The 72,089-nt window shown below is 33.9% G+C and overlaps 6 protein-coding genes and 1 long non-coding RNA gene across 11 annotated transcripts; 4 read left to right on the top strand and 3 right to left on the bottom strand.

Annotated features, from left to right (window-relative positions):
* Window positions 1-5,596: 5,596 nt before the first annotated feature.
* LOC120143091 lies at window positions 5,597-7,149 on the bottom strand. Of its 2 annotated transcripts, none has more exons than XR_005517907.1 (4): window positions 7,092-7,149; window positions 6,443-6,515; window positions 5,751-6,345; window positions 5,597-5,719 (listed from the first exon to the last, which is right to left on the bottom strand). It is a non-coding gene; the product is annotated as an uncharacterized LOC120143091 (long non-coding RNA). The 2 variants fall into 2 exon arrangements; XR_005517908.1 differs by having other exon boundaries at window positions 5,632-5,650; window positions 6,245-6,345.
* Window positions 7,150-12,438: 5,289 nt separating this feature from the next.
* On the top strand, window positions 12,439-17,527 carry LOC120143088 (soluble inorganic pyrophosphatase 4). Of its 3 annotated transcripts, none has more exons than XM_039157502.1 (9): window positions 12,439-12,523; window positions 15,472-15,612; window positions 15,711-15,739; window positions 16,041-16,106; window positions 16,195-16,302; window positions 16,804-16,869; window positions 16,961-17,081; window positions 17,165-17,246; window positions 17,351-17,527. In XM_039157502.1, exons 2-9 carry the CDS (start codon window positions 15,477-15,479, stop codon window positions 17,424-17,426), a joined length of 684 nt encoding a protein of 227 aa, XP_039013433.1. In that variant the 5' UTR covers window positions 12,439-12,523; window positions 15,472-15,476; the 3' UTR covers window positions 17,427-17,527. The 3 variants fall into 3 exon arrangements, with proteins under 3 accessions (XP_039013433.1, XP_039013434.1, XP_039013435.1); XM_039157503.1 differs by having other exon boundaries at window positions 12,453-12,523; window positions 15,475-15,612; XM_039157504.1 differs by lacking the exon at window positions 12,439-12,523 and having other exon boundaries at window positions 15,446-15,612; window positions 17,352-17,418.
* A 3,575-nt stretch (window positions 17,528-21,102) lies between these two features.
* Window positions 21,103-22,733, top strand: LOC120143089. Its single transcript, XM_039157505.1, has 3 exons — window positions 21,103-21,322; window positions 21,615-21,906; window positions 22,115-22,733. The coding sequence occupies exons 2-3, from the start codon at window positions 21,658-21,660 to the stop codon at window positions 22,535-22,537; spliced, it is 672 nt and encodes a 223-aa protein (XP_039013436.1). The 5' UTR covers window positions 21,103-21,322; window positions 21,615-21,657; the 3' UTR covers window positions 22,538-22,733.
* Window positions 22,734-37,781: 15,048 nt separating this feature from the next.
* LOC120143102 (probable ADP-ribosylation factor GTPase-activating protein AGD6) lies at window positions 37,782-40,625 on the top strand. Its single transcript, XM_039157515.1, has 3 exons — window positions 37,782-38,600; window positions 38,712-38,801; window positions 40,131-40,625. Exons 1-3 carry the CDS (start codon window positions 37,782-37,784, stop codon window positions 40,623-40,625), a joined length of 1,404 nt encoding a protein of 467 aa, XP_039013446.1.
* Window positions 40,626-41,920: 1,295 nt separating this feature from the next.
* Window positions 41,921-42,420, bottom strand: LOC120143101 (histone H4). The gene has a single exon (XM_039157514.1). The coding sequence runs from the start codon at window positions 42,355-42,357 to the stop codon at window positions 42,046-42,048; it is 312 nt and encodes a 103-aa protein (XP_039013445.1). The 5' UTR covers window positions 42,358-42,420; the 3' UTR covers window positions 41,921-42,045.
* A 945-nt stretch (window positions 42,421-43,365) lies between these two features.
* On the bottom strand, window positions 43,366-65,110 carry LOC120143100. Of its 2 annotated transcripts, none has more exons than XM_039157511.1 (2): window positions 65,090-65,110; window positions 43,366-45,231 (listed from the first exon to the last, which is right to left on the bottom strand). In XM_039157511.1, exon 2 carries the CDS (start codon window positions 44,951-44,953, stop codon window positions 43,478-43,480), a length of 1,476 nt encoding a protein of 491 aa, XP_039013442.1. In that variant the 5' UTR covers window positions 44,954-45,231; window positions 65,090-65,110; the 3' UTR covers window positions 43,366-43,477. The 2 variants fall into 2 exon arrangements, with proteins under 2 accessions (XP_039013442.1, XP_039013444.1); XM_039157513.1 differs by lacking the exon at window positions 65,090-65,110 and adding an exon at window positions 45,530-45,804 and having other exon boundaries at window positions 43,366-45,148.
* A 1,398-nt stretch (window positions 65,111-66,508) lies between these two features.
* Window positions 66,509-67,335, top strand: LOC120142988 (RING-H2 finger protein ATL33-like). Its single transcript, XM_039157420.1, has one exon. It carries the CDS (start codon window positions 66,567-66,569, stop codon window positions 67,254-67,256), a length of 690 nt encoding a protein of 229 aa, XP_039013351.1. The 5' UTR covers window positions 66,509-66,566; the 3' UTR covers window positions 67,257-67,335.
* The last annotated feature ends 4,754 nt before the right edge of the window (window positions 67,336-72,089 follow it).

Genomic DNA, 72,089 nt, shown 5'->3' with positions numbered 1-72,089 from the left:
GATCATACAAAGTAAGTATCAAGATTGGATCAGCAAGTGAATACTCTAGTTCGTTTTTCAGTAATTTTCCGGTGGAGGATTCCGGTGAGATATTTTTTGAAGAGAGGATGTCTGAGAAGGATGAAGACAGATTGTTGTCAGTTCATGGGGAAGGTGAGACTTGCGCAGCAGGGGAAAATCGTTTGTCAGTGGACAATTGGGTTGACCAGGGAGTGTTTCATGTTCTGGAGGAGCTAGTGAGGACAGACAGCTAGCAAGACTTTCCTTAGATAGGAAAGATATTAATGTGGTCTGTCAGAAAGTCAGACTGTTGGAAAGTTTAAAGTTGGTGAGTATGCAGGTTTGGGGATTAGAAGTCAAAATTTTTCGGCTGATGGATCTCAGGCCCATTCTGAAGAATCTGGGCAGACTGGGTCAAAATACTTTTCGGGTTTTATTTCTGGGCCAGCATATACAATTAATAAGTTTGGGGAATTTATTGAAAACATCCATTTATCAGGAAAATGCAGGGGAGTGTCCAAGGGAATGGAATCGAGTCCAATTGTAGAGAAGCCATTCAGTGTGGAGATAGACCCCGAAGAAGAAAACTTAAGACCATCGGAACAGGTTTTAAATAACAACTCTAGGGGGAGGCAGTTAATTCGGTCTAGAAGGGAGTTTACAACAGAGAGTAATGTGCTGGAAACTAGAAGTCTGAGCAATTGTAAAAGGGTTTACAACAGGTCGAGGGAAAGAAGATACTGGTATGGGGATTTGTTGAACATCTCGTCTGAAACAGGGGATGCCGTAGTTAAGCAGAGGGAGTTAGATGTTGATTCCAGTACGAATATTCAGCTCTGTTTATCAGCAGAGAACATTGCTGAGGGGAGTCTTGATCCTTATCTTGACAAAGGATATGGGGGTGGGAGTGTAGGAAGGGAGATTGAAGGTTACTTTTCAGAAGGTGGTGGCCTAAAGTCCAAATCTGGTTTGCTGATTAGAAGGAAGAGAAGAACTAAAAGGATCCTGTATCGTGAAGCCCTTGACAAGGTGAGCATTGATACAGCATCCTCCTCAGCTTTTTCGATTCTGTTGAAAGAAGCGGTGGAAACTTGGGAGGTTAGCAAGCTTTTGGGTGTGTCTTTTAAGGAAGGGAAAGAAGCCTTTTTGGATAAAATCATAGCTTTAGAGAAAGGCGTAAATGGGGTTAATAAAGGATTGGTTGTTTGAGGAGTGTGTCTGCACCTATTTCCTTTTTGATGATGACAAAGCTAGTAATATGTTCATGGAATGTTAGGGGTTTGGGGAAAAACGAGAAAAGGAGGGCTGTTCAGAATTTAGTCTCCAACTTTAACCCTACTTTTCTTTGGCTGCAAGAAACTAAGACTGAGAAATTTAGGAAGTCTTTTTTTAGGAGAAGTGGAATTTATAAACTTAAAGGAATTTTGGAATCTCCTTCAGTTGGATCAGCGGGGGGCCTGTTGTGTTGTTGGGATGATAATGTTTTTGAGCTGGAGAATCAGTTTGTTAGCAGGAGATTCATTGCTACTTTCGGTAAATTTCGGAGTATTGATTCCGGGTGTGGTTTCATCAATGTCTACGGTCCATCAGTGGAGGAGGAGAAATCTGGTTTTTTTTGAAGAATTAAGCAGTTTTCTTAGTGGGCAGACTTATCCCATTTGTGTCGGAGGGGATTTCAATGTATATTTACAAGAAGATGAGAAATTGGGAAGGGGTCAAAGTAGGAGTTCAATGGAGATCTTTAATGAGTTCATTCTCCATACGGGTTTGATTGATCTTCCTTTGAACGGGGGTAGGTTCACTTGGTGTAACAACCAAGATAATCCCACTTTTGTTAGATTGGACCGTTTTTTGGTTGATTGTCGCTTCCTAGAGCTGTTTCCGGGCGTTGTGCAGTCGCTTCTACCAAGATCCTTGTCAGATCATAATGCTATAGTTCTGGAGAATAAAGGGGTGGACTGGGGCAGAAAACCCTTTAGATTATTCAATTATTTGATGGATGAGGAGGGTTTTGAGGATCTGGTTGTTTCTTCTTTTCAGAGTGGTAAGGGTAGTCAGAACGAGGCAGGCGTTTTTAGTCTGATGAGGAACACCAACATGCAATTAAGAAGTGGTCTGGGAACAGAGTGAAATATCCAGGTGCTTTGATTTCTGAGTTAGAGAAGAAAATTTCGTTGATAGAGGATGATATTCAACAGAAGCAAGGAACGGTTGACAGTGAGGTATTAGTTGAATTGAAGAATCTAAGAGCAGAATTGTGGAAGCTTTACAGGATTCAGGAGCAGATCTGGTTTCAGTACTCGAGAACTAAATGGATTGTTGATGGGGATCGCAATACTAAATACTTCCACACTTGTGCTACGATTAGGAATAAAAGGAATGCTCTACTTGCTTTAAACTTCAAAGGGGAAACAGTGGAAGACCCAAAGGCAATTAAGGCCATAGTTAAAGAGTATTTTTTTAAGATCTATAATGAACGAACTACTCTAGAGCTTGATGATTTGAATCTGGATTTTCCCAGAATTTTTTTGGAGCAGAAGCAGTTCTTAGAACAGGAGTTTTCTGAGGAGGAAGTGTGGGAAGTGGTGAAATCTTGTGGCAGCAACAAAGCTCCGGGTCCTGATGGCTTTAATTTGGGATTTTTAAGAGGTTTTGGCAGGTCCTGAAGGTAGATATTATGAAATTCTTTCATGATTTTTACTTGGGGAAGGAATGGGAACATGGTGTAAATCACACTTTCATCACTCTTATTCCTAAGATTTCTAACATTGGTGGACTGGACGATTTAGACCTATAAGCCTTGTTGGTGGATTGTATAAGATACTATCGAAATGTCTGTCAAGAAGACTTAGGAGCTGCATTTCAGATTTGATCAGTCCAAGTCAATTCGCTTTTATCCCCGGTCGGCAAATCCTGGACTGTTCTCTTATAGCAAATGAAGGGATTGACTTTTGGAGGAAGAATGGTTTGAAAGGGGTGTTTTTAAGGCTGATTTCAAGAAGGCATATGATACTCTTGACTGGCCTATTTTGTTCAGAATAATGAAGGAAATGGGCTTTGGTTCTAGATGGATAGGTTGGATTTCGAAATGTGTCACTTCAGCGACTGTTTCAGTTTTGGTGAACGGAGTCCCAACTGAGGAAATTCCTATGGCGAGGGGTCTTCGGCAGGGCTGTTCCTTGTCTCCATTGTTGTTCAATATAGTTGGGGAACTATTGAATCTTTTAATAGCGAAGGCTGTTTCACGAGGGCTCTTTTCGGGTCTGGTCATTAGAAAGGAGGAGAGGAATTTTAATTTAACCCATTTGCAATTTGCTGACGACCTTATTATGTTCTGTGGGGCGTCGAAAAAACAGATCTTGAATGTAAAGAGGGTTCTTCGGGTGTTTGAGATTATTTCTGGTCTACAGCTGAATTTAAAGAAGTGTAAATTATTTGGAGTGAACTTAAAGGAAGAGGAAATTAAGGGTTGGGCATCTATGATTGGATGTTCAGTGGGCTCTTTTCCCTCAGAATATTTGGGACTCCCTCTAGGTCCACATAGGAACTCCAACATCCTATGGGATCCAGTGGTTCAAAGCTTTAATAAGAGGCTGGCGGGATGGAAAGGCTCCTCTCTGTCACTGGCAGGCAGGCTAGTTCTAATTAAATCAGTGCTATGCTCACTCCCTATTTACTTTTTGTCAATGTTCAAGGTTCCAGCATCAGTTTACAAGACTCTAAATTCTATCATGTCAAATTTTTGTGGGGAGGTGGTGATGGGAGAAAGAGGATACATTGGGTAAGCTGGTCCGATGTTTGTAAACCTAAAATTGAAGGAGGATTGGGGGTTCCTAATTTAAAGGTGGTGAATAGGGCACTCATGGAAAAATGGGCTTGGAGGTTTGCTATTGAGAGGGAGGCGGTTTGGAGGGAATTGCTCTGCATCAAATATAAATTGGATCCTTCCTTGATGCAGTTTGACAGTAAAGTCTCTCCTAAACTATCCTGGATGTGGAGAGATATGGTGAGAAACCATTATAATGCTGATTCGTTGGGCTGTAGTATCAGAGGTAAATATAGCTTTAAAATTGGCAATGGGAGGAGCATTCGGTTTTGGCAAGACAATTGGACTATGGATCATCCGTTGATGGTATTGTTCCCTAGAATATTTTCTATTGCAGTAAATAAAGAAGGAAGATTAACTCAGTTTGGGGAGTTCAGTTCAAGGGGTTGGATTTGGAACGTTCAGTTGAGGAGAGAGTTGAATGACTGGGAATTTGAGCAATGGGCAAATTTGATGGTTGTGATCTCTGATTTCTCTATTTCTGCTGATGCCACTGATGGATTGTTTTGGAAGGGGAATGGGGAAGGGGTTTATACAGTGAAATCATGTGTCAACCTATCTTATTCGGGTTCTCCCGATTCAGAGGAAGCTAAATTTTGGAAGTCTAATGTTTGGAGGGGTCTGTTGCCTCCAAGAGTTGAGACTTTTCTTTGGCAAGTTATATTAAAGAAGTTGGCGGTCAAGACAGCTCTGGTTAAGAGAGGTGTTCAGGGCATAAATGATACTTTGTGTTCTTTCTGTAATCTTGAAGAGGAGTCTTCATCGCATTTATTTTTTTCATGTTCGTTTGTTTGGCCAATTTGGATGAAATTCTTGGGATATTGGAATTTTCAATCGGTTTTTCATACAGAGGCTAAAAGATTCCTATTGGCTTGGAATGACTTGAAGTCCAACTCTCTTATCTGGCCATTCATTCCTGGAGCTGTTCTATGGACAATTTGGAAGACCAGGAATTTTATTGTGTTTGAAGGAGGGAAGCTTGATCGAGCAGAGATTTTCTTTCTTGCAAGGTGCAGGCTTGCTTCATGGTTTCTAGCTAAGGAAACTCATGTTAGTATTTCCAAGGATGATATTATTGCTGACCCGTCCATAGTGGATTCCTACTCATCCCATTCTTATCGGGTTTCAACCGTGTTTCCTTGGTCCCCACCTCCAAAAGGTTTTGTTAAACTTAATGTGGATGCGGCTACCTCGAGTGATTGGAAGAGGAGTGGCTTAGGTGGTATTTTGAAAGACATGTCTAGTTCGATTCTTGGTTCCTTCAAAGAGCCGGCTGGTCCGGGGCCCCCAACTTTAATGGAATTGAAGGCTATCCTAAAGGGTTTAGATTTTTTTGAATCTATTCGTCATAGGGTTAAAGATAGACTGATTATTGAGAGTGATAGTCAGGTGGCAGTTGACTGGATTAAGGATGTGGTCTCTTGTCCTGTTGTTTATGTTCAAATAGTTAAAGACATTATTCAAAAGCTTAGTGTTTTTGAAGGTTTTATTAGGTGGGTTAGTAGGACAGCCAATATAGAGGCGGATGTCCTAGCTAAGGCGGGTATTGGGTGAATTATGCTCTGTTAAGGACTGTTTCTTTTTGGTTTTATCTCTCTTGAGGGAGATGGGTTGTATACTTTGTTTTATTTGAATTTATTGAATCCTAGGGCACTCCTTTCCTCCTTGTGTGGGTCAAGGAACTATTTTTAAGTTCCGTTAACCACCAAGGGGGTTTTTTTGGAGGCCTTTTATTCCTATCAAAAAAAAATACCCATGGCACCACGGTAGTAAGCCGCGCAAAATGAAAATGTTACATAGTTCATCTGTACATCATACAAGACTCTGGAAGAAAATAAAATCTGAATGTATTAGAGAGATTAGACATCTGGAGCTACTAAAATAAAGTGAACGCTGCACGTGCCCCATAAAGGTAAAACATGACAAGTAACTTAGACGAAAAGAACAAGTAACCATGTTTTGGAGTGTGAAAGAAAAGACTATGCAGACATAAAATTTTCATCACCACTCACCAGTAGAGCTAACACTAATTGCAAACACCTTTAATCTATACATAGAGTATCCAGAAATATGAAAGGCTGCACATCTACAATTTCAATCCCAACCACCTGTTCTTTGTAAGTCCTGTCATACAATAGAGAGTATAACAATGGTGGGCTGAAAAGCATGAAACCATGGAAGCATAAAAACTCTCGACTTCCTAACAGACCAAAAACACCAGAGAGGTCATTGAATATGATAATAATAGTGAGAACAAGTGGTAACTCGTACTACAGAATGACAAACACACACAACAAACAAGCTAGAGTCAGAACAATGCCAAAGTCATGCCATGAAACTATTTTATCAATCATATATGTTATAATTCTGATTAGACATGTATCTAGTCAGTGACAACTCCAAATTCCAAAAACTAACCAGTTGTAATTGTTTGAAACCGCTCTTGCCCAGCAGTATCCCAAATTTGCAATTTGATCCTTTTTCCATCAAGCTCTATAGTCCTTATCTTAAAGTCAATTCTGCCAAAGTAAACGCAACCTTTAAACCACATGTCCCTTATAAAAGTAAAAATGATATGAAGACCACAGTACTGCAATAAGGAAAAAATAAAACTACCCAATTGTAGTGATAAAACTTGTAGTAAATGAACCATCTGAAAAACGCAAAAGGAGGCAACTCTTACCCACACCTGCCAACCACTCAATAGTATAAGCAAATAGAATTATTGAGAACTCAAATTTAAAAGAAAGTGCAGAATATCAAGAAAAACTCTTCTCGAAATCACTCCAAGATAACCTATAATCCCTAGTTACAGACAATTATAACTATTTATATCAGTTGATCACATGAATTGAAAAAAAAGTTTCCTAATGCAAATGAACAAATACGACTCAAATATTCAGCATCAGTAACACTAATGAGGCAGAAGTTCCATGACGATAAGCCATACTAAGATGAAATACATTACCAAATACAAAGTACAAGACCAAAATATCATTAATAAGGAACTAAAACAAACTCCTGTACGAAAGAAAAAAAAGAAAGAAAGAAGGAGAAAAACAAAAAGATCATCTGTAGACTTAAATCAAGTTGAATCTAAGGCAATGATCATGAAATGAACATTACAATCTCACATCAAGGTCTTGCATATTGAGAAATAAGAATAATAAATAAATAAATAAATAATGTTAAATATCCCAAACATTTATCACGAAAATTGTAGGTCTGATGAGTAGTTCCGAAACAAAAAGAAATAGAAAGTTACCGCTATCGCCGATCAAAAGGAACTTTATGAGGTAGTCGTAATCGGCTCGAGCTCTAGCCTCTAGCAGGTGGAGCAGCCATGGAAATATAAGGAATTTATCGAAAACAAACCCTACAATTATGAAGGGGAAAAATCGGCGTTAAAATCAATGCAAAAAGGGAAAGGAGAAAAAAGGTTCAAGTAATAGAATTAAATGTTTTTAAATTTTATTCCGAAAATTGAACGAATCATACCGGATCTGGTCGTCAGCCCCGATCGGCCGTTGAACAAAACCTATTTCCTTTTTTTTCTTCTTTTTTCATAAAAAGAGAAATAGAGGAAAGGAAAAGAAAAGAAAATAGAAATGATAGTATATTGAAGAAATAAGTTTCAGGTTGGAGCCCCAACCGTTGGATTTGTGTGGATCTAGCGGAGGTATTCATCAACGGACAGAAAATGGGTGATTGAAGAAAACGACGGGGCTTACTTCAAGCTGTTAGTTAAACGGCTCCGATTAGCCGGAGATAGATGCGCTGCGAATTTGGCATCCGACACCCTCGATCCAGCGGCTCAAAATAATTTACTTTCAAAATAAATAAATATTATTCAATTTTCGTTAAAATTGTAATCTAATTATTTTATTATTACTAATTAATTATGTATCGAATTATCGATAAACAACGGCCCTGGCCAAGGCAGGAGGGGGCGGGGCTCACAAATTAAAAAAATTAATATTAATATTTTTTTATTTCTTGATAATAAATTTAAAAACGGTAAAATAAAATAATAGAGTTATGAGTTTATTAAAGTGTTAATTGTCATCATTGGATTTTTATATTAATGTTAATAAACTATTCAATTTTTCATAAAACTCTATTTCAATATTAATATTAATAAACTATTTAACTTTCTATAAAATTTTAATTCAATATTTTTTTTCAAAATTAAAAAAAAAATCTAATTGAATCTCTTTAATTTTGGTCTTTTTAAATTCTCATCGTCAATTCATCAAATATCTTTTCTGATTTTCTATATCAATGTAAAATTTTATTAATGTTATTATTTTCTCTTCAAAACTTGACGAGATAAAAGAAATTTAATCAACAAAATTTCCTTTGCATTTTCTAAAATGTAATTTATAATTTGATTTTTTGTTAATCATTTTATAAACTTCTCTATTCAAAACATGAATATTCAAAATATTACTATTTTATATATTTAATGTTGATATATTATTTTAATAAAAATATTAATTATTAAAATATATTTATTGATAATTTTAGTAATATAATATAATATTTTTTAATGTTATAATTATATTATTGTGATATATAATATCATACTTTAATTTTAATAATAAATAATATAGTATTAATAAAAGTAACATTATTTATTATTTTCATAAGAATAATATTATTGAATATTTAAAATATATTTATTAATAAATTTAGAATATATTATAATAATTTTATTTTAATATTATAAATTTAATATTTTAATAATGTTTTTATTTTAATAAGTAATTAATATAATTAATAATTTATTGTTCTTATTTTAATACATAATTTATAACAATTTTAATATTTTTATTGATTTCTTTATTAATCTGAGATAAGTACAAGACAATATTGGTTCATAGATAACTCTCCACCATTTGACATTGAACGCTCACACCACTAGCATTTATGGTGCTCGAATCCGAGACCTCAAGGAATAACAAGAATTCTTTTACCACCGAGGTCGCTTGGTTCGTACTTAATATTTTTATTTATAAAATTGTAGATATAATATTTTAATAATATTATTAAACAAAATGTTCTAATAAATAATATTGGCATAAAATATTGTTACTTTTTAATAATTTTGATATAAAATATTATTATTTTTTTAATAAAATTGATATAAAATTTTATTTTTTCCCAATAATATTGATATAAAATATTATTATTTTCTAATAAATAATATTATTTTTTTAAAATATTTTTAAGTAATGTAACTCATTTTAGATAAATCATTTTTTGAAATCTATTTTATAAAAATTTATATTTATAATTAACTTTTTTTTCATGTTATCAATTGTCCCAAACAGTAAAAATTAATCATTTTATTCTTTTTTCATGTTCCTAATTCATTCATAATTAACTTCTATTTGCTTCAATATTTACATAGGAAAAAAATAAAGATTCAATTTTAAAAAATGCATTAAATATTTTTTTATTGACTAGGTTCATGAATGACATGATAACAAGTATATATATGATATATTCTTTTGATATTTAGAGAGGATGTCTTCTTCCAATGATGTATTAGGATTAAGTTCATGGATAGATTAAGGGGTTGTTTGTTTGCCTCTTAATAGAATCATTCAGCACGTTTGTTTCGCACCTCTGAATGATTCAGTGTTGACTGGTTCAACAAAACAGTATTAAATGATTCAACACAGAAGTACATTCTGAATGATTCAGAGTCATTATCAAACAACATGTCACATTCAGAGCTAATTCATACAGAGCCTCTGAATCATTCAGCATTTAAATCATTCAACATTTGAATCATTCAACACTTAATCATTATGAAGTAACCAAATAGCCCTTAAGACAATAACATGTAGTGATAGTCGTTTTCTCTAAAAAAAATTAATTTTTTATATATTTAATTTATTAAAAAATCTTATATATTTTAAATATTTTATTTATATATTTAATTAAAAAATTGTTTTCACTCTCCCTAAAAGTTTATAAGTTAAATGTATTTTAAAATTTTATAAATTATCTCTCAACATTAAAAATTTATATATATCCCGATTAGACCATATGGAAAAATTAAAAGCTATTTTTGGTTGTTAATTTACGGGTAAACTATACTATTGACCACTCAACTATTTATCCCTTTTACTTTTGCCATCGATCTTTCAATTTTGTCAATCAGACCACTTTACTACTTAATTGTTTTAATCAAGCCACTTATCATTAACAATTGATAGCAGAGGTAAGCGTTAAATCTAGTCGAGTTGAGTCAAAAAATTTTGAATTATTCGAGTTGACAAGTACTATTTTACAACTCATACTTGATTTAAAAAAATTTCGAGTCGATTCAATTTTCAAGTTTCTGTTTAAATTTAATTGTAAATATTTATAATATTATTTGATTCCAATTTAAGTGATTTTCTATAACCATATATATATAATACAAAATATATTTCTTCATATTTTTTATACGTGATATACATATATCATACAAAGTTTAAGGACTCGACTTAAACTTGAAAATAAGTTCACTAATTATTCAAAAATTTGAGTTATTCGAGTTGCATCTTACATCTCGATTTGAACTTGAAACTTTTTTGAGTCTAGTCGAGTTTATTAAATTGAAACTCGAAGTCAATCGAGTAGAGTTTTTTCGAGTTGAATCGAGACAAAAAAAATCGATTTTTTTAAGTCGAGTCGAGTTTTGCTCACCCCTAATTAACGAAAGTGTTGACGTGTCAGTTAAAGAAATTGGTATAATTATACATTTAATCCTTAATACTTATACATTATATCTATTTGATCCTAATTTTAATTTAGTTTAATAAATGTAATCTTCTAATCATATTGTAACACGTGTCACACCACGAATGGAATATATATATTTTAATTTAATTATTTTATTTTTTATCCTATCATATGGTGACACGTGTCACACCACGAATAAAAGATATTTTTAAACATATTGTGACACGTGTCACACAGTGAATGGAATATATTTTATTTTAATTTAATCATAGACACGTGTCACACCACAAATTGAAGATATTTTTTAAATTTAACTATTAACATATTGTAATAAATGAAAGAAAGAAAATAATTGTTACTTAAGTTAAAAAAAATAATTTAATGATTATATATAAATATATAAATTGTTGTTAAATTTATCAAATAATTTAAGTTTTTAAATAATTTTGAGTTAATATATATATATATATTATTCCTTATTCTTTTAACTTCTTGTTCTTTCTTTCATAACAATATCTTATATGTTATATGTTGCATTTAGAATCCAAGAAGTGCTCCTAGCTTGGTTTGGGTGTTGGTTTCTCAACCATCCTTATCCATGTTTGAGTCTCCCAAGACCCCTATTTGTAATTTCTTCTTCTACTACCAATTTTCCATCCAATTTGATGGTGACGTGTTACCATGTGTTTGGGTGGAAAATAAAATAATTAAATTAAAAAAATATATTCTATACGTGTAACACGTGTCACAATATGACTAGAGAATTAATTTACTAAATTAATTTAAAATTACTATCAAATTGAGATAATGTATAAATATTGAGGACTAAATGTATAATTATGTCAATTTCTTTAATTGCCTCGTTAACACTTCTGTTAATTGCTAACGACAAGTGGCTTGATTGAAATAATTAAATAGTTAAATGGTCTGATTGAAAAAATTAAAAGATCGATGATAAAAATAAAAAAGACTAAATAGTTGAGTGGTCAATGGTATAATTTACCCTTATTTAATATCAAGTATATCCTAAGAAATAATATAATTTGGCAAACATAACAAAAAAAATATAAAAATAATGCATAATACTGAAATTTAAAAATAATGACAAAATATTAATAAAAAATAGTGTAAAAGTATTATATATAATTTGGCAAACATAACGACAAAAAAACAAGCGTCCTAAACATTTGCTATTATTTATGTAGTAAACCCTAATGTAAAAGAATATAGGATATATTCGTATTTAGTATATAAACTATTAATTTTAATCTATTTTAGTATTTAAACTTTTATTTTTTTAAAATCTCAATTGATATTTAGTTTTTGTTTCATTTTAGTACCTCATTAAAAACTTAACGCTAAGTTTTGAAAAAATTAAAAGTTTAGGTATTAAAGTAGACCAATTACTAAAAACATTAAATTTTTAACGGATAGGTATTAAAATAAACAAAAAATTAAACGTTAAGTATTATTTTGAAAAAACTGAAAGTTTATATACTAAAATAGACTAAAACTAATAAATTAGATACTATACGCGTAATTTACTCAAAATCTAAGATGTTCACCGTCCATTCAAAGTTGGGGTCAATCCCCAACATCCGTCCCCGTCATCAGTGAATCCCAACTCCCCGTCTCCTTACTTACCAATAATGAGGCGACACGTTGTCTTAGGTATAAAAACCGAGACCCACATTAGTTATTCTATTCCGCAGAATATCCGCAATCCCATCTTTTCTGTCACACCAAAACGTTAACTTCTTTTCTTCTCTTTCCCCCCTCTGTTCCATTTCGGTGTATGTGGGGGTTGCCTTTAAATAGAAACGAAGAAAGATAGCGGGAACGGGCAGCTTTCTTTTTGCACATTATCCTTTTGATTTTGCTCTCTCTGCTCTTGAGATCTGCTTGTTTCTTCAAGATCCTTGAAAGCTTCATTTTGTTGGGAACTGGAAATCGCTGCAGGTACGATTCAAACCTATTTTACGACGGTTACATCGTTCATTTTTCTTTTCTTTTCTTTTCCCCGCTTTTATGTTCCGTTTCTTCTTGTTTCTGCTATGCTTTTTTCTCTGATTGTTTCTGGTTTCTGGTTTCTGTAAGTTGGAACTTGGCTTTAGCATTGAATCAGGGATACATATCTTGAGTTTCTTTTCTTTTCTTTCTGGTGAGAAATTTTACCTGGTGTTGATCTTGAGCTGAAACCACTTTGTACTTGAAGATACTATTTTTTTATCCATTTTATTATCATTATTATTAATATTATTATTATCATTATTAATATTATTTTTATTATTATTATTTTTTTTTAAATATATTAAATACAAACCAATTACAATTAAACCGGCTCAGTTACAAACCAACTGAAACCGGTCCAAATCCAACCGGAAACCCTAAATATTTGGGTTTCCTAACCCTAATCATCCTCAGCCGCCTCATCACAGCCGTTGGATCTGGCATGATCCAACGGTCCACATGGCTCCAGATAGGAACCCTAGGGTTTGATACCCTAGGGCCACGCGGCGCCGCTCCAGCTTCCACGCGGCTGCCGACAGCCCTCGCCGCCTCCGCCGCTGCCACGTCCCAGCCGAAGACTCCAGAAGCTAGAACACCGGCCGTCCACGCCAAGGCTACGGGGTGAGTCACCACTGGTAGTCCGGTGACTCACCGAAGCCCCCTCTTCGGACCGGTCCGAGACGAACACCGGTGGTGGCTATAAAAGCCACCACCCACCTGAAAAAAAGAAGGAGAAAAGACAGAGAAAAAAGACAGAACCGGAGAGAAAGAAAAAAAAACAACAAAGAAAAGAAAAATAAACAAACTATACCAACGATCTCAGCAGCAAAGAACCAGAAGAAAAAAAAAAAGAAAAAGGAAGAAGAGGCTTACCAAGGAAACCTTGACCGTCGCCGGAAACACTGAACATCGCCGGAGAACCAAAAATACCGAAGGTACTTTTGTAGATTTGCTCCGATTGGGAGCCTTTTAGGAAGAAATAACACCGGAACCGTCCTTAGGACGGTCCGATCTATATATTAGTGTAAAGAAAATTTTTCCGGCCACCGGATGCGGTGGCCGGCAGTGATAAACACGGCGGCACACGGTGGCCGACCGGTGACCGGCTTCCCTCCGGTGAGGGAAGCTAGAGAGAGGCGAGAGAGTTTTAAACTCTCTCGGTTTAGAGAGAGAGAAGGAAATGAGGAATGAAATGGTTGGCCCTTCGGGCCAACCGGTTTGGGACTTTTATAGTCTTTCCCGAACGACGTCGTTTCGGGAAGGACTATGCGCGTAATTACAAAATAGTTAAAACCCTTCCGCAGTCCTTCATATTTGTAAACTTTACATTTTGGTCATTAAACTGAATTTATAAGAATTTTAATTCGGTCTTTGAATTTTAATTTTATTCATTTTAGTCTTTTTAATTAAATAATATATTTAGGATAAATGACAGATTTAATCCCTTAATTTTAATAAATAATTTTTTAGTCCCTAGTTCATACTTTTAATCTATTTTATTATAAAATTTGAATTTTAGATAAGTTTATTTTGGTCATTAAATTATTAAATAAAAAATATATTTAAACCCTATAATTTCAATTAATTAATAATTAGTAATTAGTTTTATTTTTATAATTTAGTTATTAATTTTATATATCTTTATTTATTTTATTGTTTTTAAATATATTGTTTAATAGAATTATTATTTTATTATATTGTTAAATATTTTGATATATATTCATAAATATATAATAAATATTAACTCTTAAATATTATTTTTAATATCGAAGAAAAGGACAGTCTTAATACAACTGGATGTCCTATTCTGATGTTTTAAAATTAAACAATATTATTTAAATTAATATTTATCAATATCAAAGAAAAAAGCTGTCTTAAGGCACCTAGAAGTTCTTTTCGGATATTTTTAAATAAATATTTTTTTTACAATTTGAAATTATAAGATTATAAATTAATATATTTTGAATTTTTAAAGAGACAATTTATAATTAAAAAGTACCAATTTTGGGCGTTGTAGGGGTGCTAATCCTTCCCTAAACGTAACCGACCACGAATCCCTTTTTATTATTAAAAAGAATGAATTTTTGGTTATAAAACGCAGATCAGTTCAATTTTTTATTGATGTTTTCTTAAAACTCTTTTAAAAAATAATTTTTAGGTATTCGACCTACCTGATCCAAAAAGGCCGATGGCGACTCACAAATTATTTTCAAAATTATTTATTAATATTAATTTCCCCGCCAAAATTTAATATTTCGTGCCCGGACGAAAACCGGTTACGACAGTACTAATTTTTATTGCGTTTTGATTTTGTATTTTCTTGTTTTTTTTCCTGTGGATCTAAGTGGTAGTAGTTTGTAGATCTGTGTTTTATAAGCTATAAATTTTATTGACTCGAAGAAATTTTCTTTAAAAAAAAGATCGAGTGTCGAATTGCTGTGCGAGGGGCTTTGCTAAGAAATCGTCTTGATCGTTTTTCTAAACAGAGTAAAAGAGCTCATTTGCAGAATTATTCTTTTTTTTAATGTCAGTTTTCTTTCAGATTATTGAGAGTTTTGCGTTGAACTGTTTCTTATTGTTATATTTGACGATACTCTGCTGCTAAGAGAACCTTCGGCTTTCAAAGCTGAGAATCTCCGTGTCTTGAAGTGAAACGGCTTTTAGCCGAAGTGCGGCAACAATTTTGTTTTCGTTGCATAGTTCTACAAACATTTGTTTAGTTAGGCTATATGATCTTTAAGAAGAGAGGAAAATTAAGAAAAGAAATGCACCAAATCAATGGTATTTCTATGATCATTGCTTATTATTCATGTTTATTTCTAGCTTGAGAATTATTTTAGCGCAGTAAATTTGATTCAATATCTTATTTAGTTGTTGCCAACATGGTGTGTAACACACAGTGATGGCTTCACCAGTTGAGACTCCAGCCAAGTCCTTTGACTCTCAAAACTCTTCACATCCTCCTTTGAATGAAAGGATTCTTTCTTCAATGACCAGGAGGTCCATCGCTGCTCACCCATGGCATGATCTTGAGATCGGTATGTAATGTCAGCTTTAGCTGGGTATAGTTTTGGGTTTTCTAATTGATTTGCTGTAAATCTATTAGTATTCTACCTTTTCCTATTATTTATTATAGGACCTGGAGCTCCCATTGTTTTCAACTGCGTAAGTATACTAAACTTTACCTTCTTGATTATTACATTTTGAGTAGCATGTCTAGGATGGGATAAAATGCTTAAGTAAACCGATTGATTGTCCCTCGCACATTTCTTATAAACATTTGGCTTTTTAGATCTTTTGACACGTCCATTTGACTTATCATTAATCATCATTGGGATTTATTTGAGACATGGAATGAAGAATCAATATTTGTGCAATTCTTTTATTTGAGAAATGGAATGAAGAATCAGCAGTTAGTGTCCTTACTATATTCTTGACATATTGAAGATGCGGTTAATGTTTTTAGGTGGTTGAAATTGGGAAAGGGAGCAAGGTGAAATATGAACTTGACAAAAACACTGGCTTGATTATGGTAATTACCAAGCGCTACCCACATGTACTTGCAGAAGTTGCAATACCTATCTTAATTGGTTGCTGATGAAAGGTGCATAAATTTGCAGGTTGATCGTATCCTTTATTCATCAGTTGTGTATCCTCACAACTACGGTTTCATCCCTCGTACTCTTTGTGAAGATGCAGATCCCTTGGATGTCCTGATCATAATGCAGGTATGTTGTTTGATTCTCATTTTTATTGAAAATATCATAGTTTAATTCATGATCTCATGACATTTATGATAGAGTAATTGCTTGTTTCTTTTATGGCAGCCTCTGATAGGCCTTTAATGACAATGGAAAGTGTCCTAGTGGACATAAAATAAAAATTCCTAACATATAGGGATCTTGATTAGCAAGACTAAAGTTTACAAGGGAAATAAAGATCTAATGTAATGGAGGAAACAAATAAAACTCTAATTTGCTGCCGATAAAGGCATCCACTTCAGTTTCATGCTCTTAAACTGTCTTATGCCAGTTTGGTTTTTCCATTGCACTTTGAGATCTTAACACCGTCCAATCCATACAGTGAAATCATTGACTAAATTACTGAAATTATTTTTGCCATACACCTGACAATGCCCAAACCTGTCCTATTATATTTTTCCTTGAAATATTGTGCATTTTCAAAGCGTTTAAAACTTTCGCTGCAATACACCATGGAAATACTTGCAGGAACCAGTTCTTCCAGGGTGCTTTCTTCGTGCTAAAGCTATAGGTCTGATGCCAATGATTGATCAGGTATACATTAACCACTGATTAAAAGAACTCTTGATTTTGTATACTCTTTAAGAGCAAATGAGAACAATAAAATCCACAACCATGAATGCAGGGTGAGAAAGATGACAAGATCATTGCCGTTTGTGCTGATGATCCCGAGTACCGTCACTACAATGATATCAAGGAACTTCCACCTCACCGTCTGGCCGAGATTCGCCGCTTCTTTGAAGACTGTAAGTTCAATTGTTCTTACGGCAAAGCAGGTGGTATAAGTTGCATTTATAACCTTCTTTCGACTTGCTAAATGTTTTTTCAGACAAAAAGAATGAGAACAAGGAAGTAGCTGTGAATGACTTTCTGCCCGCCACCACTGCATATGAGGCCATCAAGCATTCCATGTAAGTGACAGTTTCCTATCTCTAAGCAATTTTCAACTGATTAATCCTGTACCTTGATTCTTTTTGTCTGTGATTTTAATTGCATTTGAACATTCTGTTATATAGGGATTTATACGCGGATTACATAGTGGAGAGCTTGAGGCGGTAGTTGCTCGTAGCTATGGATATGGAAGAAAGTAATCGTAGGGTTATCCTTTATATAATACATTTTCTAGATATGGAAGAAAGAAAGTTTGATGTTACGACAATTATGCAATGATTACGACGATAATTTTGGACAATTCTCACTGTAATGATGATGACTATAATGGTTTCTTTTTTTTGGCTTTCGGTTGTCTCTTCATTTCTTCTTTTTGTAGTATTAAGCCAAGCAGCTCTGTTGGTGTGCCTTGTTTTATAGTTCAAGTATATTCCATGTATTTAATGCAACGCTGCTTTATAAATTTGTATATTGTTAATTAATGTAAACAATTATACCTAATTTAAAAATTAAGATATATTTAGAGGGGTCAGAGCAAATGTTCCATTGGATTGGTTTATAATTACATAATTTTGTAAGGGGCTATAAGTTAAATTTCCATTGGGGGAAAGCCACTCTGTCCCTCTCTTCGTCCCTAAGTTTTAAGGGATTAAGGTCAATTTTATCAGATCAATGTGGTTAAAGCCCCCCAACCGCCTTTGATGCTGCCTAGGAATGGAGCAAAGAGTGTCTGTACTTATATTGTCTGAATTCGAATTTATATAAAATGGTTAAACTAAAAAGATTATTTAAACATTAAACTTTTCTCACAATAAAGTTTCCTTCTAATATTACCTTTTGATTTCTCCTCATATAAGATCTAAAAAGAGTGTCTTTTTAAAACCCTAGCCAAATTCTTCCTCATTTCTTTTCATTTTTCTTCTTCTTTATAACTTGTATCAATTTTATTGATTAATATAACTTTTTATTCTTTAATTTTGTTTAACCGGCGACAACACTGATTTTGATGTTGGTTGTCGCTCGCCAGTTGTTGTTTTTCTTTATTTTTTTAAGTTTTTAATAAGAATACTTATGCCTTTGTGACATGTTCTCTGTCTTTATGACACTTTTACCTCTGCCTTTATGGCACGTTTTTCTCTGGCTTTTGGTAGTTTACGGTTTTTTTCCGTTATTTTCGTTTATCTTTTTACTCAGAGTTGGATTTGACATCGCCACGACTGATCAAGATGACACTTATTTGTTATCATACTGATCTTCTCTGCTTTAGACACTCGGATTGATTTGGATATGCTTTTTGTGTTCAAATAATTTTCTCATGTCGCTTGATTATAATTTGTGATTTGTCGTTGGTCTTCAGCAGCTTCATCCCCTTTTGTGGTTCGTTTGTCGATGCATTAAGATTTGTTCGTATCTTTATTTTGTCCGAATATTGATTAGATTTTTAAATTTTTTTTTGTACTTGGTTAGTTTTTATGTCAATGGTTATAGGAAAATATTTTAATTATAATCTAATTTATGTTTACGATTATGCTTGTAAATCTTGATTGCATGTATATTTTCTATTTTAATAAAACTAATGATTTTCTATATATAAAAAAGAAAAAGTTCCCCTACTCCATTGTTGACGATGATGACTTATATCAATCGCCCTCACTGCCCTGGGTTTCCCTGGCATGTCTTAAACAAGAGATTGATTCAAGTTTCATTTTATGTCGTTTTGGTTTTTCTCTTGATGAAGCTCGTGGTTAATGACATCTCAATGATGATGGTCTTTTTACTTATTCTTACCGTCTCAATTAGGGGTGATTATCGAGCGAGTCGATCGTGAATTAGGAAGTACTCGATTCATGCTCGTTAAAGAATTTTATTATTCGACTCGATTCATTGCTCGTTAAGTTCTTGAAAATTTTGCTCGACTCGTGCTAGTTAAAAAAATTGTTACTCGACTCGTTACTCGTTAAGCTTATTGCTCGCCTAGTTGCTCGTTAAGTTCACCAAAATTTTAATTTTATTTTTAACTATAAGTAAAATCTACTAATACTATATAAAACATAATATAAAAATAAATTAATAAATTAAACAAAAAAAATAAAGAGAATGTAGGAAACAAATTCAAAGTCTAAATACCAAAATAAGAATCCATAAATATATTAAAATAATAATTAGAGTTTGATTTTTGAGTGTAGTAAAATAATAATTATTAATTAATAATTTAGTATTTTTAATTATTTATTAAAAAATTAATAGATTAGTAATTTATTATTTGTTATTATCTATTAGTAAATTAATAATTTTTTGAATAAAATAATTTTTCAATTTAACTATTAAAAAAGTTATAAAAAATATTATCTTAAATAATAAAAATTTTAAATTTTAAATGATTTATTTCTTTTTTAAACATAATAATTTTATCCCTACTCTCCTAAATTTGAGATTGGATTTTGTCGGAGACTTGGACATGATCACATGGTGTATGTAGAAGTGAATCCAAATCCATAGGCCCTTTCCTTGATTTAATTAAATAATAAGGTAAACTATATATTTAGAATTTAAATTATCAATTTTGATCCATTTTAATACATAAATTTTAATTTTTTTTAAAATAATACATGATATTTAGTTTTTGTTTCATTTTAGTATCTCACTATTAAAAACTGAATATGTTTAGTACTTAAATTATCAATTTTGATTTGTTTTAGTACTTAAATTTTTAATATATTTTTTTAAATTTAACGTTAAATTTTGAACAGTGGTACTAAATGGAAATAAAAATTAAACTTTAAGTATGATTTTAAAAAATTAAAAATATAGATACTAAAAAAGAAAAAAATTGATAGTTTAAATACTAAATATGTAATTTACCCTAATAATATTATAACAAATGTGCACCTCAAATCTAACCGACTTAAATATGCCACATCATCAATCCGAGGGTTGCTTTTAAATTAAAAATTAATTTATTCAGAAAATATATTTCAAACATTATTGAAATATTAAAATTAAATTTGATAAATATTATAAGTTCTAATTTGTACGTTTATAAATGAATTAAAAATTCAATCCAGAGAGTTACTTTTATAAATATTTATATAAATTCGATTTAAAATAATTAATTAAAATATTAAAGGCAGATAGTTAAAATCAAAAAGTATTCTGCAAGTTTATGTATTAACATACTATAAAATTTTCAAAATTTTTATTTTGGTCATTGTAATTTTAATTTCTTTTCGATTTAGGCTTCAAAAACTGCAAACATCATCAACATCAAACAAAGACTTGGACCTAATTTTTCTCTTATACAATACACAACTATTTCTCTAAATCTTTAAAAATAAATTATATATATATATATGTGTGAGTAAAATTAAAATATAAATGTATTTATAAGTAAAAATATATATAAAAAATCTAAATAATGTGAGTCGTGTAATTTCCTGATTGGGCCTCACGTACAGCTAATCTCTATTGAGTCTTACAGCTAATCTCTGAAGTAAAAATATCTAAAAAGAGATCTCATTTGATGTTTCTATTGTTGGTCGCTCATCGACGGTTGACCTTTCTCTGCTTGTCCTTCGCCTATCCCTTCGCCGTCTTGCTTTCTTCCGCTTCTTATATATCTCATCCTTCTGTGTATGGGTTTCTCTTCAGTCGATCCAAAAAGCACGAAAACAACAGAAAGATAGGGTCTTTTTCTCTCAACACAATTTGGGGGCTACGAAGAGCATAGGAAGATAATATGCCTTCGTTACCCTTTGAACCGATTTTCCTCCCTTCGATCCCTTCTTTGACCCTTTTTCATGCCGGTTTATGTTTATGTTCCCATCGTTTGAAACATCTTCAAAAGAGCGATCGTCGTGGTAATCTTAGTTGACGTTTTCCCCTCAGTTTCACTCTTCTTTATTCCATCTCTACTTTTTCCTTTCGTTTCCCATCTATTTTCCCTCGTCTTCTTCTCGATTCCTCTGATCTACCGAGCGATAAGCGGGAACCTGGTTTGTTTGGAAGATCCAAGGATTGGTTTCGATCGTGATCTGGGGTTTGCTCTTTCGGGAGGTTTAAAGCTCCTCAATTGATTTCAGTAGCCGCCTTAAGAAAGGTATATTGTTCTTATTCATTCAGCAGTATTTATGGTTTAGGGTTATTTATTACGGATGATTTAATTGGTTTAAGTTACATTTTGATGTATATTACTTATCAAAGAATGAATCCCACTAATATTTTATTTTCAAATTTGTTTTTATCCAGCTTATTTGTTGATATTGATTAATCAAATGAAAAAAAAAATCAGCTTGAATTTTGAATTAAATTACGTACATTATGCCATCTGTACCGAGTATGATAGTTCTTTCCCATAACTTGTTACAATGGTGGACTATCATTTTTTGCAGCTAATTAGGAGTCTCTTTGTATTCACTGGTATTATAGAAGGACATGTTGGGTTCTAAAGAGGTAGATGATGTAAGTGAGATTAATCAGGCAATACTTCATGTTTGCTTGAATGAGTATGATAATGAATGTGATGGCGGCTATTCGAGTAATGCGGACGATTTACTTGAGCTGGGACATCAAAGCAAGCCTGTATCATTTCCTTCTGATGCCTCTCCTCTTGAAGACGATGATATTGGAACTTCTTTGAGGTGGATATTCTCCGAGGACGCGGTGAAGTCACCATGCTCCTCAGTAAGTGTCTTTGGTTCTTCTTAAATTCTAGAGGTTTTCTGCTTACTTTAGAAGCTTCTTAAGATTGATGAATGCAGTATTTATAGGATTAACTTTGTGCTATCGATTGATCGGATGAAGGCTCTTGTTAGATTCGTAGAAATTTTAGTTGGATCTTCGGTTCAGTTAAAGTTACCCTCTATTCTTACTTGCATTTACCCTTTAACAGACTTCATTGAAGCTAGTGTCTGCCCTTAAAGGTAGCCGTGAAAAACAGGGATTACCATCAAAGGAGCGGAGAGTGACATGGGCTCCTGATGTGTACGATCCTCTGCCGACATCCGTATCGCACACGGTTAGAGGTAAAAAGCACCAGAGGTCGAGGAAGAACCATGACAAGAAGAAAAATGGAAAGAAAGTGCAGAAGGGCAACAACTACTCTCGTGGTGGTAATGGTGGCGGTAAAAGCCACAAACACTCCCGCAGAGGCGCTGCAAGTTTGGATCGGTGGTATGACTATAAACCACTCGAGGCCGGCACCTCAGGCAACCTTGATGTGTTTAAGGATGGTACTACAGATCCCTATTGTGGGACTACTTTTCTGAAAACATCTCCGACTACGATGCACTACTCCGTGGGGGAGGCTCTATAAGGAAGGCCCTTGGTTTAAACTGATCCATGTAGATAAATAAACCTTAATTTTTCCTGCATTCTCTGGTATGAGAATTCAAACAGTTGCTTTAAATTGCGATTGTGCTATGGTATACTTATTATTATGGTGTGGGTTTTTGGAAGTTTTGTCACTGTGCTGTGTATTATTGGCAGCACTTGAACTATCTTTGGCTTTGTAAAATATAATGGATTAATGCTTACTTCAATGAGATGGACTGAGATGTATTGGAATCTTATGCCCTTGTTATTTATTTACCTTTATGAACTAACATAGGCATTTGCTGTGTAGGAATGTGCCTTCTAAATCCCCATATAAATGGCGTCAAATTCTCTGCTTCTGGCCTCCCCACCCCCCTCCACAAATATAGCCTTCAAAGTGTAAGGCATAATCCATCCACTCAAAACATCAAAACAAATTATAAGATGCAACATACAACGATGGATGTAGAAATTTATCGACGGAGTGCGAATTTAAGAAGTTATATTAAAATTTTTACGGGTAGAGTTGAATGCAAAATTAGATTACTTTCACATAATGGGATAAAGAAATATGTTTCAGCTTGGGAAGACATGGTTATTTGGGCTACAAACACATGGAAAGGCAAGTCTCTCATTATAACTATTCTAAAAATTGCTTGGTGTGCTTCAATCTATGTTATGTGGGAGGAACACAATCGAAGAATTTTTCAAAACCGATCAAGAACTGCTGAAGATCTCTTCATTTGCATCAAAGAAGTTGTTGCAATCAAATTAAGAGGAAAAACTATTAATAGGAATGATAATATTAACTCTTTCCTTTGTAACTCTTGGGGTATTGATTAAACCGATCTTTTCTTGTTGTAAGTTGACTGTACATATATATTTTTGTGATCGGTTTTTTGTAGCAATTACTGCTTTCTTTGGGTAATAAAATTAATTCATTCAAAAAAAATTAGATTACTAATAAAAATATAGAAAAATCTAAAATATAAGAGAATTAGAAAAATTTAAGGGGTGCAACCACCTCCCCTCGGTTCATTCATCACACACTCATAAGGTTGTAAATGAGATGAGTCAAGTTTGAGTATTATTGAGCTCGATGGTACAAAAGTTAAAAGTTGATTTCGATTCGAAAGTTCGTAAGTTTTTAATTGTCAAGTTTAATTCAAATTTGGCTCAAACATTAAAAACTTGAACTTGAAGTATTCTCAAATTTAGTTCTGTTGAAACTCCAACTTGATCTCAAAACTGAAGCATAAGTACACAAAAACCTTATAATATTTTTCCCCAAAAAAACCAACATATAAATGTTAATATTACAAGTAATTTAATTTTAAAATTTAATACTAATAATAATTTTTTTAGTTATTCACAAGCTTGGACTAAAATGAGTACAACTTGAGCGCAATACAAATAACAGCTCCGATTAAAATGAGTACAGATTAAGAGTACTTAATGAATTGAGCAGCTCGTAAATAGTTTGTATTCGACTCGGTCAAAATTTAATTCGGGTTGACTCGACTCAAAATTGAGCTCGACTCGAGACCTTAACGGATGAATCAAATTCCTCCAACAATCTCAAGCTTTAGGACAATCTCGAAGTACATGAAGAACGTCTTCAGATCCATTTTTACGTATACAACACCGGTTATCTGTCGTCATATGACTCAGATAACCGGTGTAACAAAGATACTCATAAGCAGCGTTTGGTAACTCTCGAATGTAACAAAGGTACTCCGAGGTACTTCCGAGGTCTTGAACTTCTGCAAACCCAAATCCACAAGTAATCTCCTCCCTAATGCTCGGAGTGGTGTTTCTAGAGAAGAAGATTCGAGTTTTTAGCAACACTAACTCTATGCCCGGACACCATGCAAAAATTGTCTAAAATTTCCTCCAAGAATCTCGTTGAACACGGTCATCAATAGCTTGGGAGAGTCGTTCCATGCAAAGCACAAAGATATAGGGAGATAGAGGATCCCCTTGTCTAATCCCACGGGACGGTTTAAACTGTTGCTCATCTCCCCGTTCCAAAGAATTTGTGAAGACACCGAGCTAATGCACTCCATAATCAAACGAGCCAAGTCAGTAGGGAGCCTAGCGTCATCCAATGTGTCTTTAATGGAACTCCATTCAAACCAAAGTCGATTTTGATCGCCATCCACCTCTTCTTTCCAGTCTTCTTTCGCATTGAATGGATAACCTCTTGAGCTAAAATCACATTACCTATAATAGAACGTCCCGGCAGAAAACTAGACTACGTTTGCGATATCCAGCAGGGCAGGAAAGGTTTCAATCTATCGACAATCACTTTTGTTAACACTTTATAAGTGATTGTGCATAGACTATCAGTCTAAACTGAGAGAAGGTTTCAGGAGTTTCAACCTTAGGAATTAACACAATAACAGTCCGATTGACTTCTTTCGGGATATGATCCCCTTGAAAGCACGAATCAAGTTCTTTGATTTTTTTTATACATTATTTTGATATTTTTTCGATTAAATTTATTAATTTTTGTCCTATATAGTATTAGTAGGTTTTACTATCACCTGTTTCATAAAGCTCAGATTCTGATCTCGGTGGAGGGCCTGAATTACCTTAGTTTTAGCCCCATCCATGCAAAAACTTGGGATTCATTTCTTCGATGGACATATACGTAACATAAGCGAACCCCTTTGACCTTCCGGTGGCTCTATCTCTTATAATTTTGGTTGCAACACCATTTAAAGCAAGGGCTAAGTTACCTTCAGCAATCTGGTGTTTCTCTTGAAAGACCTGTTCAATTGACGGGGATGAGAGGAGGTTATGAACAAAAAGTGTCAGCATGAAGAATTCATTAAAGTTTAAGAAAAAGAACGAGGAAACAATCTCAAGTCCTCTTATTTGTTTCATTCAAGGGCAACACAACCTCCTTATTCTGACTAAAATCTTCAATTGCAGTTGCGCAACAATCATCGGAGAATCCATCTGTGAGTCAGTATGCCATCGAGCTATAAAACTGCTGTCTCGTCCCTGTAATAAGTAATAACCACCAGCCATACATAGAGTCGACGCTCTCGGCCTGATTTTAATCGGCTCAAATGTCAACCAGAGTTCCCCCAAACACTTCAGAGAGGTTTTGAGGTCGAACTGAAGTGCCTGAGGGAACTCCAGTTGGCACCTAACACACCCTTTCTCCTATTTCTTGCCAGCTCTTGTTATTTATACAGGGTTCGAAAATGGAAGGAAAAAAGAAAAGAGCTTTACATGTCTGCGTAGTACACCTTTGAGGACATCTCACTTTGAACAACTTCCAAGAGAATATACACACTTGAACCACATCCGTATCCGGGCACAACCGATATCACCTTTACCTACCATGATCTATACCCATTCTTCATCTAACCCACAATTCTGGCTAGGTTCAAAGTCATATACATGAAATTCCCCCTTTGAAACGATAGCATGACATGACAGCAACAATAAAATAAAAAATAATCCCTCCCCCATAATCATGTATGTTATTTTAATGGATGCTAGCTTCTGATGTTGAGACCCTGAACCAGTTATTGCATTTTAAGAATTTAGGTGGCGTTCGGTTGGATGAAATCCCTTGAAATTGGTGAGAATTGGAATTCAATTTCATCACTTTCTCATGTGTTTCGGATTAAGTAACTGTTTTTTATTAAATAAAAAATTTTTTATTATTTCGGGTCGGGACATTGAATCGGTGAAGGTACAGGTTCACTGGTTCAACCGGGTTCAACCGCGGTTGAACCGGATTTTATATAAAATAATATATTTTTTAATTTTACATAATATTCAAAGTAATATTAATGTATATGTAACACTTTTTTTAAGTTTACAATATTAAAAAGTATAAAATATCACAAGTCATAACATGTATAAATGAAAAACCATAAAATCAAGTGAAACAAATGATTCAAATCAACTACAACATAATATTTAAGCTAAAACATATTAAATAATAAATATAATTATATAACTATAATAAAAAATTAAAATTAGGACTTAAAAAATCATAACAAATGATGTCATTTGGTTTAATTGTTTAAAAAAAAAACAATCCCACATGGCTAAGAAACATAGATGAATATCCTAAAAGTTTAAAGAGTGAAAATATGAGAACAAAATAATCCCACATGGCTAAGTAGGGATGACAACGGGCCGGGTTCGGGCCGGGTATTGGTCCCCCCGTCCCCGTCCCCGTTTAAAAAACAGATACTCGTCCCCGTTTAAAAAACCACGGGGATTTAAACGGGGATCCCCATCGGGTAATTGGGGAAAACCGTAGGGAATCGGGTATCTCCGTTTAGCATAAACGTTTATTTAAACGGGTATCGGTAGGGTTGTTCATTCGGGTAATTCGGTGGCCGAACCGACCGAACTACTATTAACCGAATTAACCGAATTTTTTTTCTTTAACTGTTAATCGAACCAAATTTTTTTTTCGAAAATATTAACCGAACCGAATAAATTTCGGTTAATTTTTGAATTAACCGAAATTTTTTAGAATTTTTGAATTTAATACTGGAGAGCAGCTGTTATTCCATTTGCTAGGGAAGAACGTGATGTTGGTATAGGTCCCGAGGCTGATTTTAATATGGCTAATTCACATGCTTCGCTTTGTCAGAGGAACGTTAAAGCTTGTGTAATGGAGACAGCTTGTATGAGGTTATTGGATTGCGAGGTGAAAATGAGGGTTGATGTCGAAGAGACGAAGACAATATGCAAGTTGCATTGATTTTAAATTCTGCTGGACATAAGTTCCAGCTTGCTAATGCTAGTGGTGGGCTTCAGGTGTGTAATGGTGTACTGGACGAGGACCCTGCAGCAAGTACACGTTCGTTGGAAGTGGCACAATACCACCAAACCAACCAGACTTTTCCCATTTAACTAGACAACGTTTGTCTATTAAAAGATATTAAAGGTTCACACGTGATTGCAAATTAGAAGTGTAAGCACTATTTTCACGATTAAAAGAAAAAAAGAATATTATGAGACAGCGAAAATTGAGGTAAATTCTAGAAATTGAAACGGGGACGATGTTTTAAAGTGGGGTAGTATGGGGTGAAAAAAATAATAAAAAATATTTAAGTGTTAATTTAAAATATGTTATTAATATTATATATAAAAAAATAATTATTTTTAATATTTATCGGGTCGGGTATCGGGCCGGGTAATCGGGTCGGGTAATCGGGGCGGGGATTACCAAACATGTCCCCGTCCCCGTCCCCGTCCCCGTCCCCGTTTAACATAAACGGGTTTTCCCCGTCCCCGTCCCCGTTTATCATCCCCAAACCCGAATCGTTAAATTCGGTTTTTCCCGTCGGGTTCGGGTTTTTTTGCCATCCCTATGGCTAAGAAACATAGAAGAGCATCCCAACTTACTTCTATAAATAATAGAGGTAATTTGACATTCAAAATCATGGAGCCTTTTGGTGAGCACAAAGCAAACTATTCTTTCGCTTTAATTGAGCTCAAATTTTAGGCTTCAATCGAACTTCTAAATTTGTTTTTGAGTTCGAGCCTTTTCGATTTCAAGTTTTAATATTATATTTCGAGTTGATAATTTTTAGCTCGTGAGTTTTTGAGTTGAGTTGAGCTTACTTTTAAAGTTTTCGAGTTCGAGTCGAGGTCAGCTAGACTCGAATTTGACTCGGCTCGTTGAACAAACGACGTCGTTTGGTTTAATTTTTTTTAAAGAAAAAAAGTGAACCGGCGGTTCAAACCGGTTTTGCCGGTTTTCAACCGGTTCACCCCGGTTTTCAGCCGGTTCTTCCGGTTCTTTATTGGTTCTGTGCTAATCCGGTTTTGGAAGTTAATCGGACCGGACAGGCCACCGATTCACGGTTCAACCGGTCGAACCGGCCGGTCTGGTCCGGTTTTAATAACATTGGAAATTCGGGTCAGATCAGGTCGGGTTTGGGTTTAGGGTGAAAAAACCGGTCCGACCCGAAAAAATATATAATTTTACCTTATATATTTAGGAATAATTACAATAATACCCCTCTATATATAATTTTTTTGCAATTAAGTCAATGTTTTTATTGAATAAAAATATATATTTTTTATTTTTAATCGTGTCGGGTCGAGTTTCTAATTCATATATTGAATAAAAATAGTTTTTGGTATATTTTTTTGTAACTAATTAACATACTCCGATTGGAATGTATCGAAATATTACTCTATCTTTTGATAACTTATTAACATATTTTGATTGCGATGATTTTAACTTATAATGTTTATTAGTATGATTTTTATAATTTATTGAAATAAATAATCAATCAATAAAATGAAAATTTAATATTTTTAATTTTTTTATAATATATTACTACATTTAAGTGGTAAAATAAACTAGAATAAAGTAAAAAAATAAGAAGGGCAATTCTGTCATTTTATATTATTGAAATCAAATTCATCTGACATGTCTGCGAACCAAACAGAATATGAAATTGGATTCCAATTCCTACATATTTCAATTCCTTCACAGATTCTAATTCCCTCATAAACATTTCAGCGAACCAAACGCCACCTTAGGTGATTTCATTGAATTCATCCAATTATCCTATACCACTTTGTGGGTTTAGATTTCTCAAAATTTCTTTAAAACTTATAAAATTAAACTAAAAAATGCACCATTTCGGGATTTAGGTGATTTCTTGGATTTGACAAGTTTGGGGTTTTTGTTTCAAAATTTAAACGGTAATGGATATTTTGCTTAGAAGATTAACTACATACCTCAAATCTAGCCTCAATGAACGACCATCGGAGAAGATTAGAGTATTAAAACATGAAAACTCTAAATATTTTTTTATCAAGTTTGGATATTTCATGAGAAATCCATCCAAAAAAGGAAAGAGAAGTAAAATATAAATGCTTTAGTATTGATCTTACTACGAAAGATGAACGGTAATAAATACACTTCGGATCACAAGTGCAAATCTGCTCCCCAGCTGCTTTTGTTGGATGACGATCATGATCCTCTTTCGATTCCTAATTCGCCTGATCCTTCAATAAATATCAATGAACCTGAGATTGACTCCTTATCCACGGTGGACATTCAAATTCACTCAACAATTTCCTATAATACATTGACCGAAGGTTATTGATCTTTTATTTTTTATCCTAATTAATCCGAATTAACTCGTGTCGCACACCTAATTTTAATAAGTGAATCTCCCAATGAGAATTTTCTACGTATAAACTCGGATTGCTAAATTATTGAATCTCATGATTGAAGCGATACTTCAATTTTTAGCGGTCTTGAGTTTAGGGTTTACACAAATATCCTACTTCACCACGTGTATTTATTTATCATATTAATACAAAATTCATGAAGTAATTTAAGTTTTATCTTCCATAATTAAATCAGGTGCATTGAATATGAGATGAATTTGCTAATTTTGATACAAAATCAAAGATTTAGATGATCAAGAAGACAGGTTCATGCTCTTGGTGGATGTTTTTGAATTTTTTTAATGCATAGGTTAAAATTAAAGGTAAAATACGTAAATGGTCTCTCAATTATAGAATACTGCTTTATTAAGTCTTTCGACTATTAAAAGGTATAAAATGGTCCTTCAAATATAGAGTATTACTTTGTTGAGTCCCTCAATTATTAAAAGTTACAAAATGGTCACCCGACTATTCATTATATTCCAAACTCGTCCTTTTCTGTTAAAAAATGGACGATATTTTGAGTTGAACTTCAACTTGTTGACTATGATATGATAAAATTTGATCTCAAAATCACAAACGACTATCATATCTCAGTTATCATGTTAACGTCCAACTAAATGACAGCCAATTCTTTAATGAAAAAATATGAGTATGAAACATAATGAATAGTCGAATGACCATTTTGTATCTTTTAATAGTTGAAAGACTCAACAAAGCAACACTCCATAGTTGAATGATCATTTTATAACTTTTAATAGTGAAGAGATTTAATAAAACAATACCCTATAATCAATGACTATTTACGTTCTTTACCCTAAAATTAATGAACTTATTACGGGTAACGTGCTTTATATTTATTTATTTCCATATGAAATTTAATGCACTGTACATTGTATTTCATCTGATAATAATTTAAAATTAATATTGAAAAAGACAAAAGACACATTATAATCGAGTAATTAATACGACGAGATATCAAAGATTTCTTGTATTCTTCTCTCTTATTCTTCTCATCGATCTTTCAATCTTCTGCTCGATCTTTTTGTCGAAACAAAAACATGTCGGAGAGACCGAATCGCCACCAAAGGAGGGCATCGCAAAGCGTTTTTTTGTCCTTGGAAGACATCTCGGCTCCCATGTCCGAAAATGCTTCGCCTAACAAGGCGGTATTTCCACCTGTCACTGCGGCGGAGACATCTGGAGTTGTGGCCGAAGACGGGGAGAAAGCTCAAAAGTGTTAGAAAGTTGATGTTCAAAAGTGGCCGACATGTTCATGTCGTGTCCATCCTAAAATTGTTTAGAATTCGATTTTATTTAATTTAGTTTTTTTATTAATATATATGTGTCTATTTTAAAATTGTTTGTTGTTGATTCTAAAATTTTATCGTATCAAAAAGTTTATATAACTATTATATATTTAAAAAAATCATGTATTTCCATAAAAAAAATGTTGAATTCAGCACATTGATTCCTATCTCCTCGATTCCACTTCTGGTTTTTCCAACGTCTTTTCCATTATAATGATGTTCTCTGTGGTTTATTACCTCAACATGCAACTATAACTCATTCTCATTAGTGAATATTATATTGGGTAACTACCTATTTAACATTTAAATTATTAATTTTGATCTGTTTAGTACTTAAATTTTTATTTTTTTTAAAAACAATACCTAACGTTCAATTTTTATTTCATTTTAGTACCCCGCCATTAAAAACTTAACGTGTTTAGTATTTAAACTATCAATTTTAGTCCGTTTTAGTACCTCAAACTTTCAATCTTTTAAAACTTAAAGTTAAATTTTGAACCGATCAAAACTATTTCCATATGTGCTTTACTCTTCGAGCTTTGAGCTTCAAGCCATGGCTCTTCACATTTAGACATTTCACTCTATTGGATTCTCTCTCAAATTATTATGATTTTAAATCGAGTAACCTTAAAAAATTCAACTCGAGCATGTTAGAAGTCATATTGGCAATCAAATTGATGGGTACTTGATAAGAGTGTTAGTCAAATAAGGCTACACCATTCGGTGCAAGTTCAAAGTTTGGCACCGAATGGTGCACAATTTCAAAGTTGGCAGATTTTGTGTTGAAAATGGAAATGAGTAAATTGCACTTTAGGGTATTTTCAAAGATTAGTCCCTAAGCTTCAACTATAAATACCCTTACTCATTTAGCTTCAAAATCATCCCAAATCATTTCTTTCTCCACTACTAAAGAGTTTAGAGAGCTTTCTTGTGAGTTGTGAGTGTTTTGTAAACACCTATAAATTTTATCTCTTTAGTAAAAGATCTGCAGCAGTCCGGAGACATAGGCATAATTGGTTGAACTACGTTATCAATTTCGGGTATTATTTTTTCGCTTTTATTTCGCATATCCCACTAATCTGGTTATAGGGAAATTACTCGTTTGTTTCCTAACAGCTGGTATCAGAGCTTTTGGTTGTGAATTTTATCAATTTTTTCTGCGAGGTTACAATTCACATGAATAGTTAATTTTGTGAATAGTGAAATTTGGTTGGCGATATGAGTTTATCGACGGAGGTGTTCTAATACACGGTGGTTCGCAAGAATTTTCAAAAACGATCCAAAAGAAGTCAGATTCGAGTGTGAGTGATGGCTTTGAGAAACAAAGTGGATGAGCTTAAGAGGGAGTTGCTCATATGTAAGGGAGAAATGAGTGAATGGGGTGCACTCAAGACCTTCTTGGAATGACTTAGACCAGGGGCAATGCTCGGGGGAGAGCAAGGTGATGCCCAGAGACTTTTGAAGGCCATAGCTGTAGCCGGAAAGCTGACTAAGCTTACAGGCAGGGCCGACCCCAATACCTGTGCCACCTGGGCCTTAGCCCAGGGCAGCATATATTGAGGGGGCAGTAGCAGAACGTGAAATCCCATCTGCAATCATTGAATTTCATTCATCAAATAAAATGTGCAAACCGTTTTACTTCTAAACAGTAACGGAAAAGGCTATAAAACAGACCTTGTATGTTTCGTTTCAATTTGGTTTAAAGTCCAAAATACTAAACCTACTACTTTCAATAGCCCTCTGGCCTCTTAGCTCTTGCTATTGCAACTTGGGCACTTGTACTGCTTGATATCAATATCATATGCTTGGCCTTTGCAGGTGTAATCTTCCATCAATTTATCTCTGGTACTGGTATGTTGACTTTCCTATGTGTTTTTTTAGTGAAAATGACTTCACTTGATGTGTTTACTGTTCTTGAATTTTTGTTCAAAATTTGAGTGTTTGATCTATTTTGATTTATATTCTAATTGGGAATTATGTTTTTTCGAATTTAATGAATCAAATTCATGGATTTAGCATTTCATTAACACATTGAGCATCCACAATCATAAATCCATTTAAAGTGGCATATATATATATATTTATAAAGCCATAGCAACAGAAAGGTAGCCTGCAACATTCACTTCCAGAAAGAGGGAGGAGAAACAGATTCTTAAAAACAAGTAAACCAGTAAAATAATCTTGTTCTACAAGCAAAGCTCCATAGAACTGATTCCGATCCCTTTGACACCCCATAGCTTACACAATCTTTCTCCCGCTGATCTAAAAATTGACGATAAAATATTTAACCACGGAAGAAGAGTATAAGGGTATAAAATTATTATCACGCCTAGGGTATTAAAACTCATTGGACCGGCCCATGCCCAGAGATAGTGGCAATAATAAGGGAGACCGGGAAACAAGTAAACCAGTAAATAATCTTGTTCTACAAGCAAAGCTCCATAGAACTGATTCCGATCCCTTTGACACCCATAGCTTACACAATCTTTCTCCGCTGATCTAAAAATTGACGATAAAATATTAACCACGGAAGAGAGTATAGGGTATAAAATTATTATCACGCCTAGGGTATTAAAACTCATTGGACCGGCCCATGCCCAGAGATAGTGGCAATAATAGGGGAAGACCGGGAAAAGGTGCAGTAGGAAGATGATAGAGAAAGCTCTTCGAATGGCCAAGGTGAGCCATCGACTGTTCGAAGCCAAGGAAAGCCATCGGGAAATAATGGCAAGGCTAAGTCTGGTGTGAAGAAGAAGGGGAGCAAGGAAAAATTGAAATGCTACTTCTGTGATGGCCCTCATTTGATTAGAGGATGTCCCGAGAAGCGTCGCCTTACAGCCATCATGAAGAGGATGGGAGAAGGAGAAGTAGCGGGAATTAGTGCGGTCACAAGTGTTAAAGCTACCAAGATAGGAAAAAGACTTGGCCCAGTTGATGGGATCAATGCAGCCAAGCAATGATCGAGACGAGGCAAGGCTATTGATGTTGAAGCAGTCGAACCCGGAAGAAAGCCCGAGATTGCAAGTATCCAAGCAATCAAGACAGGGGAAATACTTGATGAGGGTACATGTTCCAAAGTAGCCGAATCAAGAGGCAAGCATGGTGCGACTACAAGTTCTTAAGTAGTCAATCCATGATCGAGATGTGATGAGACTGCGGGTGTCAAAGCAGTCAAGCACAAGAAGGGACCCGGTGCGATAGTAAGAGATAAAGCCATCAAGTCGAGGGTGCAGAGTAAGCAAGTCCGCTCATAGTATGTCAGGATGAAGGCGTGGTCCAAGTTGAGGCGTCTCAGGCATAAAGGGACACTTAAGGAGTATGTGAACCGATTCAGAAGACTCATGATCAAAGTCCCAAGTTTGACTGAAGAAGATGGGTTCTTCACCTTCATGTTCGGATTAAAGCCGTGGGCAAAGAAAGTGTTGGAGCGAAAGAAAGCCAAGGAGTTGTCTAAAGCCTTGACAACCGCTGAGTCCATCAAAGAATTTGGAGTCAAGAAGAACAAGACTTCCAAAGCAAAGCCGAAAATCGAGGGTACCGGCAAGAGATTCCATGATGATGAAAGCAAGTCGAAGGATGAGGAATGTTGTTCCTCGAGTGACAAAGAAAGTTCACTCAATGATGAACCATATGATGGATCTAGGGAAGATGTGTACAGTCTTGGAACAAGTTCGAGTGTCAAAGATGCTAAGCCGAGGGTAAGAGTCGAGCAAACGAGAGGGCGCAGACTTAAGATGTCAGAAGTGTTGCCAATTTACCCGAGGGGAGCCGAGTCATCCAAGGTGATGGATGAGCCCAAGATCGAGTTGTCCGTGTCCAAGGAGTTTGTCGAGCATGTTCGTGTAGAGAACAAGGCTTCAGAGACCATCTTAAGAGAAAGGTCGAAGTAGGGGCTTGCCGAGGATGTTCAAGTGAGGAACAATCCTTCAAAGACTAGTGGACAAGAGTCGAATGGAGCCAAGACGTTGAGAGACAAGGCAACCATGGAGAAACTGCCCAATAACAAATGGGTTTACAAAGCGGTGACTACGGACAAACTGAAGTTGTGTTCAGCTTCAGTTGGCATGCTAGAGTAACAAGAATAGAAATACTGCTGCATTGATCGAGGTGTGAAGACAGTCTTCAAGTGGGAGAAAATAAGGCTACATTCAGCGTTCTTTGGCACCGAATGGTGCACAATTTCAAAGATTTTGTGTGAGGAAATCTTTAGTTGCACTTTAGGGTATTTTCAAAGATTAGTCCCTAAGCTTCAACTATAAATACTCTTACCCATTTAGCTTCAAAATCATCCCAAATCATTTTTTCTCCACTACTAAAGAGTTTAGATAGTTTTCTTGTGAGTTGTGAGTGTTTTGTAAACACCTGTAAATTTTTTCTCTTTAGTGAAAGATTTGCAACAGTCTGGAGACGTATACATAATTGACTGAACTCCGTTATCAATTTCGGGTATTATTTTTCGCTTTTATTTCGCATTCTCACTAATTTTGTTATAGAGAATTACTCGTTAATTTCCTAACAAAGAGGTGGCGCCACTTGTTGCTAATGTTTCGGAAATTGAAACTCCTAAAAACTGAACAACGGATGTTCATATTTTGAGTTGTGCCTTCTTGTTGGCCTTCCTTGTTTAAGGAGCTGCACAGAACTCGGAGACTACTGTTAATGCTGTGAGTTTCTTCTACTGCTTTCCATTCTTATTCATCGACTGTAAATTTTCATCCAGCTGTTTGGTTAACGAGACAATTGACTGCTATTTGAAACTCCCAGAAATTTTTTGAAGATTTTATAGTTTTGCAGAAACATTAAATTGAGAAGTTTGATATTTTCTTTGGGTTTCAGCAAGGGAACTTGGGAATGATGACGCTTAACGCTTAGGATATTGTATGTCTTTTGCAGTTTTCTCATTGTTTGCATCATTGGTGGTTCAAGTAATGGGGTCTAAGAATGCTCTGGTTCTGGGAACCACTGGTTATTGGTTGTTCGTAGCTGCAAATTTGAACCAAGGATGTTGTAAATCCAGCTCTCGGCGAAGTAAGTGTGGGTGATGAAATCTCAGATTATGGGGCTTTTGATGCAATTGTAAGTACTTGACATTATCTCTTTATGGACTATATGCAATTGGATGATTGATTATCTGGTCTGATCTTGTTAATATAACTTCATTATTTAGTGTTCACTAATGGCCGATCGAGTCACATCTGGCCTGAGATCTATAACATTCATAGTTTGTGGGGGATACTTTTCTCAGGCAGTGATACTCATCTAATCTAGCTTTCGCTAAAATACTGGTAGAACAATGCAGTCATATAATGCTTTACTGGGTATCAGTGATGCGGTATTGAATATGCAGCTCAGTGCTTGGCTTGCTCTACTGCTTAAGTATGACATGGTACGAACTTATCTATGTACAACATGCAGTCTAAATTTTTTCATTACCTTGATCGGTTTTCCCTGATGCAACTCACCTGTTAGGCCGAATGACAGGTCAGTCACGAGGCAAAGATTACTTGCCGTACAAGCTAAGGCAATTTGGCTCCGTCCGACCATTTACCTGCAATCGACGAGAGAGTTCACTGGCATGCAATATATTTGCTAATTTGGGCTGTCCATATGCTCTTTTGTCATTGTAACTGATAAGGAAAAACGAAAAAGTGGATTAGTTATCGATGAAACACAATTTTAGCAGAAAATAATATAATAGAACCCAAATCAAACAACACGTACCCTTCTTTAGCATTGATCTGATCAAACCGGATCCCATTTTTATAACAATGGGTGTGGGCTATTTATGATAAATTCACAGTCCTTCCTTGAATACCACTTGCTTTCACTGTGTTCTTCATTTTGTCCAGAAGAAGCTCTGTTAGAGGAAATGCCCTGAGAAAATATAGCATCCAGGATCATTCTTGGATTAAAGAAAATGGAAGAATCACTACTAATTTCATGGAACTTGCCAATATGATTAGTTGCAAACTGAGCTTCTATTCCATCTTGAGAAAGATGAAAGAGACAGAACATGATCCCAGCATTGTTTCTGAGACAGACAACGTCGTAAAACTCGTGTTAATTGATTCCTTAAAAAGAATGGTGGTTTAATTAGGGTGTTCGAAATTACATCAAGATGTTGAGAGGAAGATTAAGAGCGATGAAATTGTCTGCAAATGCTCTGATGGATTTAATGGAGCAAAGATTGAGCTCCAAGACATCAACACGTGCGGTTTTGGTTTCTGCAAGAATGATCTTCTTGGCTTCATTGGCAGCTTTCAAGTTCCTCGCGCCGATGATGATATGAACACCTCGAAGAGCTAATACTCTTGAAGTTTCCAACCCTATTCCACTCGCTCAACCTGCAATTTACCACCTCAATAATCAAAACGTTGCAGAATAATGGTTACGTTGAAACTCAAAACATTATCATAGTTGTTGATAGGAAGTTGGAAAATTTAGTTTCGTCAGCCGTTGACGGTTCGCCTTTATTAGTTTGGGAGTGAAATGACCGTCGTCGATCAACAATGTCGAATGAGGAATATTTCTTTTAGGGTGTGCACACATGCCAAAGAATGTTTGAACGGTGTCGCTGATTTTCTTCTTCCACATCAAATTTTAGCCTCCCATTATTATTAATTTTTTTAAAAAAAAATCCTTCTCTTTTTTAGATAATTTTCCTAAATTTTGTTTTATAGCTCCATTTCTCTGATTTTTTTCCGATATAATTCTTTCTTTTCTCTCGTTAACCGAATCCGATTGACGTCGGATTCAAAAATGGCGGCAACGAGACGGTTACGCGACCTCCAATCGCAGTCAGGTAATGGAACTTGCGTCGATTGCAAACAAAAGAATCCCCAATGGACTTCGGTTTCCTACGGTGTTTTCATGTGCTTAGAATGCTCCGGGAAACACCGTGGCTTAGGTGTCCACATCTCATTCGTCCGATCCGTTACCATGGACTCATGGTCCGATATCCAGATCACGAGAATGGAATCTGGCGGTAACGAGATGCTCAATTCTTTTTTGGCTCAGTACGGTATCCCTAAAGAAACCGATATCGTTACCAAATATAACTCCAATGCCGCCGGTATTTATCGCGATCGTATCCAAGCCCTAGCTGAGGGCCGCCCGTGGAAGGACCCACCCATCGTGAAAGAGGCTCTCCACGGTGGTTGTGGTAGTAAAAGGCCGCCGTTGAGCGGTGGTGGTAGCAGGGACATTAATAATAATAATAATAATAACAATAATAAAGGATGGGATAGTTGGGATGATGACGAATCTTTTGGCTCTTCGAATGATACGAGGAGGAATCAATCGGCGAACCATTTTACAAGAGGGAATAATAACGGAGGGGGAGCGGGAGGTTCTCCCATGAGATCGAGGTCCACAGAAGATATACGCACGAGGACCGAGCTGGAGGCATCGGCGGCGAACAAGGAGAGCTATTTCGCGAGGAAGATGGCAGAGAATGAATCAAGGCCTGAAGGGCTACCACCTTCCCAAGGAGGGAAATACGTTGGGTTTGGATCCAGTCCTACGCCTGCCCAGAGGAATAATGATCCTCGGGGGGACGTGCTCTCCGTTGTGTCTCAGGTTAAGAAATCATTACTTTTTCCTTCTTGTGAAATGGGTGATTTTCATTTTGTGACGATGATAGATAGATAGATAATTGTTATTTAGTGGTTGAATTTGTTTGTGGAGCAGGGCATTGGGATGTTATCATTGGTAGCAGCATCCACAGCCCAATCTGCTGCTAGTGTTGTCCAAGCAGGAACCAAGGAGTTAACCACCAAGGTATTTTTCGGTTAAACTTCAACTTTATAATATATATGCCTCTCAATTAATCAACCCATAGCTGTAATATCACTTCATTTCCTTCAAAAGAAAGTAATATTTACTTAGTAGACAATCTATTTAAAATTATCATCCAAGAGATAGTAGAGTTTTTATAAGGGGTGCTTAAAGAGTTGAACATTTCGAATTTGACTCGGTCAAAGTTCAATACAAACTCGACTCGGATTGATTCGATTTAAACTCGAACTCGACTCAAGATCTTAACGAGTTAAGTCTAACTCGATTCGATAAGTTCGCAAATAACTCATTATTTTTTATATAATTTTTTAGTAGTTATATTAGAAAATTATTTCATTCAAAAATTTACTATAGATAATAAATTGCTAATCTAAACAACAAAAAATACTAAATTATTAATTACTATTTTACTATACCTAAAAATCAAACCATATTTATTATTTTAATGTATTTCTAGATTGTTACTTTGGAGTTTAGATTTTGAAATTGTTTAATACATTCTTTTTATACTTTTTTAGTTAAATTTATTAATTTATGTTTATCTTAAGCTATATATAGTATTAGTTGATTTTACCTATATTTTTAAAAAATAAGGTAAAAATTTCGGTGAACTTGACGAGCAACGAGTTTTTTTAACGAGCACGAGTCGAGCAAAATTTTAACGAGCTTAGCAAGCAATGAGTCGAATCGAGCAATGAATTTTTTTTAATGAGCACGAGTCCAACTTGCGATCGACTCGCTCAATTCGCACCATAACCCTTATCCTTCCTATGCCGGACAACATCCCAAACCTTAGCAAGAGCGAATCTAGGGTCAGAGAAATCCAAGTGCACCATAACAGCTCTCAGCTTTATTAACCTTCTCCAAATCCAATTGCTCGTTGCTTTCACGCTCACCCGCCAAAAGTTGAACCCTTAAGCAGCCCTCAGTTCTCTACTTATTTGTGCCCTTTTAAATGTTCAAAAACGTGTTACTGTTCTCGTGGCATTTCACTTGGCTAAGTTGTTGATGCTATAGCTATAACATGATTTATTTTCTTTTCTTGTAATGCTATTTGTAAGTATATGGTACCTAAATAACTTCCATTGGCCATGTAGAGGCAAATGCGCACGTCATTCGGGGTAGGAAAGTGTTAGCTATGAAAATTTAATTTTCTTCGATTAATTATTTATTTTATTAATTGTGTTTATCCTAAAATTTTATCTGTATTCATTCCACATATAAAAATTTTGTATTATTAATATATACAGGTTCACCTTAAAAAATATTTATGTATCCACCATCGCAAACATGATGCATCATTTTGTTCAGGTAAAGGAGGGTGGCTATGATACCAAGGTTAATGAAACTATTAGTGTTGTCACCGCAAAGACAACAGAGATTGGGCAGAGAACATGGGGGATCATGAGAGGAGTCATGGCCTTAGCTACACAAAAGGTTGAGGAGTACGCGAAAGATGGCATGAGCTGGAACAACGATAACTGGCAGCAGAACGAAAGCGGGAAGAAGGGATCTGATCATGACTTTAACCGGAGGAACAAAGGATGGGATTCTACTTCTGGAGGACAATCCTCCTCTGGCGGGAATCACAATTCTCATAGCTCAAGTTCTTGGGATGACTGGGACACCAATGACAAAAGGATGGACCTAGGTACTTCAGATGTGACCGCCACAGATGGTTGGGCTGGTTGGGATGATGCCAAGGATGGTGGATTTGATCATTTCCATGATGGTGTTCCCAACAAAAGGGCTGTTGCTCGCAATGAAAAATCAGATGCTACCTGGGTGGGTGGAGGCTTTCTTTAAGGTTAATTTTCTTATACATTCCCATGCTAATTAGTACTATTAGATAGTGATGTGGAAAACGAGTCATTCAAATCAGGTTCGGTTCGAGTCATTTTGATTTAGACTGAATGTGGGTCAAGTTTGGATTGGATCGGGTCATTTCAGTTTTTTATTTTATTCGGGTTTATAATAAGTTGGATCGGATCCTGATCGGATCAGATCATTTCAAGTTTCGATTTTACTCTGATCTATAGTAAGTCGAGTCAGATCAATATCAAATCAGTTGATTTCTAATCAGATCAAATCGATTGATCTTCAAATCATGTCAATGATCAATTATTAAGTTTAGATCAACTTTGAATTTTCAGATCAATTTTAGTTAAGTTAAATAAAAGTGAAATCAAATATATATAGAACTGTTAATATATTTTTGTAAAAATAATCAAGTTTGAGTACATTAAATTCGGGTTAATTTCAATTTAGGATATTTTTTGTTTGATTGCTTTCAATTAAGATTACTTTTGATTTGGTTAAATTCAGATCGATCTCAATTATGTGTTAGTTACTTTCGGTTTGACTAAAATTCATATTAGTTTCAATTGATTCATTTTTTTCAAAATTCGGGTCACCCTGTTCAGATCTATTTCGAGTCTAGATTCGGATAAATCATGTTAAAATCAAATTTGCCAAGTCTATTAAATTATTGGTTTCTATTTCGTGATCTTATTTATGTTTTGCAATGCATAAATGAAATTCTCTGATTCATGGTCAGGTTGATACAAGTAGAGCTGCTGAGAAAATTGTTGGTAAGTGGGGCTACTGGTGAAGTTGGTACAATTTTGGCAAACTCCTTTTCCTTTTTATCTTTCGAACGGTTTTACTAATGTAATTTCTTGCATAATTTTCACGTCTGAAAGCAGTTAATATTTTGTAGAGGAAGGGCAAATTGCCCAAGATTAGAAAGAGGATTAGTTGTAAAGAAAAACACTAATTGTGAAATGAAACTTCATAATTGATTTGAATCCTTTTACCAACTATTTAGAGATCATATTAAATGAAAAATAATTAGAGATTACAATATTATAATTATTTACATAACAAGTATTATCATTAATTTATACCATAAAATAAAGAAATTTGAAGGGGGAATTGACAAGTCAAATGAGATTTTCTCATGAAATTTTTGGATCAAGAATTTTGAAGGATGACATCAAATTCAGTTTCAGGATTCAGGATGATTTCCGACATGGATGAATTGCTCAAAAGTAAGATGATAACATCGAGGAAGAAAATTGATAAAACAAAGGAGATTTTTCACATGAAACTTTGGGATCAAATTTCAGTAAAGATAAAAAGGGGAAGGGCATTCTAATAGTCAAAATTGAACTACAAAAATAGCTAAACAAAGGCGAGAGATTTACAGAACCAAGTGAATAAATTCCTAACCACCGAAGCCGTAAAGAGTCCTGCCCTGCCTCTTGAGAGCGTAAACGACATCCATCGCCGTGACAGTCTTCCGCCTAGCGTGCTCCGTGTAGGTCACCGCATCCCGGATCACATTTTCCAGAAAGATCTTGAGAACGCCGCGCGTCTCCTCGTAGATCAACCCGCTGATTCTCTTCACCCCACCCCTACGAGCCAACCTTCTGATCGCCGGCTTCGTAATGCCCTGAATGTTATCCCGGAGCACTTTCCGATGCCTCTTTGCTCCTCCCTTTCCTAATCCCTTGCCTCCCTTTCCTCGCCCCGACATTTTCCAGAGAAAATTCGAAATACTTGAAAAGGGCTTTTGTTTGTTTTTGTGTGAGTTTGCTTGTTTGAGGTGGGGATATGTGGAAGAGGTTTAAATAGGGGTGTATTTCTCCGGGTTTGCAATGAGAGAGAATAATATATGCCGTTCGATCGGAACATTATCGACGGTATATAATAGAGATCCGTGGTTTTTGATTTTATTGGTTAAAGATTGCAAGTGGAGCGGACGCAAGAGAATATCTGTTGGATTAATGTTTTATCCAACGGTCAGTAAATTGATCCGTGTCATGTGTGATTATGCTGTTTTAAGCCGTCAGATTAAGATATATCATCTGCGGTTCCCGTTCCCCAAGTGATTTGGTTGGTGAACTGAACTGTACCTGGATTGCTTAGGTGGTATGTTTACGAAAAACCCAATTCCACCCCTGGGATTTCATTTTCCTTCTTTTCCAACCATTGCTAACTTTATATTGTACTATATTGTAAGGAACTATTCCAACATAGACTCGAATTGGTCCGAATATTCAAAGTTGTCCCAAGGTAAAAATAATTGATCGGTTATTGATTTGACTCGAAAATTAATTAATTTAATTTGATCCGGCCCGACTTACTATAGACCCGAATAAAATCAAAAACCTGAAATGACTCGATCCGAACCCGACCCGACTTACTATAAAACCAAATAAAATCAAAATCTGAAATGATCAGAATTGAACCCGATCCGAATGACACATTTACCACCTCTAGGTGAACATTCGATCAAATCAAGTTAAAATTTTTTAAATTATTCAAGTTGACGAATCTTATTTTTATAACTTGAACTTTATTTGAAATTTTTTTAAGACAAGTTATTCAAATTTCTGTTTAAATTTAATCGTAAATATTTATAATATTATGATAATATTTGATATCAATTTAATAGATTTTCTATAACTATAATCATCAATCTTTGAATATCATCAATTCGCATTACAGTCAAACAAACAAAAATCATAGCAAGAAATTGGCGAAAGCCAAATCTGAGACGCAGATTTTGTTTCATAGATTACACTGTATGATACAATGTTAGTAAAAGCACCAATCAATCATCCCAAACACCCTTTTTATAATTCATTGTTACTTCATGTCAACATGAGATCACTCCCAACAAGCTTTGGCCGGAGGCACACCAGTACTTCGTGCTCTTCGGTCGCCTCTCTCAGTTTCGGCACCATAATCTCGAGGACAGATCCCGACCCATCATGATATGCTTCTATGTTAGCATCTTCGGGGATTCGAGTCGACAATGGGATCTCTCTAACGAATTCCCCAGGCGGGCAATGCTCAGAACACGGATCCGTCAGTTTGAAGGTCCGATTGTGTCTCTTGATGAACGGCATGCCGGATGTGCTCACACAAGATATCTTTATGATACCATGTGTCAGAGTATTCCTCCAAGAGACCTTCACCCTTTGAAGATCAACAAAAGGCAAGCTTATAATGATCAAGTAACCCGCTTCATCTTCGTAGATGGTTTTTGCGGCAGTTACAGGCCCGTACACATTTTTCATTACCCCGCTCACGTCGTTTAACCAGTGTTGCTCGCTGGAATGAATTTCCATATCGGACGGAGGAATGGCGGACAAATAGCAAACCTCATCATTTCCATGCGGAAAAAGTTCTTTCCTCCTTTTGCTGCTGACAAGTGATAAGTCCATCCCATCGCCATTGCTATGGCTAGGTGGCTGAGTAGACAAATTGAGGCCAGATCCATTAAGCAGCTTTTTCGAGTGAGAATTTGCAGCACTCTTTATCGAAGGGGGAGGAACAGGCCTCTCTAGCTCAAAATCCGTGTTTGGGAGGTTCCTCCACGAACTAAAGTCGCTAGCCTCAGGTGGAATTGTAAAGTTTATATCCCTTCCAGTAACCTCTGTCCACCTTTTCCGATCGTCCTCGCTGAGAGCCATGAGATTCGGCGATGGAACAACCTCGATCCCATGTACACACTGAGGGTTCGACAATCCTCTGTAATGCTTCCGTTGCATCCTGTGTGAACGGACAAATCCCTTGTCCACACTAAACGGAAACGGGCGCTCTCCCTGACGAGAATGGCCATTCATGTAGCTTCGGAGCTGCATCTTACCCAGTGCGTTCTCGGGTCTCTCCTTGAAAACCCACATGTACATATTCTCCATGTCGTGCTGAACCATAAAAATATCCAACTTCAGATCCGATTTATCAAAACCAGAAACACCGTTGCTGTCGCGAATAATCTTGCCCTTCGATTTGTCATTCAAAGCAGGTTTAAAGTAAAAACTAAAGAACAACCAAGCACCCCATATGCTATCCACCCGCTTGGCAAATTTTCGTCCCGTCTTGGGTGCAGTGAGGTAGCTCTCGGTCTCATAAACTTGTGAACCAAGACCAACATCCAAAATATCACAATGGTCCAACGAGTTCCACGACTGCGGGGGAGGGCTAAGCTCGGCGGAGAGAGGCAAATTGATGTCAGGTGGCCGAGAAAGAACGATCAGCCTATTCATTTCCAAATCCAATTCATCATGGGAGGAAGCACTTGAATCCATAGATAAGAGAGTGGAAGGATGATGATTCTCCATTGACAAGGCTGTGAGCAAAGAATCTCCCGTTTCAGGTTATCCGGCTGGAGAAGGTAGGTACTGTTGCTGGTGGATTAATTTGTTCCATTGTTATCCATAAACTAAGAATTCAACTAAATAACAATCTTATGAACACCTTCATCATCATCATCTTCATCATATCAATCACCACATGATCTCCCCTCCATCAAAACCCTAGAATTTATCAATCAGAAAGAACACATATACCCACAAAAAATCACAGAAATTAACAAAATTTATCAATTCAATAACCCTAACTAATTAAAAAAATACAACTGAAACAACATTTAAAAGAAGGGGAAAAAACTTTGTTTAAAAAAGATAACAAAAGCTTTCACTGTCAAGCTGTTAAATAAAGACGATATCTAACTCTAACCCTAGAATCTCCCCAAATTCTCCAAACACATGTGGGAAAAACTGAATCAAAAACATCAAATCCATAAAAAAGAAAGAAAACCCAATTCTTATTTTCCCTTTCTATGAAATAATCTTTTTTTTTCCCTTAAAGGACGAACTTTTTCTATGACAGAAAGGAAGGGATCTTAAAAAGAGTACCTTTTGGGATAAGCATCGAGGAATCGAGATGAAGAGGGACCTCTATGAACGATTACGAAGTTCATCTCCACCAAATCATCATCTTCCACGAATTTTAAAACCATTTTCCCCTCTTATTATTCCCTTATCTTTCCTCTATTACACGCTTACGCTGTTTCGATCTCTTCCTTCGTTTTACGGTTAAGGAAAATTGATTTATTTTAAGAAAAAGAGAGACCAAAGAACAATGAGAAGAGCAGCGAATGCAAAGGTTGAAGGCGGAGAGAGAAACAGAATGGCGAGCAGCGTCCGGATATAGAGGGTTTCATGAGTAAAAGCCTTCACTAGATACAGCCGATTAAAGTCGCCGTTACTTAACGGTAACGCTTCACTTTTTCCACTTATGTAATATTGGATTATTGATGTTTTGAATTAAAATGATTTTAATTTTTTTTAAATATTTTTCTTTTTTTATTGAATAATAAAAATTATATGAATGTTAAATTACAAATTTATCTTTAAACTATTTTAGATTTACAAAAAAATATATATATAATTAAAATTTTATATGAAGTTCAGGGGTTAAAATAAAATTTTACTCTTTCATTAAACCTTTTTATATTTTTAATTTTGTAAAAAAATATATATAAATTTTATGAATTTAAATTTTTAAAGAAAATATATAAATATTTTCTAATTTGTTAAAAAAACAAATATATAATAAGGACAATTTGGTCAAATGTACATTCTAATAATCTTTTATTCCTTTAATCAAACACGGTAATCTTACATTCCTGTTAAGCCAACCAAACACAAAATATAACATTTCCAGTAATCTTATTATCTGATAATCATACATTCTCACTGATAATCTTACATTCTCACTGATAATCTTACATTTCACGAACCAAACGCACCATTATTTTTAGAGGTCAATACTCCACAGTTTCCTGCAACCAGGTGTTACTTATCTCTCCATTTTCTCTCCCTGCTTTTCTCTTTTCTTTTTTTTCTTTTCACTTTTTCATTTTTTTTAATAGCTAGTAAATTAATGAAAAATCCACCTTTTTTAGCTTGGAAGATTATATATAATATTAGATTATCATAGATCGAGTCGAGTTTTTGGCTTACTCGAACTCAATTTTAAAAAAAATCTTTTTTTATTTATATTTAATTTGATCTGAATTTAATAATACCCTATCAAATTCAAAATTTAACTCAATAAATTTGACATCTGACCTTATTCAAACAAATTCATTTTTTTATTATGTAAAATGAAGACTTAGATAAAAATAATATAGAGAGAAATATTATTGTAATTATTCATAGATATATAAAAGATAATTATAACATTATACAAATGTAACGAGAGTTGACACAAGTGGTTGTGATTCAAGAATTTGAGATTGTAAGTAAAAGTTCGAATCATACCACCTTCACTCTTGGTGGGCAATCTATAAATTCCTACATAAATCTCGATTGGATCTTAGAATGCCTGGTCCTGGATAGGGGAGTCATCGAGTGTCTCTTATGTTTTATTTTTTTTCTTTCGAAATATCTTATGAAATATTATTGTAATTATTCATAGATATATAAAAGATAATTATAACATTATACAAATGTAACGAGAGTTGACACAAGTGGTTGTGATTCAAGAATTTGAGATTGTAAGTAAAAGTTCGAATCATACCACCTTCACTCTTGGTGGGCAATCTATAAATTCCTACATAAATCTCGATTGGATCTTAGAATGCCTGGTCCTGGATAGGGGAGTCATCGAGTGTCTCTTATGTTTTATTTTTTTTCTTTCGAAATATCTTATGAAATTAAATGATGATATGATAAGAAAAATGAAGAACATATAGAACAATTTTACTTAATTCTCTTTAGATTAAGTTAAAACCTATACATCTTCTTATCTACTACCACGGCCACCACCGATTTAAGGAATGAGAAGAGAAATCTCCATTAATGGACCTTTTCAGAATGAGAGAATTCAGAATTTTAGATTAATAATGTTTTAACTCTATTTCTTGATGTAAAGAGAAGCTGCTAGTCTTATTATAAAAGTAAGAAAATATCCAGAATTATAATGAAAAATTTACGATTATAATCGTAAATTAAACACATAACTATGATATTAATACATCAGATACCGATGTATGATAAGAATAATTATGTTTTAAAGAGTTCATTAATTTTGACAAAATTGATGGGTGGGTTGATAAGGCATGGTTTTCAAAGGGTGATTGGAACTCACTTTTAAAGAAGAAAGTGTCTCCACTCTTTTAATGGGTGGTTGTGGCTATCAATCCCTTCATAGAGCTCAAAAGGAACTCACCCATATATTGCCCCCTCACTAAAATCTCCACCAACTTCCAATTTCAAATTCATATTTCTTTTCTTATTTAATTTACCATTTTACTTTTAAGTATATTTTTAGTAAGTCTTCTCCTTTCTACAAAAACGATGAACGTTTCTATCTACTCTTATAATACGTTTTTCTTGTACTTTTGTAAGTTTTTTTTAGGGTTAGATGTATCGTCGCCTTGTCAGTTAACGATTCTTTGGTTATCTTGTTTATCTACCTTCGGGTTGATTATCTCAAATTGATAGGTGCTCTTAATCATCTAGATATGTTGTGTTAAGTGACAAACACATGATTTCATATTATAGAACGAACTTCAAAAATTTTAGTAGGAACGAAACATATTATCAATAAAATATTTAAAATATATAATAATTTAAAACTTTGAGAGGGACGACTATTCTCAGCCACTCCTCGATTCATCCCTAATTGTACTTGAGTTGTGATAGAGTAAATTTTCATGTTTTATTGTTTAGAGTTGATTAGTAAGTACTGAATATCTATTAAGATAATTTTATTTAATTTTTGGATAAATAACATAATAAATATATGAAACTTATTTTTCGTAAAATGTAAGATCATAATATATAAATAATTTGAGAATATTTTTCTAATTAATATTATTTGTGAGCTATATTTCCAATTAAATAATAAATACGGGTTTTTCATTTAATAATGCCTTGGAAAGTGGGGGGACAACGTTAATTGCTTATATTTATTAGTAGATATATATATATATATATATATATATATATATATATATATATATATATATATATAGAGAGAGAGAGAGAGAGAGAGAGAGAGAGAGAGAGAGATGCATGCCTGGCTATATAATGTCCAGAAGGTGTTTGATAATTTGACTTGTACTGAAAAAGAACAATCAATATACGGGGAAGGCAAGGTCTAAGGCAGGCTAAAGCTGTTTATACATATATAATATGGTATGTACTGTTCTTGCAGGTGCATATTAGTTATGATCAACTATACATATTAGTGAATAGTAATTTATTAACCAATTCTAACACACGTAAATTTTTTTGTATATCTATCCGTATTCGATTTATTGATTGTCTAATGACTATATTATGGTATGTTTTTTTAGTTATGATTCATAGTCGAATGATTATTTTGTTACTTTTAATAATCGAGTGACTTAATAAAGTAATACTCTATAATTGGAGGACTATCTACGTTCTTTACCCTTTTATTTTATTAATGATATTAACTTTTAACATTTAACTTCAGTCAAAAGCATTACTATTTCATCCTAACTGTTAGTTAACTTAGTGTCAATATTATTCTCTTTAAAAAATTTAGATTTGAGTAGTTGCGTTATAAAGTATATATCTAACTCGTTAAGAAAATATTGAATAAATATTTACTTATAATCATCTCAGATTATTTCGGAAAAAGATAACACATAAATACATCAAATAATTACATACATACGATTGCAACTGGCTAGTGAGATTGAATTAACATTTCAATTAAATGGTCGGCAAAAACCCATTTTCATTCCATTATTCATGTAGTTTAATTATCACCAAATCCATTAACCCTAAATGATATCAAATTAATAAAGATGCAAAAAGGAAATTCTCTACGTGAGACAATATTTGAAAAACAAAACCCTAGAAGAAGGGGATGTTTAAGGAATGACAGTCTAATATAAAGCTAAGAAAAGGTGATATCGGAAATTTTAATATTTAATATTTTCGGTAGAGCACTACTTAAAATGTTATTTTTCTACCGGAAATATTAATATCGGGTGCTACCTAAAATGTTATTTTTTTTACCGGAAATGTTAATATCTGAAATATTCATTTTAGGTAGAGAAATTAACATTTTCAGTAGAAAAAATAACATTTTAGGTAGCTCTACAAAAAATGTTTAAAATATATTAATATTTCTTATAACGTCTTTTCTTAACCTTATATTAAACTGTCATACAACAGAACTACCCAGAAGAAGGGAGACGAGGGGGAAAAGGAATAATTTTTACTATTTTTAAACTCAATGATTGAAACAACTTAACAGAGATGTTGAAGGGGATTGGTGGCATTTGGGGATCCTACTCCTCTCACTAACCCTAAAGTGATCCACTTTTTGTTTCTTTAATGAGCTAATTCTTTTAACATCATAGCCCATATCTAAAATGAGTTGGAGGGGATCAAATCTCTTCAAAGCACATGTAAATTTTAATCATGGCAATCTACTTACTTGAGCAATTTGGTATCTGCCAATATGTCATTGGACTGCAAGACTAGAATTTTGGGAATTAAAAAAATGTATAGTGGTGTAGCAGTTTCTTTTCTCTATGGATTTTGACCATTATATCTTATGTGTAGTATAACATATAAAAGTATTAATATATTTTATATTTTTAGGGCAAATTATAAATTTGGTAACTGAATTTTACTCTTTCTCTTCTATTTCAGTAATTGTACTTTTAATCTTTTCAATTTCCTCACTGAACTTAATACATTGGGATTTTTTGTCACTCGGTCGTTAAATAGTAACGACGTTAAAATGAGCAATTATGTAGATGCAAAATGCCGTTGTTTTGATGAAAATTTTGTTTTTTTTAAAACGAAATTGTTTTTTACGCCATTAAAATTCAGTGAGAAAATTGAAAACTTTTAAAATTAAATGAGTAAAATAAGAGAGATGGTAAAGTTTAGTGATGAAATTTGTGATTTACTCATTGTTTTATTATTTCATCCAAGTTGATGATTCACATTTCTATACACATTGTGACAACAACCGTTTTGGTTGCCCCATTCAAGTAATCAAAAGGCCATCTACTTGGGTATGTAAGAAAGCGTCATGCAACACATCATCTGTCGTTAACTATTTTGCCTGTAAGAAGACCATGAAAATCATTTGATTTGATCTAATATTTATTTTCATTAATCAAAATAAATTGGTTTTTTTAATCTAAGGCATAATAACACAATTATCCCCAACATTTGCACAAATATGCACTTTGTTCCCTATTTTTTAAAGCATTTTAGCTCCCAATGTTTTATTTAGGAGAAAAATGTCTCTTGGGTGCATAGAAATCGTTAGTTGACTAACGATAAATTCTTCCTATTGATGTGACAGATCCACGTTTGATGCAATGTCATATAAACATTTTTAAATTATTTTTAAATATATTTTTATAAGTGTATATATAATTAATTATGATTATAATTTACCCTAAAAATAATTTTTTGTTGAAGTGACATCACACATGGAGTTGCCACGTCAGTATGAAACACTGACAGTTAGTCAACTAATAATTTCCATCTAACTAGAGGATATTTTGCTCCAAAATGAAACGTTGAAGGCTAAAATGTTAAAAAAAAAATGGGGCAAAGTTACCTTTTATGCAAACATTAGAGGGTAATTTTGTTATTATGTCTTAATCTAAATATCATTTATTAAAAACTATTTTTACGCTTATTTCTAGTTATTTTTCATATTGATATCTTTTTGTGTCGCGTAAGAGAAAGACACATTACGTGAAAATTGCTTCATGCAAAATACATCTTCTGCTCGAAAATACGAGTATATGTTGGATTAAAATAAAGAAAAAAGGAAAATGATTTAAAAATATAAAAAATATATAAATTTTATCTAAAAAATAAACAAGGTGCGTACATGTCAAAAACGTGTAAATGCATAAACAATATACATTTAAGGAAGACTGGGATGTGATATAAATTTGAAATATCCAATGAGAAATGATATGAAGAATGACCTATATTTAAGGTCCATGACTCCCATGTGCAATAATGGAGTTGGCGTGCTTAAAATCTCTTCTTGCTATCAACGTCATACAACCTGCCCTGTCCTTTGCATTCACACCAAGCTGGTGGTGCAGGAATGGATCAAGGGAACATGTGACGATGGCTCTCTTCTGAAATTTTAAAATTATTATATATTTTATATTAAAAATATATTTTTATTCCCCGAAATAAGTCCACCGCTTCTTCAAATTTTAAAAATCTATCCTTAACATAAAATTATGTGTCTATCCCTAAACTAATGCTTATTTTTCTATGTTCTTTTTTGAACATCATAACAGAATGAAAATGGAGTCATCTAATGAGAACAATGTACAGTTTGGTTAGAGCTTAACTAGAGTTGTCGACAATGTTTTTCGTCCGGGTGAGGGAAAAAAAACTAGCACGATTTGGGAGGTTTTCTTTGAAAAGGTTTTTGAAATATTGGGAGTCACCGCCAATCATTTTAAGGTGCGATTGAGACACCTAACATCAGATAATTCTAATAAAACGTTTTATTTTACTAATAATACCAAATTTTGTCTACGAAAACCATAAATTGGGTTCAGGAGTGAGTTACGCGAGGGGAAGGATTGAGACCCCCACAACGCTAAAAAATTGGTACCTAGTCAATTACACTATATTTAAAAATTAGAAATTTTGAGTTCGAGATTTTATTTAATTTAAAAATCATTATGTATGCCAAGTTTGGAAAAAGGATGTTGGTTTACTAAGACCAATAATGACTACTCTCGAGCATGTAGTGCGAAAGCTTCGTTATTGATCTACATAAACGAACATTGCCTTGAAGTTTGAAAAATCATAATATGGGGTTTTTGAAAAGAATGCCCATATACTTTGGGAATTACTAGCGGTCACCCGTTAGCATAATACGGGGGATAGACTATTAACTCTTTGGTAAATGAACATTGCCTTAGTTTTGAAATCAAAATGCAATCAAACAATCAATTTTTTGAACCTAATAAAACTAAGTGATTAATTAAGGCTTCCTCTATCTTAAAGTGTCAAATTATGTAATTTAAAGAACATATGAGACTAAACCTAGAAATGAAAGCTATAATATTAATTATATTTGATTTTAACCAATTATTGAATCGAATAATCGAGATGGTCCCTTGGGCATCTAGGCGATGGCTAACTCAAATTACTCCTTGAATTAAAGGACTAGGTTGAAATCTAACCTAAAGTGAAGGCTCTAATTAAAGACCTAATTAATTATGTTATATGAAAACCTAATTAAAGTAGTTTAGGGACTAAAGTGTGAAAGACCTAAATCTAAGGATTAAATATAAAATCTAAGGCTCTAATTAGGACTAAATTAAAACTAACAGAATAATTTGGGGACTGAATTTTAATAAAAACATCAAAATTCAACATGGTGAATAAATTGACATAAATGGAAATTAAGCCTAAATAAATTAGAAATATGACAGTGACCAGAATACAAAAACATGCCTAAATTAGAGGGACTAGAGCACAATTATTAATCTTTATAAACCTAAAATTCATTAGCAAATACAAAGTGTAAAATCAGTACATTATTATTGAAATAAATATGAAAAGAACATTACAGATGATGAAAATGTAAATACACGGCTAAATTGTAATGGCCTAAGCGCAAATAATCCAAAAGTAAACACTAAAACATAAAAAATTGGAAAATGGCATGAATAGGGGCTGTACATTCAAAGTAAACAAAAAAAGGAAGCAATGGACTAGTTTGTGAAAACACGCGCAAATACAGGGGATTAAAAGATAATTTATCCTTTTAACCTAGCAAGTCAAAGAACAAGAACAAAAGGGAAAATCACACAGTAAGGGTATAAAATCTGGAATAAAATAAAACAAGCATGAGATCAAGGACCTACTTAAAATAAACAGAAATTGAATAACTAAATCAATACGAATTAAAAAACATATTAGTGACCTAAATGCAAAAAGCGCTAAAGGTAGGAGGATCGAAGCATAATTTTCCAATTTTAACACAATACAAATACACTAGGATACAAACGTGGCAAACTGTAAAATCAGGACGTAGCATTCAAATTAATAATGAAAGCATCATAACAGGTGACTAACTTGTAAATATGCAGGTAAACTAGGAGGATTTAAAAAAAATAACCCTCAAACTTCAACTATAAAACACAACTTATTTTGTTTTAACTCATTTTAACCCTAGACACACCTTTGATATCTTCTCCCAACCCTCATCTTCTTCAACTTTACGCCCCTGACGCCCTTGAAACCTAAAACTGCCCGATCGGTCACCACTCATGGTGCCTGGGAAAGCCAATAGACGACCCAAAACAATTTGAGCCCTAAATTCCAACGCAATCATGCATGGTCACTTCTTGGTTTTATGGATCTATTTATTTTTTGGTTAATTGATGTTAATAAGTAAAGTTAGAAATATTTTAGCCCTAAATTCCAACACAATCATGCATGGTCACCCAAACTAAATAAACCCGACTAAGCAAAGGCACGCCCCCACTGCCACTTCGATTGATTCAACATCGTTGCTCGAGCAACTTCTTAGTCTTCGATCATCTTCACTCCAATTCGAATTGTTCGGACAAAATTAAGGTATTACAAGAGTTAAAATTTAACCATGATTAATTTGTTCGGAAATGACACAAAAGAGTCGATGAAAAGAATTAGGTGTGAAGACCATCATTCTTTTCCAATACTTTAGACCCTGCCGGGAATGGACTGAGGGATATTGAGAATGCGGTCGCACGTGTAGAATTTTCAAATTTCCTTATATTTTTATTTTCTATTTATTATTTAATTCTACATCCTCTAAAAAATAATTTATGTGTCGGTCCCTGACTGTCGCCCACTTCAATCAACAAATCTAACATTATAGCGACCTATAAAAATTCAGTGTTTTTATACATATTTCGTTATCGTTTAAGATATTTAATATATTTTTATATATAAGAAGCATATGATTAGATCATATAAATTCTTTTAAATTTATATTTTTTAAGATTATTAGATGAATGGATATAGACGGTTAAAATTAACAATAGAAAATGAGAAAATACTCATCGAAAAGAAAAATAAGGAGATGATATCAGCGGTCTATTATCATTCATTCAACATTCCTAAAAAAATATAAAACTAAAAATTTTACGCCAGATACACCTAGATCTTAATCCTTTAATTAATATTTAGTTGATAATTATTAGATGCAATTATAAATCATATTATATTCCAATCATAAAATTTAAAAAAAATGAACCTTTAAAATTTTATTGGATAAAATAATAATAAATTGCAAACATAGATTAGGGCTTAAATAATAATATTATATTATAATTTGTTTTGAAATTTTTATTATTATTTTTGGTTCAGAATAAATTTTATGTAAAACAAATTATTTTTTTATTAAGCTAAGGAGATTACAAAGTAATATCTGCTCTAAATACTCTCAACTTACCACTGAGGTAAGTTGGTTCTTGAAAACAAATCACTATCAATACTAATATATTTTTATCAAAATGATAGGAATGTTATTCTAATTGTATTTTTAATATTTTTCAATTTTGAATAAATTTAGTAATACTGTCCTTAAAATAATGAGTTTTCTTCATTTAGATCATTTATTTTATAGTTTTAACTATTAACTAGATAAATAATTATTTGAGGTATAAATTTATTAATTTATATTAATTTAGTATTTTCATGGTGTTATACATATTTGAAATAGTGCTTTGATATATTTATATTGATAATATTTATGATGTTTCAAATATTATTTTTAAATATATTATCTGAAAATCTAATTAGTAATACAAAATTGATTGAGATAATAAAACTTGACCCGAGTTTGAGTTTTACTTTTTTATATGAGAGTTTAACTTAATAACTTGTAAACTTAGGACGATGAATATGTTAAAATTTAATTCGACGATGAATATGTTAAAATTTAGGAAATATCTTACTTTTAAGTTCTCCATGAATAAGAAAAACAACATTAGTATTGAAACTTTTTTATAAAGTTTGGTTATCATCCGGCAAAAGTCACGAGATAATGTTCTCGAATTTTTTTTTTCACGATATGGTGCACATCATAGATTAATTGTTGGAATGGGGTGAATAACAGTGATAGCCATAGGTCGCCATGCAATCCAGGCGACCTTGGAGGTCGCCATGCAATCCAGGCGACCTTGGAGGTCGCCATGCAATCCGGGCGACCTCCAAGGTATATTGCATGGCGCCCTCTGCATCATGGGCCGTGGGAATGCATGGGGGAGGGTGGGAATGCATGGGGGAGGGGATGCATGCTGTGCATGGTCATGCAGATGCATGCTGTGCATGGGACGTGGGAACTGTGCATGGCCATGCACGTCGAACGGTGGTGTAGGTCACGGCGGTCGGTAGGTCGCCATGGAGTCTCGGCGACCAAGGTCTGGTCCGTAGCTGCATGCATGCGTTGCATCATAGCTGAGATGCATCATAGCTGAGATTCCTGCACCCGTAGCTGTATGTGTTGTTGCGTTATTGCAGCGTTAATTTAGCTGTCAGCCTTTCAATGCCTTTCAATGCTCAATAGTTAGACGACAATGTTAATATTATTTGCTTCAATCTGTCCAACGCTCAGTTGCTTTATATATATCCTTTAGATATGGTGTTTAGGGTAGAAGCACAAGCAGAACCGGCAAATATAAACTTTGCCGAGAGAAAGAAAAGGAAGAAGAAGAAAAGAAGATAAAGGCTCAAACATAGTTCGTGAGGTAATTTTTTTTATTGTTTAATTTAGTTTAATATATGAAATTATTAGTTTGTTAGTTTCGGGTTTAGGGTAAAATTAAAATCTAGTTAATTAGTTTGTTAGTATAAATTATTAGTTTGTTAGTTTAAGTTATATTATATTAGTTTATTAGTTTAAGTTATATATTATATTATATAAAAAATTAGTTAATTAGTTTCTTAGTTTAAGTTATTAAATATAAAAAATATTTATTAATTTGTATGTGTCTTTAAACGTATATTAGGTTGTTCGTTGAAGTTGAAGTTATATTATAAAAAAATTAATTAGTGCTTAATTAGTTTGTTATTTTAACTAAGTTATATTATAATAAAGAAATAGTTTATTAGTTTAAGGTATATTATAATATATTAGATTATATAAAATTAATTTGTGGGAGCTATTGTTGTTTAAATAAATATTTTGTTTACACGTACATGACATTATTTCACAATATTTGCCCACGTACAGATTGATTCGAAGAAAGAAACAAGGCAGGAAAAAAAGTAAAGGAAGAAGGCATAAAGACGTGAGTAATTTATTATTTTTTGTTGTCCATTTTTTGTTGTTGTGTATGTGTAAATTAGTTAGTTAGTAAGTTTATATTAGATTATATAAACTAATTTGTGCGAGATAATTTCCGTTATAAAAAATATTGTGTTTAAAAATATTTAGTGTTGTTTTAAAAATAAATTGTTTAATTTACATTGTATGTGTATATTAGTAAGAAGTAAAAATTAATTGAATGAAATAATCCGGACAACGCATTATCTCGCGAAATAATTATTTCGAGAACAGTATATCGACAGTTTTGCCTAACAAATTTGTTTGATATTTTTAAAAAATAAAAAATATTATCAAACTAATCATTATTATTAGTAATAATTACTAAATGATTAGTATCAAATCAAAATCATTAAATATTTATAATAAATAATTATTAGTGATTATGACTAAATCATATTATTATTAAATCATTAAATATCAAATCATTAGATTAATAGTAATTATCAAATCATTATTAGGTTTATTAGTAAGCAATCAATCAAGTTAAATAATAAATTTTATTTGATCATTAATATAATAGTATATTATATTATATTTAATAATTTATGAAATTATCTTATCTAATTTTTTAATCTAAATTAATTTTTTTTTTATTTGTAGAGAAAATGAGCAGCAACTTTTTCACGATTGTCCATTATAATGGACAGATTATGGAAAATGAGGTCGGAGTAGTTTTTCAGTCTGAAAAACCAATAAATATGATGTTCAAAAAAGACATCACATTTATAGAAATGAAGCATAAGATAGAAAGAAAAATTCGAGCTGCAGTTGATGGTTTGAGGTATAGGTTTATGATATGCTCTAACCCAGTCAGATATGCTGCAGTTCCACTTGAAGAAGATGATGATATTGGAACCATGGTTGGATTACATGAGTCAACCAATATAGCAGTTATTGAATTATTTGTTGATGTGCGTAACATATGTGATGTTCCTGGGTCATCAAGAGGTGTGGCTCAAAATCCATCTGAAATGGCTTTATATAGTCAGTTTGAGGAGCCGACATACAGGTTCCCGAACAGTTTTATGGCACTATTGGAAAGTGTAAATGAAGTCGGGGGGACATCTACAGCAGCAGAGTATGAGACGAGAAACATACCGGAATTGGTTGTTGATAATGACGCTGAAAATCGATGGGGAGAAATTCATGATGATTCAAGCGAAGATGAAGAAACTGAAGAACCCGTTTTGGGCGGCGACGAAAATATTTTTGGTGGAGGTGCAATTGATGAAGTTCCGACACCGTATGAAGCTACTCCTCACATGTACGAGATAGATTATGATGCAATGAGGGCACCTGAATTCCCAGACATGCCACATTTACCTCCGTACCAAATGACTGAATCATTCGATAATTCTGGTGAATTTTCAGTTGGGGTGCAATTCAGAGGAAAAAATGAAGCTACGCTGGCGATTAAAGAGTACTGCATCAAATGCCATGTTGATGTCCATGTTGCAGAGTCCAACCAGAAAACCCTATACGCAAAGTGTGTAAAATATGGCCCAGAGTGCAAGTGGAAGATCAGAGTGTCGAAAAATCAAAGGCACGATGTTTGGGTCATCACGAGGTACAATGGTTCGCACACATGTTTGCGAAACTCCATCGAACAAGACCACCGACTATTGGACTCCGATGTAATATGTGAATACGTGAAGGCGATGGTTGAAAAGGATCCAAGGATATCTTGTTCAGTGTTAGCTGCATCTATTCGAAGCCAATTTGGATATCAAGTAAAATATGGCAAGGTGTGGAATGCAAAAATGAAGGCAATGAAGTTGACGTATGGAGATTGGGATACATCGTACAATGAGCTACCACATTTGCTACAAGCAATGAAGCGATTTATCCCAGGAACTATAGTGAAGTCTCAAACCATGCCCGCATATGACGAAGAAGGTCAACTTCTGCCAGGGAAGAAAATATTTCATAGACTATTTTGGGCATTCAAGGCATGTATTGAAGGATTTCCATTTTGCAAACGTATGATCCAAGTAGATGGTACGTGGTTGTATGGTCAATATAGGCATGTACTTTTGATGGCAGTTGCTCAAGATGGTGAGCGAAATATCTTCCCAATTGCATTCGCCATTGTTGAGGGAGAGACAACAGAGGCTTGGGATTTCTTTCTGACCAATCTACGTCAATATGTCGTTCGTGAAGATGGAGTTTGCTTGATATCCGATAGAGGAACGGGTATTTTGGCGGCAATTGAACGACCAGGAAGTCGTTGGATACCTCCGTATGCATATCCGACATTTTGTATCCGTCATATTGGCAAGAATAGTATCGACCAGTTTCATAACGCACATATTCGTAGCGAGATAGTCAGCATGGGTAAGTTTTATTTTCAATATTTGTGTATTTTTTACGTGGTTTTTTAATTGCGGTTTAACACAATATATTATGGAACAGGATACGAACTACGTCGACCAAATTTTGACAAGAGATTGGAGAATTTGAAGGTATTTTACGATGATCAGCGTGTTTGGAAGTGGGCTTCAAAAATACCGCGGGAAAAATGGTCGCAAGCATACGATGAAGGTCGGAGATACGGACATATGACCACAAACCTTGTTGAGGCCATTAATTCGGTACTAAAAGGTACACGCCATCTCCCAATAGCGAGTGTGGTGAAAGAGACGTACTTTAGACTGGGTAAAGTTTGGTCGGACAAAGGCAAGGAAATTGAGAGTCTCATAAATAGAGGTAAAACTTGGGCTCCTACAGTGGTGGAATCAATGGAAGCAAATGAGCGATTGGCAACATCAATGGTTGTTCATAATTTCGACCGAGTTGGTCATACTTTTGTCGTGTCGTGCATACGTCGTAACGTCGGAGGAGAAGACCAAACATTTAGAGTTGATTTACGACACAAATGGTGTGATTGTGGTCGTTTTCAGGCATGGAAATATCCATGTGCTCATGCAGTCGCTGCATGTATGTATGCTGGTGTAAGCGCATACACTTATGTTGATGAATGCTTCCACCTACGTAGGATATTAAATGTCTACAGCTATGTGTTCAGACAGATCCCGAATGAATCATATTGGCCCAAAAAGGATCATGATGAATGGCTACCAAATCCAATGCTTCGCAGAAGTCCAAAGGGTCGACCTGAGTCCACTCGAATTCATACCAGTATGGATTTTCATGCTATAGAGAGAGGTCAAGCAAAGAGATGCGGATTATGTAGGGGTGAAGGCCATTCAAAAAACAATTGTCCTAATTTACCAAGATATAGGCCTCATCATTAGTAATCATATATGTATTTCTATGTATTTATTAATCATTATAAAAATGATTTAATAATGATTTAAATATTTAATGATTTGATGATTTAGTAATGATTTGATAATAATCATTATAGTAATGATTTGATAATAATCATTATAATAATGATTTAATAATGATTTAAATATTTAATGATTTGATGATTTAGTAATGATTTGATAATAATCATTATAGTAATGATTTGATAATAATCATTATAATAATGATTTATTAATAATCATTATAAAAATGATTTAATAATGAATTAAATATTTAATGATTTGATGATTTAGTAATGATTTGATAATGATTTAAATATTTAATGATTTGATGATTTAGTAATGATTTGATAATAATCATTATAGTAATGATTTGATAATGATTTAAATATTTAATGATTTGATGATTTAGTAATGATTTGATAATAATCATTATTTAGAATACTAACAAATGAGTGTACAAGTGTGGATTACTGAGTTTAAATTTATACATAGTCGAATTTATGTATGATTTTTAAATATTTAATGATTTGATATCAATGATTTACTAATTATTATTAATAAGGATTTATTGTTAATATTTAATTATTTGATACTAATGATTTAAAATAGTTGATTTACTAAATATCTAATTATTTGATACTAGTAATGATTTGATACTAAAAATCATTGTTAAGGTAAAAAAAAAGTAGTCTAATTTCAATAAATAATTTGTAATAAATAGCAAACGAGTTTACAATTGTTGTCGATGTCGGGGTGTTGTTGAATGATAATGTCGGGGCGGACGTCTGATACGTTGTGGTCGTTGTGGCTCAGGAGTATTGTACCCATCCCCCTCATTCATTGGGGGTATTTGAACTGTCATGTGTTCAAAGTCATACGTCGACGAAAACGTAGGAGAATAGATGGGTGCCTCAGGCTGCACAAACTCTGGTATGTATGCCGGGCCAGTAGAATCATCAACTGCGTGATGCAACGATTGTGGTGCGCTATTATCCACATCGGTCATTTCCGCTTCAGTTTGTAGAGATGAACTCCCACTCCCACTCGGTAGAGAGTATTCAGCTTTACCAAATCTTTTCTTAAACCTCAAAAATTGTCGCCTCTCTACTATTGTTGTGAGGAACGGCTTTCCATTATCCAAAAAATAAGCAAGGTAAGCCGAAGTCTCAAAATTAAAGTCGTCGTCTTGAATGGCGTCAAGAGTTGGCATGAATGAAGCCCTATTGTTCCAAGCATTAATGTAGGTTGCATGCTTCTCAACCCAATTAACGCTTTCTTTACGACGACCATCAAATCTGTGCAGTTCGTCATGCGTCTCAACCCAATTCACTGGACGACGACCATCTAAGTTTTGGAGGAGGTCATGATCCCATGGACTCCGCGGAATAGGTTGGTGGAAGTGGAATTGCCTCAGCACTCTATCCCCAAATTGGATCTCAACAAAAGCAAAATTGATCAATGGTGTAACAGCACACCAATATTGAAACCCATCTAAAATATCGTGCGGTATCAACGCAAATAATTCTTCATTCATGTATGGTCTCCAATTAAACTGTAAAATTACAAAAACAATAAAATTTATTTAAATCAGATAATATAGTTAATTTAAATAATAATTAAAAAATACAAATTATGCATACCTCCTTTTTGGCCTTAATGTCGATCTTCAACCTGAACTCTTTAATGTTGTTGTGCACCAACCCTGTGCCTTCAATTTTATGCCTCCATCTGTATATCAATCAAAACAAAAATAGAGACATTTTGTTCAATAATTATAATCAAAATAAATATTTTTTAATTAATATTTTATATTAAAATAGAGGATTCATATTACCTTCCGGCAAGTGGAAAGTCAACCGCAGTCCGACTAATCGGTGTCAAAAACGGAAGTCTATGCCAAGCCCATGATTGTAGCAGCAATAGACATCCACCGATTTCTACTGTATTATTATCATTCACGACTAATGACGCCTTGCACATCTCACGATACAAGAACGCCAATATCGCCGAACCCCAGCTATATTGCCTACAATTCTCAAAATTTGTTAAAAAAGAAGATACTGAGTGTGAACATAACTACCGGATTTATCAGGCATCAAAATTCCCCCAATCAATTGTAATATATACGCTCGTGTTGCATATATAATTTCGTGCTCCGTACTATTTGATTGAAGTTGAAATTCATTCTTCAACCATGACAACCTCACCCGCCACCCTTTACACTCTGGTGGTACGGGCGCTTTCCCAAGAAACAAGTTGCAAAGTTGTTCCACCTTATTAAACTCATGTGACATTACCACCGGCATCCCATTAGTTTGGACCCCGAGTTGCATTGCCACATCCTCCAAAGTTATCGTGCATTCGCCACACGGCAAATGAAACGTGTGCGTTTCTGGTCTCCAACGTTCAATCAACGCACTGATCAAACCTGGGACCAACTTGTAATCTCGCACAAATGTGATATACCAAAATCCAGCCTCTTGCAAATTTTCTTCTATTAGTGGGTGTGGCTTGGGCACTTTATGTAGTCGAAGACGAAGGACTCGCTGCTCGTCCTCCTACAATTAAATATTTCAAAAAAATTATCACAATCATAAAATAATATTCAAATATTTATTAATTATAATTCATTAAACAAATATTTTATTCACCATTATTCCCAAATGACTTGAAATATGTTCATTGTCAAGCCTCAACAGTGGAATTTGGTCAGCCATTTGAATGAATCTGTAAAAAAAATTAAACAACAATATTTAAAAAATCATTTAATATAATCTAATATAAACTAACTAACTAATTTACAACACTAAACTTTAATATAATAGCTTATAATATAATAAACTAATAAACTAACAAACTAAACTTTTTAAAATATAAGTTAAACGTAAACGCTAAACCCTTAAACAACTAATAAAATATTCTTCTATATAACTAAAACTAACTAATAAACTATTTTTTCATTATAATATACTACTAATAAACTTACTACCTAATTTTTTATATAATATAAATTCAACAAACAAATATAACTTAACTATTTAACTAACACAAACTAATTAAATAATTTTTTTATATAACTAACTATTAACAATACAAACTAATTAATTATTTTTTAACTATATAACTATCAAACATATACTAATTAAATATTTTTAATTTATGTATACTATAACTTAAACTAACAATCATATAACCCTAAACTAACAAACTAATTAGCTGATTTTTGTTTTACCCTAAACCCTAAACTAACAAATTAAACATTTATAATAATAAACTAATTTAAATACAAAAAATTTACCTTATCTCCCTTTCGAATTCTTCTTACTTTCCTTTCTCCCTTTCTTTCTTTCTTTCCTTTCTCCCTTTCTTTCTTTCTCGGCTGCAATCACTTCTCCCTTTCTTCTACAATCTCTTCTCCCTTTCTTTCTTTCTTTTATAACCGGCTGCCTCAATTATTTCACCAACCGACTGCCTTAATTATTTCACCAATAATTGTACAATTGCAGCTTCAATTATTGTACCAATTATTTCACATGCATGCAGCAATGGTTCACATGGTTTCATTGGGAGCCGTAGGCATGCAGCAGGCACACAGCAGGCACACGTGAAGGAATGGATGATGGGGCTGCATGTGAATGGATGATGGGGCTGCATGTGAATGGGAATGGATGGAATGGCGCCGGGACTACATGGCGACCTATAAGGTCGCCGGGACTACATGGCGACCTATAAGGTCGCCGGGACTACATGGCGACCTATAAGGTCGCCGGGACTACATGGCGACCTACACCCTATTCCTCTGCATGGCCACCTCGCATGGCTCGCACTCGTATGGCTCGTATGCATGGGGACCTCGCATGGGGAGAACGACCTCTCTATTCCACTGCATGGCCACCTCGCATGGCTCGCACTCGTATGGCTCGTATGCATCTATTCCTCTGCATGGCCACCTCGCATGGCTCGCACTCGTATGGCTCGTATGCATCTATTCCTCTGCATGGCCACCTCGCATGGCTCGCACTCGTATGGCTCGTATGCATGGGGACCTCGCATGGGGAGAACGACCTCTCTATTCCACTGCATGGCCACCTCGCATGGCTCGCACTCGTATGGCTCGTATGCATGGGGAGAACCAGAACCATTGGCTCGTATGTATGTCGCCTGGATTGCATGGCGTCCTACAAGATCGCCTGGATTGCATGGCGTCCTATGGCATCACTGTATAATTAACCCCATTCCAGCAATTAATCTGGGATGTGCACCATATCGTGAAAAAAAAAAATCGAAAACATTATCTCGTGAATTTACCCGTTATCATCCGGATGAACACATGATTTTATGTTAGATGACAAACTTATAAAATTTTAGGATGAACAATATTATAAAATTTTAGGGAGACAAAAATATATTATCAATAAAAAATATTAAAAAAATCTAAATTATATATGAATTCAAATATTCACATGGGTCGGGTTCGGGTAGGGTTTCGGTCAACCCGACCCAATCCAAAAATATATACCTTCCACCCGAAAGCCGACCCAACCCTTGTGTAGGGGTGACTTCACTCGATCTGAACCTGACTCGACATTTTAATATAAAACCCGAACCCGACCCGAAATATATATATATATTATTTTTATTCAATAAAAATAGAGGTCTAATTGAAAAAAAAATAAAGGGTTATTATTATAATTATCCTTAAATATATAAGGTAAATTTAAACTATTTTTTCAGGTCGAATTGGGTATTTTTCACATTAAACTCAAACCCGACCCGACCCAAGTATATCATCTAAAAAAACCTGACCCGACTAGGACTGATCCAAACCTAATTTTTTTTATAAAAAAATCGACCCGATTGGATCGGAACTCATGAAGTTTAGATCTCGTGCCCATCCCCACATATAAGGGTGAGTTTTCAACTCTTAAGCAATCTTTTAGAATAACTTAAACATTTATTTTTAATCATTAAAATCAACTTAAAATTCTATTATATACTATGATAAAAATAAAATATTTATTTATGTAAATTTGCTTTTAACATTATTTAATATATTAATTATATTAATAATATGATAAAAATAATTATATAATCACTACAAATTATTCAAAAAATTATGATGATTATATTAATAATATGACAAATATAAAGTGTTTGCCTGATTTATATAATGTAAAAAAATATTTTTATGAAAAATTTATACAAATATTTTTAATCTAATATTAAATGTTTAACTTACAAAAAAAATACATCAAAGGAATAATTTGATAAAATTTACTTCTATATAATCTCATATTTTATATTGTAAACAATATAACATCATATGAAACATGATTATTTTGTACCGTGTATTTAATTTTAATTTTACATCATGTAAATAATATAATTTATTCAAAAACATAAAATTGCACGAATTTTATTTAAAAAAAAAGGAATAGTGTGCACGATACGTGTTAAAGACACGTATTTACACGAACATGAGAAAACCGAATGGTAATGACATGTGTGTAAGTCTTATCTCCAATCATTCAATAAGTGAATATTTAGAAAACTATATTTAAGTAAATTCGATCAATAATATTATTTGGATGATATTTTGATGAGTTAATTGTATCATTGTCCTTAAACTATGTTCTCTATTTTGAATTGATCCCTAAACTTTTGAATAATCATATTTCTTTGTCAAACTATGATACTCATTCTAAATTAGTCCTTAACCTTTTGAACATTCCAATTTTTCTCAAACTATGATCCTCATTCTAAATTGGTCCTCAAACTTTTTAAATCTTTCAATTTCCCCCAAATTTATCAAAAATATGTAATTAGTTTTAACCACAGTTTAACCTAAACATTATCTTTTTCAAATATATAATAATATAGTTTGGCCTAATGATTTTATTAAAATGGAATGTGATTAGTACATACATATAATTTGGGATGAAATTTAATGTTGAAAAGTCTGAGGACTAATTTAAAATGAAGGATATAGTTTGGAGATGAAAATAAAATGATAAAAAGTTTGAGGATAAATTTAGAATGATAATGCTAGTTTAGGAATGAAATTGGAGCATTTACAAGTGTAGGGAGTAATTTATAAAGAGGGTCATAGTTTGAGGATGTATGATGCAATTAACTTTATTTTAATAAAAAAGGGTCTTATTTCCAATTTTGTCCCCACATTTCCATATCAATTATTGCTGTTGAAATTACCCGAAAACTACATCTCCCATCCCATTGCCTCTTCCCCAATTTTGTAGTTTTTTTACCATTGTTTTCCCTTTTGTTTTCTCCTTGTCAATTTATCATGGAGAACCCACCAACCACTATCAGGCCACCACCGCCACTGCCACTGCCACCGCCGCCGTTTTCCCAGCCTGAAAACACGACTAACATTACCATCATCAGCTCACCTCCGCCACTACCTCTCTTCTCTTCTCCACCCCAAACTGTTACTATAGTGAACTTCTATCAACCTCCTCCTTTCCCCGATTCACCAAGAAGCGTTGATTTATCCCCACTCGAATTCATCCTCGCCCTTGTGGCCCTCATAACCATACCCGCTTTGATCTACTCTTTCTTCTTCGCCGTCAAATGCCCGCCTTGGTCTTCCCGGGACCGTCACGATGAACATCGAGAGCTTTCCACGGACAGCCACGGAGGCGGTTGTAGTGTCGTTGAAGTAACCGAGACGAGGAGGGAGCCGGTTTCGGGTCTCAAGTATAAAAAAGAGACGCATTCTAAAGAGATCGGGAACGAGTGTCCCGTTTGTCTATCTGTGTTCGCCGACGGGGAAGAGATAAAGCAATTGAGTGAATGCAAGCACTCGTTTCACGCTACTTGCATTGATCTGTGGCTTATCAATCACGACAATTGTCCGATCTGCCGGGCTCCTGTCGCTGTTAAGCAGCCAGGTAACAACCGTACGCTGCCGTCTGGTCCGGCCAGAGATAGCGATCACCATCAAGGTTTACCAGATGCAGCGACGCTGGTTTAACGCATTTGTAGTTAAATTTCTCCATGTTTTTACCCCCTTTTCTTAAATTTTGCTCAAACTTCAAGAATCGGTAGTATAAAACTACAGAATCCTGATTGCATAGAAGAACTGAAAGATGGGTCGGAAATGGAAGTATCCGATCCACACTTTTTCTTTGCAATTCCTTGGTCTTTCACCTACTTCAGCTATTATTAACTTTTTGACTCTGATATTAAATTTATCAATTAATTAACCGAAGTTAGGTACTACAAAATTGCATTATAAGATAATCTTTTTAATATAATATTTTCTATTTACGAACTAGTTAAGGTTTTAATAGTAAAAAAATATTAATCTCTAGATTTTAAGTTCAAACAATAAGTGTTCAAATTATACTTAAAATTAATATTTTATGTCTAAAGAATTTTTCGATAAAAATAAATGTTTAATATTTTCTCTGTTATATTTTTAAGCGATTAAAATTGGTCTTTTGATTCTGAATTCAAACAACGAGGTCTACATATGCATGTAGGTTATCTATATATTTTAGTTTTTGATCTTGATGGCACTATGGTCGTTGATTAAACAAGTCATGTTAGGAAGTTAACATATCAAAGTAGTTATTATTACAGCATGTGCTTTAGGAGATTGCATCTTGAATCCAGATGTTTGGTTGGTTAGTAATGCCACAATGTCAATAATGTTCGGCTTGCTTTGCCACTCTGGTAGATGGTGGCCATATGTCTTAAATCCCAATACCTTGACAGCTTAACTGTCATTTTTTGGGGTCAAAATGTCGTATTAGTATCCAACTTCGTGTAAGTTATCAATTCATTCCTCATTTTTTCATTTGATCAGTTTTAGTCCTTGTATTTTTGGGTCAAACTTTCTCTTCGATTTAAGGCTTTGTTTGGTAGGATAAAAGAAGAAGAAGAAAGAAACATGAAAGAAAGTTAAGGTTTGAACTTAAAATAGAATGGTTTATTTGTACACATAAAGATAAAAAACTGATTATTCCGCACATTTTTCCTCTCGTTTTCTTTTTTATCAAACACACTTAAAATTTTAATCCTTATCCTATCGAGTGGGGACAGATAAACTCTAGTAGAAAGAAGATGAGTACACGTAGTAGGTCTAGAACCACATGTCTAAGAGAATATAAGGAAATAAAGATGATCAGTTTGGTTAATCAACTAAATATATTTGCTCAAAACAATATATTATATAATCTAAAAATAAAACCTAATTATTCATATCTTATTTGAGTGTAAACAGTTAATCGTTAGAATATGTATAACTTTAACTCACAAATGGTTCAAACTCAAATGTCTTAAATCATAAATGAATCGTTCATTGAAACACAAAATGATCCGAAAGTTAATTCATTTAGGATAAAGTTACGTAATTATAGGATGTTGCTTTGATGAGTCATTAAATTATTAAAAGTTACAAAATGATTATTTGACTATTCGTATGTTCCAAATTCACAATTTTGTTAAAAATTGACGACTGTTTGAGCTGAATGTTAAATTGATGACCGAGATATGATAAAATCATATTTTAATGATGTCTAATAGCACTGTTGTTGATTTCGAGCACTTACCCAACGTCAAAATATAAGCAGAGACTCGATTAACAAAATACAGCTCAAACGGTTATGTGATAAGATTTTATCGTATCACTCAGTCATCAAATTAACATCCAGCTCAGACGGCTGTCAATTTTTAACGGAAAATGATTTGGATACAAATAATCAAGTAATCAGTTTATAACTTTTAATAGTCAGATGACTCAACAAAACAACATCTTATAGAAAACCCTAAACCCTAACCAAATAACACCTTAAAATGCCTCAAAATATCCGAGCTTTCTCGCCTTCAAAGAATATCCGTAGCTTGCTTGTGGGGTGGGGGTGTAAACGGTCATATGATCAGAGCTCATGACCAAAATTAGTGGCAATGCTTACATATCTCAACTCCATAGGATCTCTTCTTTTCCATGGCGTCTCAAAGTCTTTTATGCTTCAATTGCACGATTGCATAAATCGATCTGATCGGATTGAAATGAAAATAAAATAAAATAAAATAAAAAGATAAGTTAAAATATATAAATTTCGTTCAAAAAGAAAAACATACACAGTATCTGTTGAAAACAGATAAATGGACAAGCACATACAGAACATAGGTGATAATACACGTATATTACTTTTATGTCTAATCATTTAATAAATACTCTCGTCTCATAATTTATGTTTTATATTAAATGTAAATAATTTTGGAAAATATATTTGACCATAGAAAATAAAAAAAATTAAACTTAAAAGTTGATTGATATATTTGATTGATTTATTTTAACAAGTATAAAAGAGTGAGACGTATAAAGATAAAAAAATACAAGTATTGTTGTTTGTTGATTTTTTTATAATATTTTGAATGAGATAATTTTAAAAACCAAAATAGACACATTTAATGAAATAGAGATTATATATTTTAATTATACTTAATTATTTAAAAAGGATTTGAAACACGAACCAAGAGATTTTAATTAGGGGTGAGCAAAACTCGACTCGACTAAAAAAAATCAAGTTCAAATCGAGTTGTGAAATACAACTCGAATAACTCAAAAATTTTAGTAATTAGTGGATGAATTTTTAAGTTTGAGTCAAGTCCCTCAATTCTATATGATATATGTATATCACATATGAAAGAAATATAAATGTATTGTATTTTTTTATCCCATATGAAAGAAATATATATGTATTATATTTTTTTTTTTATCAAAAAACACACATGAATATATATATGATCATAAAAATCCATTTAAATTGAAATAAAATAATATCATAATATTATAAATATTGATAATTAAATTTGAAAACAAACTCGAAAATTCGACTCGACTCGAAAAAATTTCAAGTCAACTCTGAGTTATAAAATATGACTCATCAACTCGAAAGTTTTTGACTTGACTTGACTCGACTCGACTCGATTCGATCGAACGATCACCCCTAACCTTCGTGGTAAAGAAATTGTTGTTATTTATTGAGGTCTCAGGTTCGAGCACCAGAAATGTTAGAAGTGTGGACATTCAATATTAATTAGTTGAGAGTTATCATTAAACAAATATTTTAAACAAATAATTTATTTTTATAATTTACTCTGTTAGAAATGTTAGAGGTCTGCAGCAGTCCGGAAACGTATGCACAATTGGCTGAACTCCGTTATTAATTTTCCGAGTATTATTTTTCCGCTTTTATTTCGCATTCTCACTAATATGATTATAGGGAAATTACTTGTACTCAGGTTTATTTCTCAACAGTAGATTCTTTCGATAAGCTTTAACCGTTTCCTCCGTAAGTCGACGACTTTAAACAATGATGCTTTCTCCAATCGTGAATTCCGAATCAAAAATTAACTTATTCCGCCTTTGCCAAGGACACCGAATCACTGAGCCAAACATGAGATCCCAATCTTCCTCGACGATGGGATAACGGTTAGGATTCTGGATATTTGCCATCATCCATGAGATTAAATCCATATTCAGAAATTCCTGCAGTAGACCGGGTTTTATGATCACCTCCCATGCTGTTTTTGCCAGCTGACAACCCCGAAAAATATGCGCGACATCCTCCACCACTACACCACAAATATTGCAGCTTGGATCCGTTGCTAAATGATGCCTCACCCTTCAGCATTTGACAACAGTCGACCATGAAATATCTTCCACAAGAGTGCTTTAACCCTCGACAGCCCACCATACTCCTTAAATAGACGCCATGGACGATTCTGTTCATCCCTTGTCTCGTCCGATCTCGTCCTATATGCGTTGGTTATAGTGAATTTCCTCTTCTCAGAATCCTTCCACCCCACTATGTCAGCTCCTCCTTCAGCTAGCGGCGGCCGCACGACCATTAATATACAATGAACCAAATCTGGGAGGCAATCCTGTAAACGATTCCAGTCCCATTCTCCGGTCACATCTATCATAGTATTCACCATCTGTCCTCTAATCGGAAAATCCTGATGGGTGTTATAATAATCGATTAGAGGTCCTAAATTCCTGAGCCATGCGTCGTACCAAAAATCGATGCTAATCCCATCTCTCAGAGCCCATACGATATTTCGTTGAACATCATTCCAGACCATCGAAATACCTTTCCATAGCCTAGAACAAACCCGGCGCTTCACATACTCCGGCATTAAATCCTGTATCTTATATTTTGATCGTAGAATTTGAACCCAAAGCTGATCCGTACTTTGAACTAGTAACCATATTTAAAATTGCTATATTTTAACAGTATTAAACGAGATATTTGGGGATGGGATGGTGTGCTTACCAGCAGCGGATGGTTTACGAGGTGGGGCTGGAACTTTTGATTTTTGAGCAAGGGCCAGCAGATGGCTTATCAGCAGCGGCCACGGGATAGGGGTTGCAGTAGGGTCCTGTTTAGAGGCAGTAGGGATGGTGTCATCGCTTCATTCAAAAATGGGATTATAACGAGAGCCAGAGGATGAGAAGGGCTAAATTGGGGTCTCAGGAGCGGCATCTTTCTTAGGTCTCATTTGGTGTCTTTCCACCACCATCCAAGGGTCGAACATATATTATTTGGAGGAGGTAGGCGTGGGTGGAGACAGTAGCAGATCCGGGAATTAAAATATGGGGATACAAAATAAATATTATAATATTTATTGGTTTGGGCTCAAACAAAAAATCGGAGTTGAGTAGTAGTTAGGTTGGGACCAGTGTGGATTTGAACTAAAACACAAAACAGAAACTTTAGTAATAGGTGAAATGAATTGTTAAAAATGATATATATTATTTTAATCAATAATTATTTAATTTAAAAATATGAAA

This window comes from Hibiscus syriacus, unplaced genomic scaffold, assembly GCF_006381635.1.
Source record: "Hibiscus syriacus cultivar Baekdansim isolate YM2019G1 unplaced genomic scaffold, ASM638163v2 tig00110833_pilon, whole genome shotgun sequence".
Taxonomy (NCBI): domain Eukaryota; kingdom Viridiplantae; phylum Streptophyta; class Magnoliopsida; order Malvales; family Malvaceae; genus Hibiscus; species Hibiscus syriacus.
Note: the sequence above shows the minus strand (reverse complement) of the source record. Positions and strands in the feature narration are given on the sequence as shown.

Excerpts from the sequence above, each read along its gene's own strand:
- LOC120143101 (XM_039157514.1), bottom strand. The coding sequence starts at position 42,357 with ATGTCGGGGCGAGGAAAGGGAGGCAAGGGATTAGGAAAGGGAGGAGCA.
- LOC120142988 (XM_039157420.1), top strand. The coding sequence starts at position 66,567 with ATGGAGAACCCACCAACCACTATCAGGCCACCACCGCCACTGCCACTG.
- LOC120143088 (XM_039157502.1), top strand. The coding sequence starts at position 15,477 with ATGGCTTCACCAGTTGAGACTCCAGCCAAGTCCTTTGACTCTCAAAAC. Across the intron at positions 15,613-15,710 it reads ATGGCATGATCTTGAGATCG|GACCTGGAGCTCCCATTGTT; the intron begins GTATGTAATGTC and ends TATTTATTATAG. Across the intron at positions 17,082-17,164 it reads TCGCCGCTTCTTTGAAGACT|ACAAAAAGAATGAGAACAAG; the intron begins GTAAGTTCAATT and ends ATGTTTTTTCAG.
- LOC120143100 (XM_039157511.1), bottom strand. The coding sequence starts at position 44,953 with ATGGAGAATCATCATCCTTCCACTCTCTTATCTATGGATTCAAGTGCT.
- LOC120143089 (XM_039157505.1), top strand. The coding sequence starts at position 21,658 with ATGTTGGGTTCTAAAGAGGTAGATGATGTAAGTGAGATTAATCAGGCA. Across the intron at positions 21,907-22,114 it reads TGAAGTCACCATGCTCCTCA|ACTTCATTGAAGCTAGTGTC; the intron begins GTAAGTGTCTTT and ends ACCCTTTAACAG.
- LOC120143102 (XM_039157515.1), top strand. The coding sequence starts at position 37,782 with ATGGCGGCAACGAGACGGTTACGCGACCTCCAATCGCAGTCAGGTAAT. Across the intron at positions 38,601-38,711 it reads TGCTCTCCGTTGTGTCTCAG|GGCATTGGGATGTTATCATT; the intron begins GTTAAGAAATCA and ends TTTGTGGAGCAG. Across the intron at positions 38,802-40,130 it reads CCAAGGAGTTAACCACCAAG|GTAAAGGAGGGTGGCTATGA; the intron begins GTATTTTTCGGT and ends CATTTTGTTCAG.